Below are 72,089 nucleotides of genomic sequence, written 5' to 3'. Positions count from 1 at the left end.
TAACGGTTGTTGCCTTTTGAGAGCCAAACTCATCTGTATTGGAGACCTGATCCTGTCACCAGGGGCCCATACAGGCAGTCCTCGAATTACGACAGTTTGTTTAGTGACCGTTCAAAGTTACAACGGCACTCAAAAAAGTGACCTACGACGGTTTTTCACACAATTGCTGCAGCATCCCCATAGTCAGGTGATCAAAATTCATATGCTTGGCAACTGACTCATATTTATGACCGTTGCAGAGTCCCGGGATCACGTGTTCGCCTTTTGCGACCTTCTGACAAGCAAAGTCCATGGGGAAGCCAGACTCCCTTAACGACCATGTTGCTCAATTAACCACTGCAGTGATTCACTTAATCGCCATGGCAAGAAATGGGGCAAAATTCACTTAAACAAATGTCTCACTTAGCGACATAAATTTTGGGCTCAGTTGTGGTCGTAAGTCGAGGACTGCCTGTATTTGCTCCCTCACATCGGCCCACCTTAGTTAAGAGAATTATAAAATGAAGAGGCGACCTCATTTGGGGAACAAGATGCATCTCCTGGTGATCAGTCCACACTGTGAGTGCCGTTTTGGTGGGCTGGGATTTTGTATCCTTGCTACACGCACACACCTGCACACACCTGCAACAGCAAATCTACAGTACGGGTAGTCCTCGACTCACATTTGTGCCCAAAATTTCTGCTGCTAAGGGAAACTGTTGCAAATCAAGGACTGCAGGCATATGACTAATTTCCCCCCTACTCACTTTCTTTCAAGGAAGACAAAAAATAGGATACATGAGCAATGATGCATGAGCGTGCCTGGCTGAGGAATTCTGGGGGTTGAAGTCCACAAGACATAAAAGGGCCTAGTTTGAAGACCCCTATTGTAAGCCAAGGAGTCCCACATTAGTGTGTGACCATTTTTGTCACTCAGCAGCTCCTGATCTAGTGAGAATTGTGTGAGTAGTTTGAGAAAACAAATTTATCCATTGATTACTTTTTAAAAATGAATGAAGAATATCACATTGTTTACAGTTTTCTATATCCCATTTAATAGTAATAATAACAACAACAATAAAGTTGGAAGGGACCTTGGAGATCCTCTAGTGACTAGGGTTCGGCAACTAGAGTCTAGTCCAACCCCCTGCTCAGGCAGAAACCCTATACCGTTTCAGACAAATGGCTGTCCAGTCTCTTCTTTAAAACTTCCAGTGTTGGAGCATTCACCACCTCTGGAGGCAGGTGGTTCCACTGGTTAATTGTTCTGACTGTCAGGAAGTTTCTCCTTAGTTCTAGGTTGCTTCTCTCCTTGACTAGTTTCCATCCGTTGCTTCTTGTCCTGCCTCAGGTGGTTTGGAGAATAGCTTGACTGCCTCTTCTTTGGGGCAGCCCCTGAGATACTGAAACACTGCTATCATGTCCCCCCTCGTCCTTCTCTTCATTAAACTAGACATATTCAATTCCAGCAGCCATTCTTTATATGTTTTAGCCTCCAGTCCCCTAATCATCTTAGTTTCTCTTCTCTGTACTCTTTCTAGAGCAGGGGTCTTCAAACTTGGCCCTTTTATGACTTGTGGACTTCAACTCCCAGAATTCCTCAGCCAGACATGTTGGCTGAAGAATTCTGGGAGTTGAAGTCCACAAGTCATAAAAGGGCCAAGTTTGAAGACCCCTGTTCTAGAGTCTCAACATCTTTTTTACATCATGGTGACCAAAACTGGATGCCATATTCCAAGTATGGCCTTACCAAGGCCTTGTAAAGTGGTATTAACACTTCACGTGATCTTGATTCTATCCCTCTGTTAATGCATCCTATCACTGTGTTGGCTTTTTTGGCAGCTGCAGCACATGGCTGGCTCATATTTAAGTGATTGTCCACTAGGACTCCAAGATCCCGAGACAAGCCTTTGCAAAAAATGCCAGCAGCTTATTTCTATGGAAGATATAAAGATATAAACTTTTAGTGGTACCCAGATTTTTGCAGTCCAGGTAGCAGATGTTTAATTTTGCTGTCATAGTCGTCATTGCGCAGAGACTTGTAAACGCAGTACTAAAAGAAAGACCCATGTTTTCACACAACGTTTCCCAAAACAAACTACCATGCATGTGGCCAGAGGAACACAATTCGAATGTCACTCAGAAAGAGTGAAGGAAGGAAATTATGCTCCATCCTTTCTATCACTTCCAGCCAGACTCTGAAACTGAAAGAAACCTGCAATGTTTGTGTCATGAGTCACACTTTTCAAATAGAGCACGCTAATGCAGAAGAAGCCCTCGATGGTCAACGGGCCAATCTTATTTTGTAATAAATTCATTTGCAAAGGCTACAAAGGTTTGTGCCTGTGTGAATGTGGCAGAGGTCACCACAGCTATCCCAAAAGAGTGTGTGGGCTGAAATGCTTGTACAGGCAGTCCTCAACTTACAACGTTTTGTTTAGTGACCGTTCAAAGTGACAACAGCACTGAAGAAAGTGGCTGATGGCTGTTATTCACACTTAGTGACCATTGCAGCACCCCCAGGGTCACGTGATCAAAATTATGATGAAAAAAGGGAGTCTACCTCTGTGAAGATCTTACCTGGAAAGTCAATGCAACCCAGGTGGCCAGAAAGGCCCAACAGAGACTCCACTTCCTCAGGGTCTTGCGGAAGAACAGGGTAGAACAACGGCTAATGACCTTCTTTTACCGGTCTACTATAGAGAGCGTCCGCTCGCACTGTTTTGTGGTTTGGTATGCTGGTCTGACAGCCGCGGACAGGAAAGTCTTACAGAGGGTGGTGAGCACAGCACAAGACATTGTGGGCTGTCCCCTGACACCACTGGATGACATCGCCAGGGCTCGTTGCCTTGGAAGAGTGAGGAAGATTCTCAGGGATGACTCACACCCTGGACGGTATCTCTTTACTCTCCTACCATCAGGTAGGAGATACAGGAGTATAGCCAGCTGCACCAGCAGGCTGAAGATCAGCTTCTATCTATGGGCTGTCAGGGTCCTGAATGGGAAATAACTCTATGTATGATTGAGTTGCCAGGCCGGTGTGTTGTGCAATTAGCTCACATGGTGTAACAAGATGGTGGGTTTGTTGTCACTGTAAGTTGCAGGGGGGGGCACGAAGGGAGGCTCAGCCAATCTCAATGTATACGTGGTCGTACTTTGACAATAAAGGTTCGTTCATACAGGTAGTCCTCGACTTACAATAGTTCATTTAGTGACTGTTTGAAGTTACAACAACACTGAAAAAAGTGACTTCTGGTCCTTTTTCACACTTGTAAGACCATTGCAGCATCCATGTTGTTGTGTGATCGAACTTCAAACAACTGGCTCATATTTATGATGGCTGCAGGGTCATAAGTGACTTTGTGGCCTAACAACTATGGCAAGAAAGGTCGTAAAATGGGGCAAAACTCAGTTAACAACTGTCTTGCTTAGCAACAGAAGCTCTGGGCTCAATTGTGGTCATAAGTGGAGAACAACCTGTACCTCTTTCAGATGGATAAAATTAATTGGAGCATTCCAGCATAAACAGGAGTATCCTGACCTCTAGTGGTGAGTACAATCTTAGCAGGCCAGCTTCCCAGTCATTGTAAAACAATCTCAATATATTGTTTCCCTGAAAGTAAGGCCTACCCCGAAAATAAGCCCTAGCTTGATTTTGGGGTGTGGGCCTAATATAAGCCCTACCCCAAAAATCAGCCCTAGTTTGGGGGCAAGGCACACACTTAAAAATCAAGCTAGGATGGGGGTCGGGGGTATAGATCTGCCCACGCGCCCCACACCCACTTCGCTTGCAGCCAGGCCTCTCCTCGCCGGCTCACTTCTTCTTCTGAGGCCCCTTCTGCAACCAGGCCTGCATTTCTCAGTCAGAGGCCTTTCCAAGAAGGCCACTGCAGCCAAGAATCAAGATACGGATTCAGTCCATAACTCGGTTCTGCAAGAGATCTGCAGCTGAGGACTGAGCTATGGATTGAATCCATAGCTTGGTACTCGTCTGCAGAGGCCTTCCGGAAAGGTCTGACTGCAAAATGCAGGCCTGAATGCAGCTGCAGCATGAAGCTGCTCCTTCGGCCCCAGAAGAAGTGGGCTGGCTGGGTGGGGCTGTTGGTGCTGGAGGGGAGTAAGACATCCCCCAAAAGTAAGACCTGGTGCCTCTTTTGGCGACAAAAAAATAAAATAAAATAAGACTCGGTCTTATTTTGGGGGAAACACAGGTAGGTAGTCCTTGACTTTGCAACAGTTCCTTCAAGTTACAATGGCAATGAAAAAAGTGACTTATGACCCGTTTTCACACTTATGACTGTTGTAGCATACCCATAGATCATAGGATCAAAACTCAGACGCTTGGCAATTGACTCACATTTATGACGGTTGCAGTGTCCCAGGGTCACGGAATGCCCTTTTGCGACCTTCTGACAAGCAAAGGCAATGGGGAAGCCAGATTCGCTTAACAACGGTTTGACTAATTTAAGTACTACATTGATTCGCTTAATGACTATGACAAGAAAGATCATAAAATGGGGCAAAACTCAGTTAACAAATGTTTCACTTAGCAGCAGAAATTTTGTTTGGAATTTCCAGGGACAGGTAGTCCTCAATTTACAACAGTGCATTTAATGACTGTTCAAATTTACAACAGCACTGGAAAAAGTGACTTAGGACCCTTTTTCACCACGGTCACGAGATCAAAATTCAGACGCTCTGATGACTGGCTCATATTTATGACGGTCCGCAGTGTCCCAGGGTGATGTGATCGTGCTTTGTGACTTTCTGACAAGCAAAGTCAATGGGGAGGCCAGATTCCCTTAACAACTGTGTTACTAACTTGACAAGTGCAGCGATTCTCTTAGCAACAGCAGTGTTTCTTGACAACTGTGTGAAGAAAGGGGGGGGGGAAATGAGGCATAATTCACTTAACACGTTTCACTTAGCAGCAGAAATTTTCGGCTCAGTTGTGGACTGCCTGTACGTTGACAGCAAAAGTAAGTAAATAAGGCTTTCAAATTGCCTTTTAAATTTTTTTAAAAACATCTCTTGTGGAGATGTTTATATACCTAGAGTTCTGTAAAAAAAAAAAAAAGGGCAACATGTAGCCAGGTGTTCCTTGCTGCTCAGGTTGCTTCATTCGCTTCATGAGAAGGGGGTTGGATTAGAACAGGGGTCCCCAACCCCGGTCCGTAGACCAGTACCGGGCTGCGGCATGCCAGCAACCGGGCCACACAAACAAGTAAAGCCCCATCTGCGAGACGAAAGCAGCACACAAAACCATGCACCCTCCAGTCGGTGGAAAAACGACTCTTCACAGAACTGGACTCTGGTGCCCAAAAGCTTGGGGATCTCTGGACTAGAAGATCTCCCAGGTCCTTTTCAACTCTCTTTATATGGCATGGCTTTAAGAAATCTTTAGGAGGCAAAATTTTGACTCTTGAGGAGGGTCCAGACGGAGGAAGGCTGCAGCAGACCTTGATGGATCCTGTTGGGTTCTGAAGCCAAGGACATGCAGATAGACCTCGACTTAACAACAATTCGTTCAGTGACCGTTCAAAGTTATAATGGCACCGGGGAAAAAAATCAAGATAAAACCATCTTTCATACCTACGTCCGTTACAGCATCCCCGTGGTCACATGGTCAAAATTCTGATGTTCTGCCGCTGGCTGATATTTATGACGGTCGCAGTGTTGTAAGTCAAGGATGTGGTAGTTCAAGGATGAACGGTGGATAGGAATTCCAAAACTGAAATTATAAATTACATATTGGGTGATGTGGCTTGTTCTGTCCAGTGGACCTGCTGACTTCTTAGGGGATTCCTTTAAGGGTGTGTGTGTGTGTGTGTGTGTGTGTGTGTGTTGTTTTGTGTCTTGCTTGTTCTTTGCTGCTTCTGCTCTGCTGCTGCAAGGAAAAAGAAACTTAAGGAGGATGCAAATAACATCCTGATACCTGGAGGGGCTTTCCTTTGGCTACTGCTAGATTCTTGCGGATATTCCAAGCTGCTAAAAAAAAGTATTTTTTTTAATAACAGCCCAAAAGGAACCATTTTTGAAGACAATGGCAAAGAGGAAGTTTTCCAGCTTACTGCCAAAAAAGAGAAGAGCTTTGTTTGTTTGGGGGCATTTCTGTAGTTGTGTAAATGGTAATGCCCAGAAGCAGCCAATTCCCTCCTTGCTATATGCATGTAAATAATAATACAGGGGATAAAATATGTGCTGTTACTGAATATACATTAGAGGTAGTCATCGGCTTATGACGGCAATAGATCTGCCCTTTCCATTGCTAAGAGAGGTGGCTGTTAAATGAGTCATGCTCAATTTCACAGACTGGGATATTGTCCTGGAATGGAAAGTTGGAGGAAATGCTCTTTAGCCACGGCCTGACGCAGTCTGATCCAAAGGACTGGAGCATGCAATTTTTAACACTGCTCTGTCTAATGGAGGGCAACTTTATGCAATGGGAGACAGGGAAAAAAAAAGTTCTATGCTCAGTTCTCCAATCCCACAGAGGAACAATACTGGGGATCAGAGAACTGGCACCAATACCAGCATTTTAACCCAAGCTGGTTTGGTCTAGTGGTCAAGGCACCATGCTAGAAACCAGGAGACAATGAGTTCTAGTCCCGCCTTAGGCGTGAAAGCCAGCTGGGTGACTTTGGGTCAATCACCAGGAGACTGTGAGTTCTAGTTCTGCCTTAGGCATGAAAAACAGGTGGGTGAGTTTGGCTCAATCACCAAGAAACTCTGAGTTCTAGTCCCACCTTAGGCATGAAATTCAGCTGGGTGACTTTGGGTCAATCACCAGGAGACTGTGAGTTCTAGTCCCACCTAAGGCATGAAAGCCAGCTTGGTAACCTTGTGCCAATCACCAGGAGACTGTGAGTTCTAGTTCTGCCTTAGGCGTGAAAGACAGCTTGGTAACTTTATGCCAATCACCAGAAACTGTGACTTCTAGTCCTACCTTAGGCATGAATAACAGCTGGATGAGTTTGGTTCAATCACCAGGAAATTGTGAGTTCTAATCCCACTTTAGACATGAAAGTCAGCTTGGTAACTTTGTGCCAATCACCAGGAGACTGTGAGTTCTAGTTCTGCCTTAGGCGTGAAAGACAGCTTGGTAACTTTATGCCAATCACCAGAAACTGTGACTTCTAGTCCTACCTTAGGCATGAATAACAGCTGGATGAGTTTGGTTCAATCACCAGGAAATTGTGAGTTCTAATCCCACTTTAGACATGAAAGTCAGCTGGGTGACTTTGCGCCAATCACCAGGAGACTGTGAGTTCTAGTTCTGCCTTAGGCGTGAAAGACAGCTTGGTAACTTTATGCCAATCACCAGAAACTGTGACTTCTAGTCCTACCTTAGGCATGAATAACAGCTGGATGAGTTTGGTTCAATCACCAGGAAATTGTGAGTTCTAATCCCACTTTAGACATGAAAGTCAGCTTGGTAACTTTGTGCCAATCACCAGGAGACTGTGAGTTCTAGTTCTGCCTTAGGCGTGAAAGACAGCTTGGTAACTTTATGCCAATCACCAGAAACTGTGACTTCTAGTCCTACCTTAGGCATGAATAACAGCTGGATGAGTTTGGTTCAATCACCAGGAAATTGTGAGTTCTAATCCCACTTTAGACATGAAAGTCAGCTGGGTGACTTTGCGCCAATCACCAGGAGACTGTGAGTTCTAGTTCTGCCTTAGGCGTGAAAGACAGCTTGGTAACTTTATGCCAATCACCAGAAACTGTGACTTCTAGTCCTACCTTAGGCATGAATAACAGCTGGATGAGTTTGGTTCAATCACCAGGAAATTGTGAGTTCTAATCCCACTTTAGACATGAAAGTCAGCTTGGTAACTTTGTGCCAATCACCAGGAGACTGTGAGTTCTAGTTCTGCCTTAGGCGTGAAAGACAGCTTGGTAACTTTATGCCAATCACCAGAAACTGTGACTTCTAGTCCTACCTTAGGCATGAATAACAGCTGGATGAGTTTGGTTCAATCACCAGGAAATTGTGAGTTCTAATCCCACTTTAGACATGAAAGTCAGCTGGGTGACTTTGCTCCAATCACCAGGAGACTGTGAGTTCTAGTTCTGCCTTAGGCATGAAAGACAGCTTGGTAACTTTATGCCAATCACCAGAAACTGTGAGTTCTAGTCCTACCTTAGGCATGAATAACAGCTGGATGAGTTTGGTTCAATCACCAGGAAATTGTGAGTTCTAATCCCACCTTAGACATGAAAGTCAGCTGGGTGACTTTGCACCAATCACCAGGAGACAGTGAGTTCTAGTCCCACCTGAGTCATGAAAGTCAACTGGGTGACTGGACCAGTCACTCTCTTTCAGCCCACCTCACCTCACAGGGCTGATGTTGTGGAGAAAATAGGAGTAGGAAGGAGTATTAGCTATGTTCATTGTCTTCAGTTATAATATATATATATAATAAACATGAATAAAAAATAATTATTCTCCTCAGTTCTCCTTTCCAATAGGAGGGAGAAAATCCCAGTTCCCAGCATTACTTTTCCCTTCTCCATGTAATTTTTTTAAAAAAAATATTTATTGATTTAATATTATTACATTTCATTGGTGCTTAATGAATGTGTTGTCTAATTTGGTTTGTTTTGCTTGGTAATACAAGTTAAGTTCTTACTCTCTATCCCGTTTTTCCAGCCATTGATAAAGTTAAATTCCATGTTTGAAAATATTCTGCATCTTCTTTTTCTTTGATCCTCAATGTAAGGCTGCCCATTTCAGCACAATCCAGCATTTTCTTGATTATTTCTTCGTCCAGTGGTTTTTCTTCGTTTATTCCAGTGCCTTCTCCATGTAATTTTATGGGAGTGATGGCCAAAATTCTATTTCTCCCTGCTTCTCTCTTTGCAGAAGTGGAGTAAAATTGATCTTCCTGGAACCTCACCCCTTTCCCCACTGAGCAGGCATTGTAATACCTGCTCTGCCTTTGTCACATTTTTCAAAATTATTGCATGAGACACGAGAATTGCTGCTGACTAAGATGGGAAGTGTAATCATTTGAAGTTCCTCTTTGCTTTCTCCTGTCTCGGAATAGAAAATCAGAAGAGTTTTGCTTTGTTTCTCTTGTCCCAGACTTCATCCAGTTTTAATTTTGGGAAGCAGACAAATGCAAGGCTGGGGGTGGGGGTGTTTAAGGGGAAACCACACAGGATGGCGATATTGGTTTATATTCCAGTAGGAAAAACACACTTCCCCAAATGCAATCTTGAAAGACTTGATGGACAAGAAAAGCTCTATTAGATTTCACCTTGTGATGTTTTTGGTGACATTGTATACACAACTCCAGTCTGTTTTGATTAGTTTATGACCCCCAGGTGAATGCAGAAAGCAGGTGAATTTGATGATGACGGTCACAACCTGCTTTATTAGTGCAACTCCCAAGAGGATAAGAGTTCATGATCTTCCACTTTCTAATCCAGAACTTTAACCACTGAGTTGTGTGAATATAGAGAGTTCAGGCTTCTTGTGTTTGTTTTGAACTCGCATGGCTGTAACTGTTCTCGTAGAGCAGGGATCTTCAAACTTGGCCCTTTTATGACTTCTGGACGTCAACTCCCAGAATTCCTCAGCCAGGCACACTGGCTGAGGAATTCTGGGAGTTGAAGTCCACAAGTCATAAAAGGGCCAAGTTTGAAAACCCCTATCATAGAGTCATAGAGCTGGAAGGGACCTTGGAGGTCTTCTAGTCCAGTCCCCAGCCCAAGGCAGGAGTCCTCATATTATTTTCAACAAACAGCTGTCCATCTTTTCTTGAAGACTTCCAAGGATGCACCCACAACTTTGGGAGGCAAACTATTCCATTGGTTAATTGTTCTTATTGTCAGGAAGTTCCTCCTTGATTCTAGGCTGGATCGCTCTTTAATGATCTTCCACCTATTATTTTTTGTCCTGCCCTCTCTGTGACAGCTGTTCCAAGTATTGAAAGATGCTATAAGGCAGGGGGGGGTCTTCAAACTTGGTCCTTTTTATGACTTGTGGACTTCAACTCCCAGAATTCTTCAGCCAGCCTGCCTGTAGGTATGTAATTAAAACAATAACTTACAGCTATTCTTTCAGCCTGCAGTGCTTACAGCGTGATGGCGATTACCCAGAGAGGCAAAATAGTTATATTGTGTGTCGTTGAAAGCACTTTGGAGGAAAATCTAAGATCAAGATTGTTATGTATTGATGTAAATTACCGTTATTAATAGTTAACTGCTGTGTCTGTTTAAATTCCAGACTGCTTGTCTGCAGAATTGTTAGCTTGTGTTTTGGGCGGGCAATACTGCTTTAATTCCATGGGCCGGCGCCTACCGGTGGTCCGTATAAGTAGAGGTTAAGCAGCAGTTAGGGCGGCTTCTGGGTTAACCTAATAAACATGTTTGTTGCTTTTACCATCGCCTCGTCAATGCCTAACCCAGGGATAGGCAACCATGGCTCTTTTATGACTTGTGGACTTCAACTCCCAGAATTCCTGAGCTGGCCATGCTGAGGGGAAAAGGAGAGTTTCCAAGCTGAGCCATGCTGGCTCAGGAATTCTGGGAGTTGAAGTCCACAAGTCATAAAAGGGCCAAGTTTGAAGACCCCCCTGCCTATAAGGTCTCCCCTCGGCCTTCTTTTTGTTAAGCTAGAACTTGAATTCTCTCAAATTTCAGATTAGATCTGTGAACCCAACCATTATGAGTTACTTTTGGAGATAAATATATTCGACTGTAGCTCTACTTTTGTTTCAGATAGTTTTAATGGAGAACTGCATTGCTAAGGTCCCAAAAACGTGGGCACTCCCAAAACTTTGAAGTTGGTGGCTTAAAAATTCAAGCCAAATACAATTGTACCCAACATTACTCAGAAGAGACGTTTGCTGTCTCCTCTAATCCTGTGGTCAGAGCCAAACACCCAGAGCACGGAAGGTCCCGACACAATGAAGGAAGGTTTCTGGGCCTTTTACAGAAAACTTCCCCCTTTCAAAATTCCCCTCCCCTAATCAATAGGTAAAATGGTATAATTACTTCTCCTTCAGAGAACACCAGGAAAAATAAATGCATACAGAAGTTTATACAGATAGACACACATACTTGCAAGGGGATTTTTTTTCCCCCAACCACTCTTGTAAGACAATATCTACAAGTTCCCTTTAGGAAGAAAAGGTTTATAAGGAGAAAACACTTCTTCAATCCATCCTTACTGGGAACCCTATGATCCTAGGGTGATGAAAGGCCTGGTTCTGATACTAATGCTTGCCTTAATAGCCAGCCACATCAATCAGATGGATGGTAAGTCTCTTTTCTTTAATTTCAGCTTGACTCCCATTGGGCTTAACTGCAGAACCCATTTCCTGATACAGAGCAGCAGAGTTGGAAGGGACCTTGGAGGTCATCTAGTCCAACCCCCTGCTCAAGCAGGAGACCCTATAATCATTTCAGACAAATGGTTGTCCAGTCTCTTCTTGAAAACTTCCAGGGTTGGAGCATTCACCACTTCTGGAGGCAGGTTGTTCCACTGGTTAATTGTTCTCACTGTGAGGAAATTTCTCCTTAATTCTAGATTGCTTCTCTCCTTGATTAGTTTCCATCCGTTGCTTCTTGAAACCAAGGTGGGAGAGCACCAAGGGCCCCACACTTCAATCCTGAGCTACAAATATTCACTTCTATTCATACTTGGAAATGTGTGCTACAGAATTAACTTTAAAAAAAAACCATAGAACCCTAAGGATATGTTTGTTACTTAAGAACTGAGGCAAGATATTAGGTTGAATTTCTTCCTTGCAGTTAAGGGACTCTAACTACTGTCTACCATTCTCAAAAAATAATAATAAATTAGTATACAATTGGGCAGAGATTGGATCGGCCTCTGCTGTGCGTCAGGCAATTCATTGGCTGCATTCATGCAATTACTTTCTGCATTTGTACACTGCCCAGAGTGACAATGTGTGAGTTGGGTGTTATATAAATTGTTTAGTAAATAAACATAATAATTATACTTGGTTTTTTGGGATGTATGCAATTCAAGGTCCCAAAAGTTCCCAACTTGGTAAGCTAACAGAAAACCTAGGCTCACAGTAAACTTTGTCTGTTGTGCAAATACAACAGTTTATGCAGTCACAACGGCTAAGGTCATGTATCACGCTAACCCAGTGTTTGTTTCATCAGTGGCTTGTAAAGAATCCTTAGTGGCTTGTTACATGCTTCAGTCATAAATCATGGGTTCCAAAACCCGTGCTTGGAGCTCATCCATGATGCTAAGCAACGCAACGCAATGAAACAAACACTCCACGACATTGTCTATTCTGTGAGCCCAGCTAATTGTGGTTTACCCATTAAATTGTAATTAAAACAATAACTTACAGCTATTCTTTCAGCCTGCAGTGCTTACAGCGTGATGGCGATTACCCAGAGAGGCAAAATAGTTATATTGTGTGTCGTTGAAAGCACTTTGGAGGAAAATCTAAGATCAAGATTGTTATGTATTGATGTAAATTACCGTTATTAATAGTTAACTGCTGTGTCTGTTTAAATTCCAGACTGCTTGTCTGCAGAATTGTTAGCTTGTGTTTTGGGCGGGAAATACTGCTTTAATTCCATGGGCCGGCGCCTACCGGTGGTCCGTATAAGTAGAGGTTAAGCAGCAGTTAGGGCGGCTTCTGGGTTAACCTAATAAACATGTTTGTTGCTTTCACCATCGCCTCGTCAATGCCTAACCCAGGGATAGGCAACCATGGCTCTTTTATGACTTGTGGACTTCAACTCCCAGAATTCCTGAGCTGGCCATGCTGAGGGGAAAAGGAGAGTTTCCAAGCTGAGCCATGCTGGCTCAGGAATTCTGGGAGTTGAAGTCCACGAGTCATAAAAGAGCCAAGGTTGCCTACCCCTGGCCTAACCGATCCCAATACTTAACAAAGATGTTAAGAATAAACTAAGAATAATTGCAGTATTACAAAATGTGTGCATTTGTTTGCAAACAGGTCTGGCAATGGAAGGGCATGTTGCCCACTTGGGAAGGTGCAAGTGCTTAAGGTACGGTTCGGGTTTTTTTAGTCCTAAACGAGTGAAATACGTCAAAGTCATCCCTGAAGGAATACACTGCCGAAGGACTGAGATTATGTAAGTGGGACTAAATCAGCTTCAGTCTGGATTAGGACAGCCTTAGAGGAAGCTTGTCATCTGGAAAACTAACCGCCTCTTTTCTCTTTCAGATTAACTCTGAGAAACAACGGGAGATATTGCGTCCATCCTGACACTCCTTGGGTGATTCCATTGCTTAAGAAGTTGACCAAGAGGTACAGTCTTGCATATTTTTATTTATTTGTATTCTGCCTTTGTTTTTACAAATAAATCAAAGCGGCAAACATATGCCACACACCTTCCTCCTCCTGTTTTTCCCACAACAACCCTGTGAAGTGGGTTGGGCTGAGAGAGTGTGACTGGCTGGCTTTCATGGCTAAGGTGGGGCTAGAATTCACCGCCTCCTGGTGATTGGTCCAAAGTCACCCAACTGGCTTTCAAAGACAGGACTAAAACTCAGAACCTCTGGTGACTGGATCAAGGTCACCCAGCTGGCTTTCATGCCTAAGGTGGGACTAAAACTCAGAAGTTCTGGTGATTGGACCAAGGTCACCCAGCTGGATTTCCTGGCTAAGATGATACTTGAACTCAGTCTCCTGTTTCCTAGCCTGGTGCCTTAACCACTAGACCAAGGTTTCCGAGAGCAGTGACAAAGGAGCTGGCCTAGGGAGCAGGGAGACCCATGTGCCAATCCTCCCTTAGGTTATGTAGTCATCTGGGGGAACGTGGGCCAGTCATTCCCTCTCAACCTTGATCAGGTTCAGGGCATGTGAGAAGTGCACTGTATGGAGTAGGCAATCTTGGCTCTTTTATGACTCATGGACTTCAACTCCCAGAATTCCTGAACCAGCATAGCATAGCTGGCTCAGGAATTCTGGGAGTTGAAGTCCATGAGTCATAAAAGAGCCAAGGTTGCCTACCCCTGGTATAGACCAAAACTCCTTTTTGCATCATGTATATTGGTGGCTTCATGGTGGGAACTAGACAGATACAGCACAAAACAAGGGGATTCTGAGACAAACACTAAGAAAGGGAACAAATCAGAGGATTTCACATAATCTTCAAGTGCTGTACAGGTAGTCCTTGACTTATAACCGGTTACTTAATTTTTAGGACCTCCCCAGGAATAACCGATGACTCAGGTTCGAAGTTCTGACAGCCTGTAATCACCTGATTGCAACTGGCCCACATTTATACCCTTTGGCAAAATCTGCCAAAAATCAGTCAGGATACTTGTAAGTAGCCGTAAACGCTGGCTGATTGCCAAGCACCCAAAATGGGAATCATGTGATTACAGAAATGTGTGTGGCCATCATAACTAGGTTGTTGGTTTCTCTGGGGGAAGTCCTGTTTTAACTTCAGCTGGTCACAGCGCTACCAGTCACTAAGTCAGGAGTAACTGTACTATTCGGAACTGGGCTGCGGAAGTGGGAAGCACACACACAGCCCCACTTGCCTTAGCAGCAGGCAAACACGTGTGCAAAGTTCCATTGTGTGCCCGCTGCTTGCGCAAATGGAGGTATTTGAGCAGAATCATCCCTCCCTTTGGTACACAAAGCTGGAAAGATTGGGGATTGCTGCTGTACATTATCCTGTACAAATGTATGTTTTATTTTGTGAAACTGCTTAATCCACAGAAGAGTGTTCTCGGTCCAAAAATTCTTTTATCATCTTTATCCACTTGGCTAGCCCCATATAAAATAGGAGAATCACAATATTGGCCTATCCTATTAGTTGCTGGAAGGATTGGCAATATAAAATGTCTGAAGTAGTTTGGAATATTTTCAACAATAATGAATATTTTCAACAATAAACAGTTATTATTTCTTGGCACTTGGGCAACCATACCAAAAATAGCATAGGCTTCAACTCACATAAAGGAGCAAGTTATGGATTCTAAGATTTCTAAGTTTTGCAATCCTTTCATTTAAGAGACACTTATGACCATTTCTAACATTTAAAATCATCAGGAATTGTAGGTTATGTAATAACAACAAATTTGCTTTGATTCCAGATAATTGCAAATGGATTTTCTGGGGGTGAAGACATCATTAAACTATCTTGACAAAACAGCCCGTCCTGCAAGCTTCAGATTTATCTTTCTATATGTATAAATTTAATTGAATCCATTCAAGTAGTAATTTCTGCATTCCTTGGAAAAAGCTGGTGGCAGAAGGCAGACACAAGAAAGTACGGACTGTTTGGGAATAAAATTCAAGATATTGTGCATTTGCTTAAAGGAAACTTAACAATTCTAGCAAAGAATATAGTATACTATTATACTATACAGCCACTCCACAACTCTATGATTTCAGAGTTTTGCTTCTAGTTAGTTTCTAATAATTATGACGTACTTTTCTTTTTAATTCCATTTATATCCTGCCCTTCTCCGAAGACTCAGGGCGGCTTACAAGCTTAGCAGTAGCCTTCATTCTATGTATATGCCTGCTTATTAGGGCTTTCACACACACCCCAAGCGGCATTATTACAAAGTCAGCTTAATTGCCCCCAACAATCTGGGTCCTCATTTTACCTACCTCGGAAGGATGGAAGGCTGAGTCAACCTTGAGCCTGGTGGGATGCGAACCTGCACTAATTGCAGGCAGCTGGTGTTACTTAAGGAGGCATTAGCCCACTCCTCCACTTAGCGTGATCTTTCCTCCCAGGACTTCATATAATCATAATCCTGTTCTTATCCTAAAGGTAAAGGTAAAGGTTCCCCCGCACATGCGTGCTAGTCGTTTCCGACTCTAGGGGCCGGTGCTCATCTCCGTTTCAAAGCCGAAGAGCCAGCGCTTGTCCGAGGACGTCTCCGTGGTCATGTGGCTGGCATGACTAAACGCCAAAGGCGCACGGAACGCTGTTACCTTCCCACCGTAGTCATTCCTATTTTTCTACTTGCATTTTTACGCGCTTTCGAACTGCTAGGTTGGCAGAAGCTGGGATGAGTAACAGGCGCTCACTCTGTTATGCGGCACTCGGGATTCGACCTGCCAAACTGCCGACCTTCTGATCGACAGGCTCAGCATCCTAACCCACTGAACCACCGCGTCCCTAAATTCTTATCCTAGATTCCCTCAAATGCTTTTTCTGTCTTGTACTTTGCAAGAATGTCTGAGCAGTTTTGCTGAAAAAAGGGGAATTTTTTAAGCCATTCAGAAGCGTGGCAGTTGATAAAAGGTTATTTTTTATATGAAAGGCAGTATTGTGGCTGATGGGTAGCCAAGCCAGGCCTCCACTTTATGACTCAACATTGAACCACTATGTGTTGCTATATTTGTGGCGGGCATCCGCAACGTATATGTTTTGCACATTTGCCACAAACTATAACAATGCCTAACGTTGCGCTGGCTATGTGATAAAAATGTATTCCTTTTGCAGAAAGTGCCACTAACCTTTTTCGACATGTAGATAAATGTGAAGTTTCAAAACAAGTCTCGAGATCTGTTGCAAAACAGTTCTCTAAAATGGAGCCTGGTGAGAGGATTGCTTAATTTACAAAACAGGAGCCGCTGTGTCCATTAAAAAAATAAATAAATAAAATTAGGCGCCTAATGGCACCTTTTCCAACTTAACAAATTTTATTAAAAGGCATAAACTTTGTTCAAAAGGCATAAACTATGCAGCCGCAGGCATTTGGAGACTATACAGTTCCTTTTTTTTGTCTTCTTCTAGCACTGCCCGAAAACATAATTTTTGAGCAAACGGGGATTAAGCATTTGTCCATGCAGCTCAGAATTCCATTGGTAGTCTTGAGGCTTCCACCCACTTGCGTTTCTAAACCGTATTTTGCCTTTTGGATGGTTTAAAGGGATTAAAATGAGTTTTGCAGTTAAAAACCCATTTCTGCCCTTACGCTCCTCTCTCCCGAATCCTTGTGTTGGAAAACTTTCCACCCACATGCCATCATAACAACTTTGTTGGCTGTGTTGCCCATGACTGACAGGTGGGGACAATGTAATTACAGGACACTGCCCCAAAATGCCGGATTACAACCACCTACAATTTCTTGTATTACAGACGTGGAGTCTAGAGGCAAGCAGAGTTGCATGTAGATCAACCAGAAATGGATGTGGAATCCATCTGCAATTGTACTTGGACAGGAGACCACAAGGCATTTGCACTCAAGCTAGCTGAGCATTTGAGAAAGATCAGTCAACTGTAGAGGTTGTTTGCAATCTTCTGGGATAATTCTCAATTATGAACTTTTAAAATATGGGATACAATTGTGTTGCAAGATCAAATCTGGGTCGGTCATCGGGACCTCTTCTAAGCTTTCGGACTTGTACTGAGACCTATCCTCAGGGAACTTCTCTCTACTGGAGTATGTGCTTTGGGCTATTCTGTGAGTGTTATCTATGTGGTGCCTTCTTATTGTTGGTGTGTTGATGGCTGGCAATCGGCTATTGTTTCCTTGTGCTGCCATGCCCTCGGCTCCTAATTACCCAATAAATCAGCACTCCTCTTGACTGACAAAGGGGCCATTTCTCAGGCTTCAATCATTCCCCTGGCTATTTTTGTACCTGCTCGGCCAACAATCTTAGTACTTGCAAAATTGAATGTAAGTCCTTATTCATTGCAAAGTGAGGCTACCAATGAGTTCAGGTCTTTTCATCTGACCACTCACTTGTGTTCTTGCAATCTGGTGATTAGCTTCTTCCTTGTCTCTCCTATATAGTCACGGGGCAATCAAGGCAGGTGATCCAGTAGATTATTTTAGAAGTTTTCCAGGTTCCAATCACTTCCCTGGCTATAATCGCCAGAAAATCAACACAGCAATCAACCAGTAGGAAGGCACCACATAAATACAATTCACAGAATAGGCCAAAGCACATATTCCAGGAGAGAGAAGTTCCCTAAGGAAACTTCTGAAAGCTCAAAAGAGTAAACCTCTAGTCCCAGATTCAATCTTGCAACATTATTCTGGGACACGCATATTTGCCTTTATGTAGCAGTGTTTTTTTGTAAATAAAGATGTTATATAAGAGACGCATTGATTTTCAACATGCCAAGTCACTGCTTTGCTTCGTCTTTCCTTATTGTAGTGTTATTATTATTACAGGTAGTCCTTGACTTACAACAGTTTTTTTAGTGACCGTTCAAAGTTACAACGGCACTGAAAAAAGTGACTTGTGACCATTTTTCACACATATGACCATTGTAGCATCCCCACGGTCATGTGATCAAAATTTGGATGCTTGGCAACTGACTCATTATTTATGACGGTTGCAGTGTCCTGGGTTCATGTGATCACCTTGTGCCACCTTCTGACAATCAACAGAAGCCAGAGTCACTTAACAACTGCGTTACTATCTTAACAACTGCAATGATTCACTTAAGCACTGTGGCAAGGAAGGTCGTAAAATGGGGCAAACCTCACGACAAATGCCTCAGCAACAGAAATTTGGGGCTCAATTGCGGTCGTAAGTCAAGGACTATGTGTACTTATTATTCTGCTAATTTTGTATCGTGATCAGTGCTAGCCGGCTTTGTCCTTTAAGATTCAAACCCTATCCCCAAGATTAAGATTGGGAACCTTAAAGGTAAAAATAATAATAAAAGTTGGAAGGGACCTTGGAGGTCATCTAGTCCAACCCACTGCTCAGGCAGGAAACCCTATACCATTTCAGACAAATGTTCAGGTAATGTTTAATTATTCATGAATTGCCCAATAGTGCGGTTGTGTGTAGTTGGGCTGTCATAAGTTGTTTCATATTTAAGAAATCTAAATTCTTTCTTAGTCCTCAGGATGTTGCATTTAACACCTCAGTAAAAATTCATCCATTGTAGATGTCTACATTTCTGCCATATTTTTTTTTGGTATAAATCTCAAAATTTGTCTTCAACGTTAACGGAATTACTGTAAATTATTTTTACATCAATATAATTACTATTTTATTAGAACAGAATTATAAAATGTTTGCATTAATAAAATTAAAATATGTATATATTCATCATCATGTTAAAGATTGTACCTAGCAATCGAATCTTTTTTTTTACCAACACAGGAATAGTAGGAACCCATCAGGGTATGATGTCCTCAGATTTAAAACTACATTAAATTGACTTCTCAAAGAGGATTTTGTTTTTGACATTGTAAAGAAAATGGCAGTAAAATGCTTCTGTTAAGCACCTCAATTTCCTGGCCCTTGTGGCTCGTAGATGGAAATAATAATGAGAGAGTATATTAAAAATAGATCTGAACTTTTTGTCCAGACAAAGAGAGACCAAGGGTGGGCTGCATTTAGTCCACAGGGACCTAGCACTATAATGGACTGAAGAAGGACATTCTCTGTTTCTTGTTCATCAAAGGACAAAAAATACCAAGTAAAAAGCTGAAATTACCTATTTTTCTCAGGAGAAAGCTAATCTTGGATGAGCAATTAAGACAATGCCTCTCTTTTTTTTTTAAGTGACTAGCTTTTTCTATAGATGACAATTTTCAATATATTTGGGAGGAAAACAACTGAATAAGCCCTCCAAGTTTGGGGTTTTTTTTGTACTTTTGAACTGGGCAGGAGTTTAAACTAGCCATTTGATTAATGCAATTATTCTCTCTGATTAACTATAATGAAAGGGTAGTTAAAAAAAAAGATGGGAGACGTATAAACCTTTGCAAACTCTCTGAGAGCTTACAAATCACTCAGAATGGAAAGTAAAGTGACTTTTCCCCCTAATAATGACCACTATCCTCTTGATTGTGCCATTGAAGCAATGGTTTGCATCCAGATTTGGTCATCCTTAAGAGCACATCCAACGAAACCAGTAAGACACTCAAGAGGCATAGATTTTAATGGGTCCATTCTAATTAAATTTGGATCCAATCCATTAAGTCGCTTTCTGAAAGCTTTAAGAGGTGGCTAGATGGCTTGGGGTAACAATGAGCTGCAAAGAATTTATTCTAATAAACATAGGGGAGAGAATAAATGGCTTATTTCCAGACAATATGACTATTACTGAGATGAATCCTGTTCTTTATTAAGAACTAAGAGCAAAGACAGAAAAGGAAAAAGAAAAAAAAAGAGAACAGGCTTCTAGACTAGAAATGCTCTATTATTACGAACGGTAAAGTTTTCATGATTCATTCTCATTGCAAATGCCCAGGTGCCCATTTGGAGTAGCCCTTCAAAGCCCATAATCCTCAGCTAGTACCTCCAATACCTCTGAAGGAAATGTTGCAAAGGAGGGCATTAGAACTGGTCTGTGATGCTATAAACCCCACTTGGAGCTGACTCTGCCCCATATTAATTTTGACCAATCTAGCTTTCTACTAAAGATATATTATGTCAACACTTAGCAGATATGGATTTTGTTTGCTTGCAAAGGAACCTAGGTCAAGGGTGGCTTGATGTTCATGAAAGGAACGCCTAGTGCAACATCTGGGCACAACTGGGGAGCCTCAGTGTGGTTTTCACAGAAGCAATGGCATCTGTGAGAAGTGTACATCAGCTATAATCTGCCATTTCCGTAACTATTCCAAATGTTCACATACAGAACCATTCTTTGATACGACCGTGCTGAACCAGAACTTCTGAATGAACTGAGGGTTACAAATAAAGTCAGTAACGCTCTATGTTTAAATTAGCTTATATCCAATCATCCTGGCAACTGAGGGTAAAGAAGCATTGTATTGCAAATCCAACAATACATTTCAACGTCCCGACAGCACCATTTACGGTTGCCTCACAGTCATAAATGTAATCCAATACTTTTGCAATCCTTATTTTAGAAAGAAAAGTATGGGCTCAGATACAACATCAGCAGCCTCAATTTGATGATCCTTTTTATTCACATGCAACAAAAGCTCTTTTGTATGTGTTAAATAGCAATGCCTTGGCACCCCGTCTTATGATGCGCTTCCCCATCAGTTGTCCCCAAAGCTGCATTTGGTTCTGCTTGGGAAACAAGACGATCCTCCTCGTGTTTTCCTGGACTGAGACTAACGCAACGATTGCTTTGAAAAATACGAAAACCAAAAGCCTTGTGCAATTTCTTAAAAGCCGCAAAGAAAACTGCAGAGCTCTTCCCTTCTACCTAAACTAAAACCAAACCCCAAAAGGAATTTAAGAGGTATACAAATGTTCCCAGGTTGTTGTTTTTTTTCTGTCCCCTGCTTTTTATCCTCCCAACAACATTACAAAACATGTCGTGTTTTTTGTATTATTTAATAAACCGGCTCCTTTTGCAATTCATATACAATCACAGGTGATTTTTTTTTAAACTCCATTTTATACAAACATCTCCAAAAATAGTTGGGAGTGAAGTATGGTGGGAACTATTGCTCACTCTGCTAGTTAACATGCACGTATAAGGAGGAAAATTGTTAGTGCATACCTCCAGAGCACAAAAGAAAAGTAAAAAAAGGAAGGCGGAAAAAAAGCCTCCAAAATGATACAGTAGATGACTCAGGAACACAATCCGACTGGGAACTCTCTTTTTCCAGCCCTAGGGAAGCAAACAGAAGTTGGGACTCTTGTGTTCACTGCATCGAGGGCTGGGGCAAAGACCAATTCTCCAAAGGTTATGCCCTTACAAAACCAAAACCAAAAGGGTTAATGCCCACAAAATTTAAGTTTTGTTATGCTAGTTGACTTCCCAGTACTGTATCGTAATTGGCTTTGTATGTGGATCTTTGGTCATTCGGGTTTTTTCCCCGCGTAGACTTGAAGGTGTAGGAGCAACGTTTCGACGGAATCCCATCCGTCATCCTCAGGCTGGTGGCTTCAGCTGAAGCCACCAGCCTGAGGATGATGGATGGGATTCCGTCGAAACGTTGCTCCTACACCTTCAAGCTACGCGGGAAAAAAAACCCGAATGACCAAAGATCCATATATATATAGACACACCCCCTTTTTTTTGAGGTATGTAAGAGAAAATACCTGCACCGATGTGATCTCTAAAACGAGAGAAACCTTCTCGTGCTTCGTAATTCGATTTTAGCCTTTGGGTGGGAAATGAGGTTAAAACAGAGCTGCAAATGTCAGCTCGTGTATGCAGTGTGTGAGATGCCTTCCCCACCACCAAAGGGAGCCAACTGTGTGTACGTGGGGGAGGGGGGGAAGAGGAGGCAGTGATCTGTTAAAAAAAAGAGAAAAAAAAGCACATTGAAAGGCCAGATGGATCTATCAAAGTCCTGCTCCAGATTACAGGAAGAGATCTGAAGTGGAACTGTCGTTCTGAGTTTGCTTACACCAGCGTTGCTTAGCTTCAACAAGGCTGAACTAACTGCAAATAAATGAACTGGCCTACACCGCTGGGGATTTGTTTTAACGCACTGTGTGAATCTGAAACTCTAGCTTGTTTCTTCGGGAACCAGCCACAAAAAGAAACACAAAAAAAACCCAGCAGAATTCCTGGTTCACGTACCGCGTTAAAACAAACCACAGAGGGAGCAGCCTGAAAGCGTATTAGCTGCACCGACTTGCAAGAACAGCTCACCAAGCAAGCCACAGGGTAATTGGGCCTATAAAGGAATATTGCTCTGCTTAATATTTCTTTTCTTCTACATAATGCGGCGAGTTGCAATTGATGAAGACAAATTCCTTTGGAAAGTGGATTGCATTCTTCAGTAATTCATTCTGCTCCACCTCCACCCCTCTTACAAGCAGGAGGGAACAATCCGGAGCCCAATTCGATTTTCCCTTTGTTATTTCAGACAGTGAGCCGAACAGAAAGGAGAGGGGGGGGAGGCTACCGTTCCTTGGGGTTTAAAATTAACTACTTGACTCTTTTTATTTTCCTTTTTTTGTTTTTTGTTTAAAGCGTATTCATGAGACAAATATAGCTCCTTTAAAAATTTTCATTCACATAATGGAAACCTCATTTATTAAAAAATATCACATTTTTTTTCCAGATTAGAAATAGTAAAGTGCATGAAAAGTTTAAAATATAAGCTCAAGGAATCTCGTATAGCAGCAAGCAGAAATACCCAAAACATAAAAAAAATAATTTGCCTTTGTTGCTGCTGTTGAAAGGTTTTTAAGTGTGACTCTATCCACTAAGGCAGGGGTAGGCAACCTTGGCTCTTTTATGACTCATGGACTTCAACTCCCAGAATTCCTGAGCCAGACAAGCTGGCTCAGGAATTCTGGGAGTTGAAGTCCACGAGTCAAAAAAGAGCCAAGGTTGCCTTATTGCTGAGTGTTTTTCTTTCGCTGATTTTGGCTGGGCAGCGGCGACAGGTGCAAGGGATCAAAATAGGCCAGATGAAAAGATGTAGCATCTTCCAAGTCCATGCAGCCACCACCCTGCTTGCTCAGGTCCCTTTCTCTGTACTGGAAAAGACGAGGCATAATATTCTGCACAAGCCCATCACAATAATAGCAGTCGCCCCGAGTGGATAACAGCCCCATCTCTTCCTCTTAAAGAGATGACATTAAAAGAATATTTTTCCACCCTCCAGAAGAAAGAAAGTTTTTAAAATGGCCACCAGAAGCACACGTGCACGCGAGGATGCTTAAGATTTCGTAAAGAAAGAAAATTAACAGCTGGGAACAAATAATCGGGTTCCCTTTTTTAAAAAAACAAAAAAACAACAAACCCAACTTGACAGAAAAAAAATAAAGGAAACAACAACAAAAAAAGAATTAAAAGCATGACATGGCTATTTGGCGACTAGGGTTCGGAAAAAAAAGGTGGGGGAGGAAAATGCTGAGGGAATGGTTAGGTTAATATTATTCTCACTTTCATGTTGAAATTTTTAAAAAAATGGCGCCGAGGGAAAAAAAATTGCTTCTTTTGCCTGAAAGAGGCTGAAACTAAACATCTATCTCCCATTTTTTTAGTTTTATTAACCTTTCTTAACCAAATACTTTAAAAGGGACACGGAAGGCATTTATAATTTACAAAAGATAAAAAGAAGGGTTGTGTTTTGGTTGGAATCTCTTTGTACACGGTGGAGGATCTACTAGCAGGAGAATTCTCGTGGCTAATTTTAAATGTAGCAGGTCAGCATTTAACTGGGATGTCCTCAATTCTTGTTTTTCTCCTCCCGGTCACCTGTCCCGCTACCTGTGTTTCTCTGAAGTGATCCAGTTTGCAATTTGGGGTTTCCTTCAAGTAAAAGACAGGTGCTATCTTACTCTTCTGGTAGACAACACGGCTTCAAGCCAGAAGTTCAGACTCATCCTTGCCCCTTTCTGCAACGGAGGCGACTCAAGTGAATTTCAAACCAGAGCATGCAAACTTTTTATAGTTCAGAAATGGAGGTGGTGCACCTGGGGACTTAGTGCCAGATGCAACCAGATGTTTACGAAAAAGCGCTCTCCTGAAAAGAGCCACATTTTTTTTGTTGTTGTTAATGGCAGGACGGCTAACGTCTCGCAACCTTGTTAGTTCAAATGAGAAGTGAACAAATTCGCACTCCGAATCAACACTGAAAACAGTTAGGTGCTATTTCCAATGATCTACAATTCCCTACAGCAAGGCCTTCTCAACCTTGGGAATTTCTAAGACGCGTGGGCTTCAACTCCCAGCATTGAAAGCTGGCTGGGGAATTCTGGGAGTTGAAGTCCACACATCTTAAAAATCCCAAGCTTGAGAAACACTGAGCTACAGGAGCCATGCACGTTATCTAATCTAGTGCAGAGGGATTTTTTTTTTTAAAAAAAATGAGTGATTTGGGAGCAGGGGGAAGGATTCATCTGGCTGTGACTGAAAAAAAAAATGGGGAAAAAATACAAAACCTTTAGCTATGGATGTATACATGTAAGCAAACCCCTCCTTTCTGGTTTGACCGTTGATTAAGGCGGCTTTCTGTTAAAAACATGTAAAGCTTGCCACCTTTTCTCTGTATGCACTTTGTGTCTGTACCTTCAAAACAACCGCCGCCCCCCCCCACCGGAAAAAAAAAACCTGAAAAAGGGAACAAACAACAACTTTGGTTCCAGCCCTAGTGCCAAGTGGTACCAATATGCACCGAAAATTGTGCAAAATTGTACTGTCAAACGCAGGAAACGGAAAGGAGCACGAAGCAGCAGCTATTAAAAGGTTGGCCATACTTCACTCCTACAGACTTTGATTTACAACTGTACAAGTCCATAAACAAATGAACAGGTCCCTGCTCTCCAAACAGAGTAGCACTACCTCCTGTTTGGCAAATGGATGCCGTTGACCGGAGGCAGGAATGGAGGGTGGAGCTCAAGTTGAGTCAACAGTGAGAAGTGGTCAGAAGGGATGTGAGGGTGGGGGCACCCCGTGATGTTGTTCTCAACCAGCCAGTGAGGATCCAAAGGCCCCAGGACACCAAGCACATTCATGTGAGTGTTGGAATAAAAAATATAGTCAATTACACCCTAGAGGAGGAGAGAGAGAAAGGGGGGGGGAGAGAGAGAGAAGTATAAATACAGACAGAAAACAAAAAGCTGTTAATAGATTTAGGTCAGTGATGGCGAACCTTTTAGAGACCGAGTGCCCAAACTACAACTCAAAACCCACTTATGTATCGTTGGGTGCCGGGGGGGGCGTGGCCCATTGGGTGGGCGTGGCCCATTGGGTGGGCATGGCCCATTGGGTGGGCGTGGCTGCGGTGGTAACGGCAGACTGGGTGGGACTAAAAAGTTCAATCAATCCAATTCCAAATTTGCAAGATCTTTTTTTTCCCACGAGAAATTGAAATTGATTGATTGAACCTTTTTTTTTGCACATGGTGGCAGAAGCCCAAAGCGAAAAGGTTTTATAAAACCCAGCTGAAGGCCTAGGACTGGGACGATGGTGCGCGTGCCCACAGAGAGGGCTCTGCATGCCATCTGTGGCTCGTGTGCCATAGGTTCGCCACCACGGATTAGGTTATGTTCCCCTTTAAAAAAAAAGGAAGAAATGTTCTTTTTTCGCCCTTAAATATTCAGGCATGTAAAATGGGTGGTTTCAAACTGAAAATCTGCCCTTTGATCAACTGATCGGGGAGGGATACAAAGCCTCCTCTGGCTTGATTTCATTTCCAGGGGCAAAAGAAGGATGCTTTGTTGGTACAGGCATGAAACACAAAGGTCACATTGAGGTCTGCACAGTTACTCCTCAATTTAGGATTGTAACTGAGCTCGGAATTACGGTTCCATGTCATGGCGGCTAAGTGGGTCACCATGTGAACGTACCCAATGCTATGACCTTTTTCGCAACAGTTGTTAAGTGAACCTGTTTTCTTCAGTGAGCATTTTTGTTAGAAACTGGAAGTAAATGCTGGAAACTGGCAGAAAACACACACACACACACACACACACACACACACACACACACACACACACACACACACACAAAATCAGTCATATGTTTTCCAGGGGCTGCAAATGGTTTGTCAATGCAAGCCGGTTGCCAAGCACCCAAAACGTGATCAAAACATGACCACGGTATGTTTGTACGGCCACTGGAATTCTGGAACCTGGTTTTAAGTAGTTCTGGGTAGATCTGTTGTTATCTTTGAATGGTTATTAAGCAACTGTTCATTAAGCAAAGAAACATGCGGAGGACTCCTCCAGTTAAATTAAACCAGGGGTCTTCAAACTTGGCAATTTTAAGACTTGTGAACTTCAAATCCCAGAATTCCTCAGCCAATCATGCTGGTGGGGAATTTTGGGAGTTGAAGTAGACAAGTCTTAAAGTTGCCAAGTTTGGAGATCCCTCAGTTAGACTGTAACCTAATCAGAATCCTGTAAGCCAGGGGTCTTCAAACGTGGCAACTTTAAGACTTGTGGACTTCAACTCCCAGAATTCCTCAGCCAATCATGCTGGTGGGGAATTTTGGGAGTTGAAGTAGACAAGTCTTAAAGTTGCCAAGTTTGGAGATCCCTCAGTTAGACTGTAACCTAATCAGAATCCTGTAAGCCAGGGGTCTTCAAACGTGGCAACTTTAAGACTTGTGGACTTCAACTCCCAGAATTCCTCAGCCAATCATGCTGGTGGGGAATTTTGGGAGTTGAAGTAGACAAGTCTTAAAGTTGCCAAGTTTGGAGATCCCTCAGTTAGACTGTAAGCTAATCAGAATCCTGTAAGCCAGGGATCTTCAAACGTGGCAACTTTAAGACTTGTGGACTTCAACTCCCAGAATTCCTCAGCCAGCCAGGGCTGGCTGAGGAATTCTGGAAGTCCACAAGTCTTAAAGTTGCCACATTTGAAGAACCCTGCTGTAAGCTAATCAGCGTTTGGGCACTAGAAATTTAGAAGCCCAGCTCTACTCATTATGAGCTTAACATGAAAAGAGAACTTGCAATAATGAACTGTTAAAATGGGTGAATTCCGGTGTACAGCACTAACTTACAAAACATCAGACTGAAGGTTCCAATCCAGAATTTGCATCTCCTTTTAAATATCATGGCAAATGGGGACTACCTCTACAGATTTATGGATAGTTATCCTTTTTCCACATGGGAGTTCACAAACCACCATGGATGGTGCAGTTATTAGAGTTCTCTGGGGACTATGTTTTATCAAACTGTACTTACCTTGAAATCAAAAGTGTAATTAGTATAAGGCATCAAGTTGTTTTCATAGGCGCTCTTGAGTTGGAAAGCATGGGTGATTCTTCCTTCAGAAGCCCCATTCTTTCCATTGCCACTGAAGTTCATGAGACACTCATTATAACGCAGCTCCTTGAAGTCTTTGTGGTTGTCGGCCACTATTCCATTGCTTAAGTATTCCACAACACCTGGTTTGAATAACCAACAGTTGAAAGACTGAATTCACCATAACTCAACTCTTCAACATTTATTGCGCAATAGCAAGAGAACAACTTTTTTGTTAAGACAGTTATGAATATTTACAAAAGCCAAAGAAAATCTATACAAAATGTTTTACAGATGGCACCTAACTCCGGTGACGTTAGCAAAAATGTTTAAAAACATGTCTAACAATTGTTGGAAATGTAGACAAAAAACAGGCACTTACTACCACTTTGGTAGACATACCTCAAAGCCAAAAGATTTTGGTCAAGAATTCACATATGGTTAGAGAAAATTACTAAAAAAAACATATAGATTTTAAGCCAGAATTATTTTTGTTAGACATAATTGCAGGAAACTATTTTAGATTGTGCAGAAATGGATAGACTGACATTGAAAGTAAAAGAGAAAGAAGATTCAGTATACTTTAGAACACGGGATACCTTTTATCAATGGCTAGAAAAACAAGGTAGAGAGAAAGGAATTTAACACGTTTTAGTAAATTAAATGTTGGAACCAGACAATATGTTGCTGATAAAATACTAAGCATTTGTGACTATAAAAAATTAATAAAAATGTATATGAAAAAATGTATTATTCAATAGTTACAGCCACAATTGTTATTGAAGACCCACTAACTGGGTTTACCGCACTGGAATTAGAAAGTTGCTTAATGTCCTAACGCATTCTTGTTTATGGCTAAAAATAACTTGTACCAACATTTTCTCCACAGCTGACCTGGTTCAGTTATAGGCTGCCTTTTTCCAATTACTTTTTTTTATTATTTATTCAATTTAAACCTCATTTTTCTACTTCGGCAAAAGCCAGAGTGGCTAATAATCATGCAATCATTCTACAATTATTTTGACAGAAATGCCTTTCCCTATTCTAAGCATTTTCTTAATAACAACCTTAATAATTTGTTATCAGATATTCTCTAGATATTAATTTTAATCTCAAAACCAATGCTTAAATCCATTTCTTCTATTCAAAATAACTGCATTCACTAATAAAACCCCTTTTTCAAATTTAATCAACTTTAATCAGGTAGGAACACCTTTGTAAAAACTCTTGAGATAAGTAAAGGAAAGTAGATGCCATTATTGATCTGTTCTGTTCTTTATTACCTAAAGAACAGCTTCTAGTGGAAAAAAACAGAGTAGACGTATAATATATCTGATCTTCTAATTCCCTCTCACTCAAGTAGTTAAAAAACGATCATAATTAAACATACTGTCTTGAACACTGAAAGTAGTCCTTCTAACGATATTTTAAGTTTTGCACAAAGATTAAAATTATTCTTAACAAATAAAAAGACATGGGTCAAACTCCCAAGTCAAAATCAGCTGGTGCCAAATACCTGAATCAGGCAGTGAATTGAGATCTGCACACAGCACCAGAGGAATGGAATTTGTGTCTGCTGTTGGGCTTCCAGGCCGATCAGAGGCTTTCTCAAGAATATTTTTGAGTTCGGAGACAAACATCATCGTCTGGACAAGCTTTACATCCGAATATTCAGGGTCCCAATGCATATGGGCATTTGCTATTATAAGCAGCTGGCTGTCCACTGTGTGAAGTGGCTTCATACCTAGGATCAAGGCATCGTTGACAAAATTAAACCAATTTATCCTAAGACATGGAATTGCATTTGGGTGTCTTTTAGGCGTCGTAACCTTTAGGGATGCCGGATTTGCAGTGAGCGTTGCCTTCCCAGCCAGTGAAGGAATGGGATGAGGCCCTTACAAATGGGAAGGAGTTTGTAACGTAACGTTATTTCTCCCCTGCTGCCTATTTTGACACCACACACCCACCTCCATGAACGCAACCTGGTTACAGGGACAATGCAATGCACAGAGGCGACAACTGGACCTGCTTTCCCCACTTGGTGCTCTGCAGGTGTAGGACCTGGGTTGGATGTAGCCCACCACCCAACATCATCGGGTCCCCAAAAGAAATGTATCCACCTGGCCTGAAGCAGAGAGGGGCCATCCATTTTGTGATAGCTCACTGGCCCCTCTCAGTGGCCATTTTAGCAACAGATTCAACAGGTGTCTTGGCATGAGCAGAGCAACTAGTCCTTTTCCTAGTGCTGGTGAGAATGAGACCAGGTCCATTATATAGCTAGCTTAGGAATTAAGAACTGTGTTAGAGCATTTAGCACTTAAAGGGTTAAAAGCTGTATCCTTAAAAGGACTGTTTGTTAGAACATTTAGCATTTAAAGGGTTAAACACTGTTTCCTTAAGAGATGGCCTCTGGGAAATGTAGTCTAGTTGTTAGTCAGTCCTCTATCTTTATCTAGTCAGTGGGAGGAGCTTCAAGGTTTATTACAGGATATCCTGCCTACATGCCAAAGTTGTAAAAGCCTTTGTTTTATCAAGCATCATGTACACATTGATTGGCATCCGTAACCATGCCTACCTGAGAAGGGGAAATTATTCCTTTTTACTCTGCGAGAATGGATAGATATGATATTAACCAGATGTATCTACTGCAAGTAAGTCTCTGCTTAGAATTCCTGGATAATAAATATTTGTTTAAAACTGTTTTCATGGAGTTTATGCTATCTGGACTGTAACTGTGGGCTAGACTTTGAGTCCGGTGCAAAAGGTTGCCAAGTCCTGCTCTATTTCTCCCCTGCAGTGCCTGCCCTATGACTCCAATTAACAATAATCATGGGCCCACCTAGATTATCAAGAAGGTAAATACCAAACTGATTCCCCATCGGAATTCTCCTGTCATTCCACATTCATGTTACAGGAGATACCACCCCTCATCTTCCAGGCCTTATTTAACCCACTCAAAGAATTCTGAAAAGATGCGGACGCATAATGATTTTTTCCTTCCCGGTTGTGATGAGCAGATCTCCTTCTCCGGAAGCTGCCTTAGCAAAGCCCTGTGTAAAGTCAATCTCACGCTTTGTCACCTTCACTGAAGCGAAGTAGTGCTGTTGCTACAAAAAGCGAGCCAGTCTGGTGTAGTACTTAAGGCACCAGGTTAGAAAACAAGAGACCATGATGCCCAGTCCTGCCTTAGCTGTGAAGTTATCGGTCCCTCTCTCTCAGCCCTAGGAGGCGGCGGCAACCGCAAAACACGCTTCTAAAATCTTGCAATGGAAACTGCAGGAACTTGTCCAGGCAGTCACCATGGGTTAAGACTGACTCACAGGTCCAGCAAACCCACCCACCCCGCCCCGTCTCCAAAATTGCAAAGCTGGTTGTGTAATTTCCAGATTCTGGACTAGCCTTAAGACGTAGAAAGCCTAGAATGACTTTAGACCAGAGGTTCCCAACCTATGGGGCACCAGGGACCGGTTCCGTGGAGAGAGGTTTTTCCGTGTACCGGAGGGGGCGTGGTTTTGTGTGCTTCCTGCCTACCGCGAATGGGGCTTTGCTTGTTTGTGCGGCCCGGTTACTGGCACGCTGCAGCCCGGTACTGGTCCATGGACCAGGGGGTTGGAGACCCCTGATTTAAGCCAGTCACTCCCAGTCCAACCAATTCACAGGTTTGCTGTTCTAGTGATGTCAGGGATGGTGGGGGAGGGGGGGGAGGAATGGAGACCCACATGAAGCCAACTCAAAACTCTTGGAGAAAAGCTAAGCTATAAATAGAACAAATAAAACCCAGCCTGCAACCGTCCTCATTTGGGGGATGAAAACTCAAAAAACACCAACCTGCCCCAAACAGTTCCTTGTGCACCTCTAACAGAACTGCAACTCCGATGTTGTCCTTTGTCATAACTCGATTCAGCATCGCTTCGGACCCTTCTGAGTTGGCCATCGCCACTTGGTTGAACTCGACTGTGTGCTTCTGCACCAGTGTGAACCTGGAACCAAAACCAACATCCACACATAAATCACCAATTAAGAAGAGAAAGAAACAACTCTATTAAGGACGGTTCTTTGTAGGGAAAAGCAGACTTCTGACTCTTTTCGGTGCAGTAGAATAAGGTAATAATATACAACCTCAACTTTGTACTTTTATAATTATAATAATAATCACTCACACACACAGAGACATATATACACATATATACATGTATATGTATATATATGTATATGTATGTGTGTGTGTATATATGCATGTGTATATGTGTATATATATCTGTATATGTGTGTGTGTATATATGTGTGTGTGCATATATATTAATATAATATATATTATTATATTATATTATCATATAATCATATATTATATTATATTATATTATATTAATATAATAAATATAATATAATATAATATAATATAATATAATATAATATAATATAATATAATATAATATAATATAATAATATAATATAATATAATATAATATAATATAATATAATATAATATAATATAATATAATATAATATAATATAATATAATATAATATGTTGTTGTTAGCTGCGAAGTCGTGTCCGACCCATCGCGACCCTATGGACAACGTTCCTCCAGGCCTTCCTGTCCTCTACCATCTTCTGGAGTCCATTTAAGCTCATGCCTACTGCTTCAGTGACTCCATCCAGCCACCTCATTCTCTGTCGTCCCCTTCTTCTATTGCCCTCGATCTTTCCCAGCATTAGGCTCTTCTCCAGTGAGTCCTTCCTTCTCATTAGGTGGCCAAAGTATTTGAGTTTTAGCTTCAGGATCTGGCCTTCTAAAGAGCAGTCAGGATTGATCTCCTCTAGGACTGACCGGTTTGATCGCCTTGCAGTCCAAGGGACTCGCAGGAGTCTTCTCCAGCACCACAGTTCAAAGGCCTCAATTCTTTGGCGCTCAGCCTTTCTTATGGTCCAACTTTCACTGCCATACATTGCAACTGGGAAGACCATAGCCTTGACTATACGCACTTTTGTTGACAGGGTGATGTCTCTGCTTTTTAGTGTGCTGTCTAGATTTGCCATGGCTTTTCTCCCCAGGAGCAAGCGTCTTTTAATTTCTTGGCTACAGTCCCCATCTGCAGTGATCTTGGAGCCCAGGAAAATAAAATCTGTCACTACTTCCATTTCTTCCCCATCTATTTGCCAGGAATTGAGAGGGCCAGATGCCATGATCTTGGTTTTCTTAATGTTAAGTTTCAACCCAAGTTTTGCACTCTCCTTCTTCACCCGCAACAAGAGGCTCTTTAGTTCTTCTTCACTTTCTGCCATTAGAGTGGTATCATCTGCGTATCTTAGGTTGTTGATATTTCTTCCGGCAATCTTAATTCCAACTTTTGATTCATCTAGCCCTGCCTTTCTCATGATGTGCTCTGCATATAAGTTAAATAGGCAGGGCGACAGTATACAGCCTTGCCGGACTCCTTTCCCAATTTTGAACCAATCAGTGGTTCCGTGTCCAGTTCTCACTGTTGCTTCTTGACCCGCATATAGGTTTCTCAAGAGACAAATAAGATGGTCTGGTACTCCCATCTCTTTAAGAACTTGCCACAGTTTGTTATGATCCACACAATCAAAGGCTTTAGCATAGTCAATGAAGCAGAAGTAGATGTTTTTCTGGAACTCCCTAGCTTTCTCCATGATCCAGCGTATGTTGGCAATTTGATCTCTAGTTCCTCTGCCTCTTCGAAATCCTGCCTGTACTTCTGGTAGTTCTCGATCCACATACTGCTGAAGTCTAGCTAAATATAATATAATATAATATAATATAATATAATATAATATAATATAATATAATATAATATAATATAATATAATATAATATAATATAATATAATATAATATAATATAATATAATATAATATAATATAATATAATATAATATAATATAATAATATAATATAATATAATATAATATAATATAATATAATATAATATAATATAATATAATATAATATAATATAATATACAGGGCTGTTTCCAAAGGAGGAAGAGGAGGAGAGGTCCTGGGGCTTATGGAGTGAAGGAACTGGATGAGGCTGTCGGCAGGCCCAGAGGAAGAGAGAGAGAGGCCTTTGGAGGAGTTGGTGGCAGCGTGCTCCAGGGACGAAAAGAAGCAAGGCCTCTTTAAGGAAAAGGTGGAAGAGTCGGGATCAGAAAAAGGAAAGGAGGCGAGGTTTTCGTGCAGGAATACAAGCAAATTTGTGGGCTAATCCACATGGAGGCCCATTTCCATCTCTCCTGTTTGCCATCGTTCGCTCCCTACAGACTAAAATGGACGATCTGAAACTTGAGCTGGCCACGAACAAGGAGTGTATATCGGAGGCGGTGAGCCTTTGAGAGCTGTATGCAACAAAATTTCATTTTGATGTATGCAGATTGGTGTACATTCAAAGTGACAATAAAGTTGTTGCTGTTGTTGTTATTATACCAGCCATTTCTGTAACAGCAAACCTAACAACAAACCAAATCCTCTTCTGTTTTCCCACTGTTTTCATTTTCTCTTTGCATTTCTGTTTTATATTTTGATAAAAATCTGGAAAAAGGACGGTTATTTGTAAGAAATGGGGAAAAAATAAAAATAAAAGTGACTACGAAGAATTCTAAGCATCCCTTCTGTGTTTTTTATATGCATACGGTGATTTCAGAACGGCTGCCACGCATGGCTAGAACAGATGCTGATTTGGGAACAAACAGGGCGGTCTGCCCACTTGAGCCCCAAGACGGAGAGGGGGGTCGCTTACTTTTCTGTCTTGAAGAATATTGCACAACCGTCCACATGTTTTCGCTCCTGCTCAGACATGATTTTGGCACGTGACTTTGGAGAAAAAAATCCGTCGTATCCACGCTCTTTTAACGCTGGCAGAAAGAGGGTGAAGTATTGCTCGGTTTCCACCTCCTGGAAGTGAACGTGACATGGTTACTGGTGCGCAAGAGAAAAGCATTGCAAAAAAACAAAACAGCGACGTTGGCTTCTATTTGTTTCCCAAAGCCCTATGTTGGGAGCGCAGAGGATCCAGAAGGACTCCCTCATGTCACTCACAGCAAGAAAGCAAAGAACCTTTCAAGGCGGATTCACTTAATGAATGCATGATAAAAACAGCCATAAAATCAAGTCTGGTCAGGGGTCAGTTAAGTTCTGCTTCCCTCTGTAGTCGAGGATTACCTGTAACACGGGGGTCTTCCAACTTGGCCCTTTTATGACCTGTGGACTTCAACTCCCAGAATTCCTCAGCCAGGTAGGGCGGAACATTGCGTGGACAGCAGGGGGCAGCCAAAAGCTGTATCTAGGGAGGGGGGAGGGATTTAAACCCAACCACCAGGATGCTGGCTTGTTGGGAAGGGGAGGGTGGAGCTGGGTGGAGCTGCAGGGGTAGGATATTTAGAGCACTGGGAGCAAACCATTCCCAGTGCTAACTTGGTGGAGCAGTGGGCTAATGCCTCCTTAAGTAACACCAGCTGCCTGCAATTAGTGCAGGTTCGAGTCCCACCAGGCTCAAGGTTGACTCAGCCTTCCATCCTTCCGAGGTAGGTAAAATGAGGACCCAGATTGTTGGGGGCAATTAAGATGACTTTGTAATAATGCCTCTTAGGGGTGTGTGTGAAAGCCCTAATAAGCAGGCATATACATAGAATGAAGGCTACTGCTAAGCTTGTAAGCCGCCCTGAGTCTTCGGAGAAGGGCAGGATATAAATGGAATTAAAATAAAAAATAAATAAATAAAACTTTGTTTGCTTTTTCAGCTTCTGTTAAAACTTTGTTCCTGTTTCTCGGCTTCCTGAGTGTTTCTTTCCTGCGTTAGGTGTGGGGAGAGACCAGGACCATTACGGACTTAACAGTTAAAGTTAGCCGTTTAAAAAAATAACTGAGATACCTTGGGGGCGAGATACCTTTCCTCCAAGAAATCATTTTGTAAAACAATTTTGTATTTGTAAACAGCTCTTCAGTTGTTCCCGGAGTCAGACCCCAGGGCTTTTTTTCTCACAGAACGCTCAGAACGGAGTTCCGGCACCTTTTTGGGATGGAACCTTGTAGGGTAGGCAAGGCGGGTTGTATGACGTGTGAGTTCCTGCACCTTTTTCTTTTACAAAAAAAGCACTGTCAGACCCTATTATTAAAATAGACTTAATTTAATTATAATTACCTGAAGACTAATGATATCTGCATCCCAGTTCACAATTTCTTCCATGATTCCCTTTTTTCTATATTCCCAGTTTAGCGCCCAGGAGGGACAGTAGCCGTAGAGCTGTCGGGTAGCGTATTTATCACACAGTACGTTGTAACACATGACAGTAAACGAAGCTGGAGGGAAAAAAAAGCCAACGATGAGAACAACGATAAACAATGACGTGTGAAGGATTTTTTTTTTTTTTTGACAGAAGGCCCATCTTACTCAGCACTGCCGATAACATCAACCAAGTGGCAGGGAGCTGCCAATTTTCAAAGAAAGCAAGAGTACAAAATTCTTTAAAATAAAAACACATTTAAGTTTATTGAATTTATATACCGCCCTTTTCCCGTAGGACTCAGGGCGGTTTACAAAGTATTTAAAAACGTCAATACAACACAAAAGTTAAAAACAGTTAAAAATAATTAAATTTGATCCCTGAAAAATATAAAACCCCAATTAAAAACTCTCAGCCTGGGCCGGAAAGCTGGTGTGGTGGTGAAGGTGCCAGGCTAGAAACCAGCATATGGCGAGTTCCAGTCCCACCTTAGGCATAAAAGCCAGCTGAGTTAATTTTAGCCAGTCATACTCTCGGTCAGCCCAACTCAGCACACAGGGTGGTGGTTGTGGGGAAAATAAAAAGGAGAAAGGCCCATTAGGTATGTTAGCCTGACTTATTTATAAAAATAAATAAAGGGGAAATAAACAATAAAATGCAAATTCATTTAAGCATGGCAAATCCTCTTCTGTTTTTCTATTGCGGTGCTTTCTGGAGAATTTATTAAAGGCTGTACTAGGATGCAAAGGTTGATTGCTAAGGGCATTATAGCCTGGGGCCAACAAATAGTCTCTAATTTCTTCATGCACAGCCATTGCGCACTCTTCAGCAGCCTCGCCACACATCATGTCACTTTTGGTTTCTTAAATAAGCCATAAATCAAGCAGATCACATTATGGCTTAGTGCCGTGGTGGTGAACCTATGGCACGTGTGCCAGAGGCGGCACTCAGAGACCTCTCTGTGGGCACATGCGCTGTTGCCCCAGTCCTAGGCCTTTAGCTGGGTTTTATAAAACCCTTTTGCTTTAGGTCGCTGCCGCTGTGTTGGGAAAAAAAAGGTTCAATCTATCAATCAATTTTAACCTCGTAGGGAAAAAAAATCTCGCAAAGTTGGAATTGATTGAACTTTTTAATCCCACCCAGTTTGCCGTTACCACCGCAGCCACGCCCACCCACACCCACCCAATGGGCCACGCCCACCCGGCACTCGACGATACAGAAGTGGGTTTTGGGTTGCAGTTTGGGCACTGTGTTTCTAAAAGGTTCGCCATCACTAGCTTAGTGTAATGCACAAAACCAAGCAAAGACATTAAACCTGATGCATAGAGACTTCCCCAAGTTACAACGGGCAGGGAGTGGCTGCTTAACGACTCTAAGTGGGAGTGGAACTTCCATTGCTGAGTGATGCAGTTGTCGGGGGGAAATATCATGCAACACCACTTATCGACGTCAGCTTAGGTAGTCCTGGCTGCGGTCGTTAGGCAAGGACCTCATGCTTTTCCTGCCCTGCTGTGCTTGCTTCTGCTTCAAACCCACCCACCCATCTGATCCTGATCTCTGCTCTTTGGCCATCCTGTGCTCAGCCGCCCTTGCTGTCCTGCATTCAGGTCCACAGCCATGTTGGGCACCATCTGGTCAGCAGTGGGAGGAAGATGGCAATGATCAGCTGGGGTCAGCAAGGGTGACAGAGCACCAGGCATTAGATGTCTGAAATGGTATAGGGTTTCCTGCCTGAGCAGGGGGTTGGACTAGATGACCTCCAAGGTCCCTTCCAACTTTATTATTATTGATCATCGCACAGTCAGCCAGATGTTCAGACTGGATTTGGCATTTTTGTCTACCTATCGAGTCCTTACCAAGGACCTGGGATAGGCAGATGTGGATGTTTGATGGTATTGCAGATATCGTCGCAGGATGGAAGCAGTTCCTAGTAGGGCCACCTTCTGCATTTTTATTTTATTTTATTTTAATTCCATTTATATCCCGCCCTTCTCCGAAGACTCAGGGCGGCTTACAAGCTTAGCAGTAGCCTTCATTCTATGTATATGCCTGCTTATTAGGGCTTTCACACACACACCCTAGCGGCATTATTACAAAGTCAGCTTATTGCCCCCAACAATCTGCCTCGAGTTAATTGGGATCAGAGTGAATAAAAAAGGTAAAGGTTCCCCTGCACATGCGTGCTAGTCGTTTCCGACTCTAGGGGCCGGTGCTCATCTCCGTTTCAAAGCCAAAGAGCCAGCGCTTGTCCGAGGACGTCTCCATGGTCATGTGGCCGGCTGTTGTGACTCAGGGCCAGCCTGTGGGTCCGACAGCCGGCTCCGATGTATCGGATGACTCAGATGTGGGGGAGGAGGGAAACGAACCGGCTGATGATGGTTTGGAGGCTTTGCAGAGTCCTCAGCCGGGGACCTCTTCTCAGCTGTGTGAGCCCGAGAGTGCGGAGGATGATGACCCACAGCTGGCCCTGTTCAAGGACGCCCGACGCAGGAGGCAGTCGAGCAGGAACAAACAAAGAAAGGCTATGGGACTCCTCGGGAGGAGGCACAGGGAGACCACGCCCTGAGCTCTCTATAAAAGGAGTGTTTGGGGAGGGGCTGGTTGCTGAAAGCAACTTTTCCGCTTGAGAAGACAAGCTCTAGTGTTTTTGTTAACTGCGTAATTAAATCTTGGCAGAAGCCTTTTAGCCTTGGACGCTCTCCAGACTCTTCTTTTTGAATAGGGGTTGCGAGAAGAGGGCTGGTTCAGAACACCGGCATGACTAGACGCCAAAGGCGCATGGAACGCTGTTACCTTCCCACCATGGTGGTCCCTATTTTTCTACTTGCATTTTTACGTGCTTTCGAACTGCTAGGTTGGCAGAAGCTGGGACGAGTAACAGGCGCCCACTCTGTTACGCGGCACTCGGGATTCGACCCGCCAAACTGCCGACCTTCTGATTGACAAGCTCAGCGTCCTAACCCACTGAACCACCGCGTCCCCCTTCAGAGAGAATACACCTTGCCAATCAAAGCAATACCTGAGGGCAGAATTTGGTCTCGCTCTTTTAATGTAATCCATGGCCTTGGAGGCAGCTGCTCTGGATGAACTGAAAGAAGGAAGAGACTGAATGTTAATGAGGGTTACAGTCTTAATTCAGGGATGTCGAACTGCTGGCCCACGGGCCAGATGCGTCATGCCAAAACCGCGCCCACCCCAGCTCCGGCACTGGGAAAAAAGTGACGATGTATCCTGACATGTCACGTGATGAGTTTGACACCCCTGGTCTAATTCCTTGAAGTCCCTGGAATTTAGTGTCATAATCATGCATGTTATAAACAGGGTAGCCACATGGCACCAAGTAGCCAGTTCTCCTTAGCAAGGGCATTCAGTATAAAATATAGCGTGTGCAGAGAGCACACACATCCTTTTAGGAGGACTCTTTTGAGTGCAAAATTCTTCCCCTAGCAAAGCTTACCGTATCATAAGTAGGACAGATTGCTAGGCTCATCATTTTTTAAAGAATAAAATAAAAAAAATATCTTACCTGCTAGATTGTCAAGCATGTAGTTCAACAATTTACGTGTCCCATCTGGGTCCTGGTACAGGCTGAGAATATCTTGTGATAAAGGATTGCCTGGGATCAAAGCGAGATTTTTTTAAAAAAAGAAATGGCTTCCACAATAGTCTCAATTTGAATGAATTAGTTATTTACTGAAACAATCCTTAATTATCCTTAATCCTTTATTTATCTTGGAAGGCAAGTTAACTTAGTAGCCTATCTTTCAGTTCTAGAACAAACCAGAAAACCTCGTAGCATTTTCATTCCTAGGGAAGATACTTCATAAAGGCATCAGTGAACCAATAGAATAACAGATTTGGAAGGGACCTTAGAGGTCTTATAGTCCAGCCACTTGCTCAGGCAGGAAATCCTATAGCATTTCAGACAAATGGTTATCCAATCACTTCTTAAAAACCTCCAGTGTTGGAGCATTTACAACTTCAGGAGGCAGGTTGTTCCACTGGTTAATTGTTCTAACTGTCAGGAAATTTCTCCTTAGTTCTAGGCTGCTTCTCTCTTTGGTGAGTTTCCATCCGTTGCTTCTTGTCCTGCTTTCAGGTGCTTTGGAGAATAGCTTGACTCCCTCTTCTTTGGGGCAGCCCCTGAGATATTGGAACACTGCTATCATGTCACCCCCTCGTCCTTCTCTTCATTAAACTGGACATACCCAATTCCTGCAACCGTTCCTCCTATGTTTTAGCCCCCAATCCCGTAATCATTTCTGTTGTTCTTCTCTGCACTCTTTCTGGAGTCTCAACGTCTTTTTAATATCGTGGTGACTAAAACTGGATGCAGTATTCCAAGTGTGGCCTTAGCAAGGCATTGTGAAGTGACACTAACAGGAAAGTGTGGAGTTATTGTGAAACCCATTTTGGTACACAATCAGGACAGTAGGAAACAATTTCGCCATCACCCCATCATACGAAGAGGCTTATTTTTATTTTATTTATTTTAATTCCATTTATATCCCACCCTTCTCCAAAGACTCAGGGCGGCTTACAAGCTTAGCAGTAGCCTTCATTCTATGTATATGCCTGCTTATTAGGGCTTTCACACACACCCCAAGCGGCATTATTACAAAGTCAGCTTATTGCCCCCAACAATCTGGGTCCTCATTTTACCTACCTCGGAATGATGGAAGGCTGAGTCAACCTTGAGCCTGGTGGGATGCGAACCTGCACTAATTGCAGGCAGCTGGTGTTACTTAAGGAGGCATTAGCCCACTGCTCCACCAAGGCTCTATATATCTCAAACTCTATTTATCTGGCTCTGTGTTCCAAAACAGAGCCTCTCTGCTTTATTTTCTTAATGTTTAGGACTTTTTTTTTTAATTGATGGGGCTGGAACTAGAACAATTTGGGCAGAAGTCATCTTTACTCGATAAATGAAAAGGGCAGGTTTCAACGTTCTCCTATCTTTATCTGCAACTGGAGTTTTCAAAGTATTATTCAAAGGCAATTATGTCCTTGAAGACGTTCCTCTTGGTTTAGATTCTTTTTTAGGGGCTGATAACAGGTCAAAAACTTTGTCAGCACAATAAAATACGTAACTAGGAAACATAAGCAAACTGTGTTTGTGGGCTTCAAAGAGGCATTCCATTTGCCAACAGAACTTGCTCGTTTAAGGAAAATCTACCTGGCTGATCTTGCTTGTAATAGGAGAACAAATTTCCCTGCCTGCTCTGCTACTCTATAACTGAGACTTAACTAAGTGTTTCTCCAGTTACACCTGATTCCTGGAAACTATAGGGACACAGGTTGAGGTTTTGGCAAGAATATAGATTTGTAGTGGTTAATGCTATTCTATAGACCCGTGGTGGTGAACCTATGGCACGCGTGCCAGAGGCGGCACTCAAGAAACCTCTCTGTGGGCACATGCGCTGTCGCCCCAGTCCTAGGCCTTTAGCTAGGTTTTATAAAACCCTTTTGCTTTAGGTCACCGCCGCTGTGTGGGGAAAAAAAAAGGTTCAATCAATCAATTTCAACTTCTCGCGGGGAAAAAAAAAGACCTCGCAAAGTTGGAATTGATTGAACTTTTTAGTCCCAGTCTGCCATTACCACAGCAGCCACGTCCGCCCAATTGGCCACACCCATCCAATGGGCCACGCCCACCCGACACCCAACGATACATAAGTGGGTTTTGGGTTGCAGTTTGGGCACTCAGTCTTTAAAAGGTTTGCCATCACTGCTATAGACAGAGTAGCAAATTATTTTATAATTTATTTGTTTGGGGCTAAATTTAATTTAATATATTTTAACTTTTGTATACTGTACTTTAATTGCCCTGTTACACCGCCCTGAGTCCTTCGGGAGAAGGGCGGTATATAAATCTAATAAATAAATAAATAAATTGGGTGTGCCCAATTGGGCGGGCATGGCTGCTGTGGTAATGGCAGACTGGGTGGGACTAAAAAGTTCAATCAATTCCAACTTTGCGAGGTCTTTTTTTCCTCCCACGAGAAGTTGAAGTTGATTGATTGAACCATTTTTTTTTCCACACAGCGGCGGAGAACTAAAGCAAAAGGGTTTTATAAAACCCAGCTGAAGGCCTAGGACTGGGGCGACGGTGCATGTGCCCACAGAGAGGTCTCTGAGTGCCACCTCTAGCACGCGTGCCATAGTTTCGCCACCACGGGAATATAATATATAAGTATATACTACTGGTAGTCCTCGACTTACAACATATAAAGATAGTCCCAAGCAACCATTTGTTTAGCAACCAAAGTTACAAGGGCACCAGCAGGTATATATGATGATCACCTTTTGCAACCTTCTGTCCAGCAAAGCCAGATTCATTTGGCAACTCTGTTGCTAATTTAACAACTGCAGCGACTCACTTAACAACTGTGATGATAAAGGTCGTAAAATGGGACAAAAATCACTTAACAACTCTCTTGCTTAGCAATGGAAATTTTGGGCTCCATTGTGGTTGTAAGTCGAGGACAAGAGGTATTGCCTCCAAGAGGTTAACAGAGGAAAAGTCAGACAAAAGGGGAATCGGAGCGACTTAAGCACCCAAAAATATATTTCTTACTACCCTTTTACCTTTCAGTCCTAGGGTTTGTAGCTGGAAGAGCCGTCCAAGTTCATAAGGCAAAACTCGTAGCAAATTGTTGTTTAAAAGCAATTCCCTAAAACCAGAGTAAATTATTTAATAAAGGCAGTTTAAAAGAGGTTTACACATCTGCACTCATTGTGATACTTTTTCAAGTGGTGAGTTGGAAAACATGAAGAGAGCATCAGAGCGTCTGCGTTAGTATAATCGGCCCACTTCCAGATCAACCATTTCTGAGGATAATGGTATATCGCTGGTGCCGGATCATAATGTGTATAGGCAAATTAACAATTTCTGTTTACAATTTGCTACCACAATGGGTCAACCAAAAAGTGAAGGAAGTCCACAAACGTGGCCAAGACTGTGGGCTTCAGACTAACCTTTATTTCAGATTGAAATAAAGGATCAGATAAAGAAGGACAAAATATTAGAAGAATTCTTGTCCGGTTTTTAGAAGATTTTTTTTAAAAAAATACCTTTGCCTCTGGAACAGTAGCAGAGCTTGTTTTTCAAGATCATAAACATCCTGACTTGGACGTTCAGAAATTATTAAAGCTTTTGAAAAAGTACTTTTACAGATATTAGGCTCATTCCAGAAGTACATAAAAATGCCAGAATGGCAGAGGAAAAACTATTATCCAAAATAAGAGTCCCAAGTTGAGTTTTCTACCATATGTGGTGACATTTATCCATCGCTTGAATCAACTTATTCCTCCTTCCCCAATGCTCTTGATCATATTATGCCAAGGAGCATAAATTTCAAAATATTACTACTCCACCCAAAAATTATGCAAAAAGAAAAGTACAAAAATTCTTGCATCAATACAGTAGCCAAGACAACAGCAGCAAAAACTCTTTTTGAGATTACTGCTGAAGAGAATTCAACTCACCTGAGAGAAACCATGTTTCCTAGTTCTGCTGGTAAACTTCGGAGTTTGTTGGATGAGAGATCCAGGTATAGTAGATTATGAAGCTTGGCAATATCAGGTGGAATGCGAGTCAAATAGTTGTCATTGAGGTGGAGAGCAGTCAAGTGGGTTAATGACCAAAGTGATGTACTTAAATTGCGCACTCTACCTAAAATCAGAAACAGGTAGAGAGAGTTAAGAGGTTTTTTCCTACAAGCTCAACAAATATACTTAATTTTGCAATTGCAACAAAACATACCGATCATGTACCAAATAATGATTTCAAGCTCCTATTCAGTATGAAAATAACATATATCTATATCTATATCTATATCTATATCTATCTATCTATCTATCTATCTATCTATCTATCTATCTAATCATAAGTTGGTGCAGGTATGTAGGTCTTGGTGTATTTGCGTCTTTTCCCGTGTAGGATTGAAGGTGTCTTGGCGACGTTTCAGTGAGGTCACACTCGTCATCTTCAGGCTGGTGTCTTCGGCTTTGGCACAAAGCCGAAGACACCAGTCTGAAGATGACGAGTGTGACCTCGCCGAAACGTCGCCACGGGAAAAGACCCGAAAACACACACACACACACACACACACACACACACACACACACGCCTTTGTGAAAGAGTGTCAAACTAGCTAAACAAAGAATTATCTTGAATCAAAAAATTTTATTGGTTAGCTGAAGAGGCAAAATTTGTATTTCTTCCAGGCGGAGATGTCAAGACCAAAGAATTAAATATTAACAATTGCCTTTTTTTACAAAAACACGTAATTTTTTAAAAAAATATTCTCTGCGCATTTGGATTAAAATTAAGTATTTAAGAAGGATGCATTTAAAGTTACGCATCTGAGTAGGAAAAATGAAAGTTACAAATGCAGGATAAGGGAAACCCAGCTTGGCAATACAGGAAGACTTTGACTTACAACTAGTTGCTTTGAAATTGTGATGGACCAAAGAAAAGGTACTTACGACCCGGTATCGAAGCTCTGGCGGCCACCACCATCACCCCAGTCACATGACTGCATTTTGAATGCTTGGCTACCATCCCACATTAACGGCCATATGTAGTATCCCATAGTCACATGACTGTTTACTTCGCTTCAAACAAAACAATGTGCATTGTGGACAATGGGTTCGCTTAACAACCGCAGCATTTGCTTAATGACTGCAGATTTGCTTAATGACCGTGGCAAGTCACTTAATGATCACCGCCAAAAAAATAAAAATCCCAGTCAATTACAAAGCAACCTGCATGTCTTTTGACGTAACTCCCAATTCAATTATGGTCGTTAAGTTGAGGACTACCTGTATAAAAAGGATCTGCTAAAAACACACATGATCCCTCGAAAAGCTTTTTTAATAGGAGCATAGAGTGCAGATCACAGGGAGTTAATTGTTCTACTTTCCTTTGATCTGGTCGTTTATCGAATTCCTTACCCGAGATTTCCAACTCTGCCCAGTGGGACTTCTTCCCATTGGCTACCTCTTCTGCTGACATGATGGTATATATTCTGCGAGGATCTGGAGGGTCATATTTTTCCTTTGGCATCCCTGTTAGTCTGAAAGAGGCGGCAGGACATTATTACAGTGAGCAAGCAATAATAAACATTTTTTTCATTGTTAAATGACTCATAAGCATGACAGTTAACTGGAGTACAATATGGAATAAAAAGTTGGTTTGCTACAAAATGCTGCCCTGAAAATTAAGCTAGACATAATGGGAGCCACTCCCTCGTCTTAAAAAGTTGTACTTATTACTACAGGTAATCCTCGACTGTTCATTTAATGACCAAAGTTGTAGCAGCACTGAAAAAAGTGACTTACGATCGTTTTTTAAACATTTATGACCGTTACAGCAACAGGCCACGTGATCAAAATTCAGACATTTGGCAACCGACTCATATTTATCACGGTTGCAGTGTTATGAAGTCACCTTTTGCCACCTTCAATAGAGAAGCCAGATTCACTTAACAACTGTGTTACTGACTTAACAGCTGCCGTGATTCACTTAACCATGGGGCAAGAAATGCCCCGCATAGCAAAATGTGGCAAAACTCACTTAACATCTGTCTCACTTAGCGACAGAAATTTTGGGCTCAACTGTGGTTGTAAGAGGAGGATTACCTTTACTACGCTATCCATTCTGGACAGGCTTGGAAAAGCTTACAAAACAGTGACTGCATGAAAAACAGTTATGCTGTAGTAAAAGAATCGGTCCAGCTCAACCTAACAAACCCCTGAAGGTCTTATCAATTACCCAGGTTTTTAATGGCTCTTTTGAAACCCAACAGGCATGAAGAAATCTTTTATGTGAAAGCAAACCGATCCATTAAAGCAGGGGTCCCCCACCCCCCCAGTCCGTGGACCAGTACTGGGCCGTGGAATGCCAGCAACCGGTCCGCACAAACAAGCAAAGCCCCATCCGCGGGATGCAGGCAGCACACAAAACCACGCCCCCTCCGGTCCGCGGAAAAACCTCTCTCCACGTAACCGGTCCCTGGTGCCCAAACGGTTGGGGACCTCTGCATTAAAGAGAGGGCCGCCACTGAGAAAGTCCTATTCTGGGTACCAGCAGACAAAACTCCCTTTGGTAGCAAGACCGTCAACAAGCTGTAATCTCGACGTTTCGTTGTCAGACAGATTTTATTCTTTAACAAATTCATTTGTCGCCCATCTTGCAGTTCAAGGCAAGGTTCATTTTGGAGCGGATAGGTTTGAAGATATGGAGAAATACCCCAATGGTAAAGAATATACCTAGACGGATGGTGGGCCTATCAACAAAAAGGGGACATTGGTGACCAGTTCAAAACAGTATTTTGGAAAAGAGACCATTGCAATCGGATGGCCTATCTGGATTGTTTTGTTTAAAATATTTTCCCTTAATTTCGTTATGATATCACCGTGTACGATCTTCTGTGGGATATTGCTGTTATTGCATTTTAAAAACAGTATATCACTTTGAAGCTTAAGTGCACGGAAAAAATGATACAGAAACAATTTTAATAAATAATGCATGGGTATAATTTTATACTCTTTAGCTATCCAATGGATTTGATTTTTAAGGCCATCTTCACATGGAAATACTACTATCATATCTAACTAAGTAAATACTTCTGAAGTAAAAATAGAACAAGCAAAAGTTTGGTCAATACCTTCCTCTAAGACTAAGTATATATATTATGGTACTGTATATCTAACCATCCACCTACAAACAAATTAAAAGGCTTGATAGTATTATCTCATGCCTAAAAGATGAGTAACATGAAGCAAAAATGATAAATCTATTGCAAGTAACTTTTATGGGTAATTTACTTTTTCAAAAATCTGCTATCTCTATAGAAATGCTATTCTGTGGCAATTTAATTAGAGTCATTAAGGTTTTTTTCCTCAAAATAGAAGCATTAATTTCCTAAAAATACTAACTGCTTTTTCCTTAGAGATTTTTATTTTTATTTTGCCACCCAGAAGTGTTCTAAATTAATACTTAGGGTAAATTAAGGCTTTCAATTATGAAATATAGCACATAATTAATTACACATAACAATGACAAAAGCTGGTATGAAGTATTTATGTTTAGAACAGCAATGTGGACTTTTAGAAGAGGAGAAGTCTATTTTTCTGCATTTAAGTTGGAAAAGAAATAAAGTAGGAACATGAAATAAACTTGAAATGAGGAATTTCAAAATCAGGAATCCTTTGCTTGATTTTACAAATCCAGATAATCCTCAATTTATGACCACAACTGAGCCCAAAATTTCAGTTGCTAAGTGAGACATTTGTTAAGTGAATGTTACCTCATTCTACGACCTTTTTTGCCACAGCTGTTAAGTGAATCACTGTAATTGTTCAGTTAGTAACACAGTTGTTAAGTGAATCTGGTTTCCCCATTGATTTTGCTTGTCAGAAGGTTGCAAAAGGTGATTGCATGTTCCTGGGATATCTGACAAGCAACCGTTCATAAAAATGAGTCAGTTGCCAAGCATCTGAATTTTGATCATGTGATTATGGGGATGCTGTAATGGTTGTAAGTGTGAAAAATAGTCATGTCACTATTTTCAATGCTGCTGTAACTTCTAATGGTCACTAAACGAACTGTTGTAAATCAAGGACTACCTTTATAGTCATGTGAGACCAGACTGTGGCCACAGATTCCCTTAAGCAAATTAAATTTTATTTATTTATTTATTTATTAAAGTTTATTTCATGTTCCTACTTTATTTCTTTTCCAACTTAAATGCAGAAAAATAGACTTCTCCTCTTCTAAAAGTCCACATTGCTGTTCTAAACATAAATACTTCATACCAGGCTAGATTCAGAATTAGGATATGCTGCTATGTTTGTTTTTTTTAAAAAAGTATTTCTAAGGGTTAATGCTCTTCGCCCTAGTCAACAATACATGCTTACTACATTCCAACACAAACTTTTCAATGAATTTTATGCACAGTGGCCCTATTTGGCTGACACACAAAACTACATGAGCACAATATATACCTTAGCAACTGGCATTTGTACACAGTGAAGACAAAGCTACACCCCAGGCTATAGATTTACAAGGGCATCCTTCAAAACACAAGCTGCCAAAAGAGTTGCATTTCAGTATGAAGCAAATTGTATCAAGGACAAAAGGAGTGGGTGGATTGTTTTCTTAAAATAGCCAACCTTCTGGATCTAACCATTACCGCTACAGTCAAATCCTCTTTTCCATACCACTTCAGAGGAACAACAGTTCCACCCAAATGCGAACTTTACAAAAGGTTTAAGAAATGGAACACATAAAAATCCAGTCCTGCAACCAAACTTAGCATTATTACCTTATGCAATCCACCCTTTAATGCTTGGCACAAGTAACACTGGGTGCGTGTGCTTTAATCCATGAGCTGGTAACATTTTACAGGTAGTCCTTGACTTATGACTACAATTGAGCCTACAATTGTATGACCCTGATTGCATGACCCTGGGACACTGCAACTGTCACAAATATGAGCCAGTTGCCAAGCATCCAAATTTTGATCACCTGAACATGGAGATGCTGCAACGGTCGTAAATGTGAAAAATGTCATAAGTCACTTTTTTCAGCGCTGTTGTAATTTTGAACCGTCACTGAATGAACTGTTGTTAAGTAGAGAACTACCTATACTATTTATTATATCATATACAAGTAATCCTCAATTTACAATCAGTTGCTTACCAACCATATGACAGATCTCCAAAAAGGTGGTCACAGCCTGGATTTGAAATTCTGATGGCCACGCCCCCTCCATGGTCATGTGACCACATTTTTGGCACTTGGCAACCAATCTGCATTTATGACCATTTATAGCAGTCACATGACCATGATTTGCAACTTTTTTTTTTACAGGAAACCAGCATTTACCCACTGTGGACGATAGTTACACTTAATGACTATGGCATTTAACTGCCACAAAAAAAAAAGATGTACAATTGAATGTGGTCATGTCTGAACCGCTTAATGATTAGCACAACTTAGATAACTGAGTTCTGAATTATGGTCATAAATCGAGGACTACCTGTACCATTCTAATTCAATTTTTGATGGCTTAGAGCAGAGGTCCCCAACCTTTTGGGCACCAGGGACTGGTTACGTGGAGAGATGTTTTTCCGCGGACCGGAGGGGGCATGGTTTTGTATGCTGCCTGCATCCCGCGGATGGGGCTTTGCTTGTCTGTGCGGACCGGTTGCTGGCATGCCCCAGACGGGTACTGGTCCATGGACCGGGGGTTGGGGACCCCTGGCTTACAGAAAACAAACACCATCTCAATGTGAAATGCATCTATTTTGCATGAAAAAAATGTTTGTCAATCCAAATCTTTCAACTTAAATGACCTTAGGTAGAAGGTCAAAGAAAGCTTTCCACCTCACACAGCCTGGAGAATTGTCATCTCTGAAACGATATTTCTATTAAATTCAGATGCACAAGCATTTGGATCTCACGTTTTACCATCTTAAGAGCTCCACCTGATAATTCAATCTATTTTTTCATCTTGCTCTCAACGAGTTATTGCAAGGCACAAAGACATCTTAACCTTTTGAGACAGCTTGGAAATTTCCAACTGCTATAGCACGCAACCATTGGAACTATTGCAGTCTTAGATCCCCAATTGTTATTAGACTACAACTTTCCTCACCCTAAGAACTGGGGTGAAGGGGGTTGATGTCTAAAGTGACATGGAGACCTGAAGCTACAAAGATTTAAGCCGGACAGTAAATACGTATTTCATTAGCTTTATATAGGCCAAGCTCAAAATTGCATATTTCCAGGGACATAATCTTCTAAAGAGTAGCTCCAATGCTTGCTTATCAGAAATCTGGATCCTCTGGGAAAAGCTTTTTCCACAAGGCACGGGGCAGTTATGAAAAGAAGCTGCCAAAAAAAACTGAATTATTTTCTTAAGGACTTTAAAGAATTTCTTCCTAAGGTTTCCTCTTGCAAGTTTCAAACAAGCTCTGACTATTGTAATACCTTTTTTAGTAATTTTATGCTAGGCCAAGTATTAATTTTTATTTTCTACTCTTGATGTACACTTTTAAAATTGTTATGGCACAGTGGTATCTCTTCCAAATAAAACAGTGGTGCAGGAGCTTCTATTTGTAGATTTCAAATTGAATGTATAAATGGAGATGTCCTAGGCTGTGCTTAGCAGCCATACATTTGACATTGACCTAAAGGATTGAATTTGTAATGTAAGCAGACTTTGCCACTTCATTTTACATTAGAAAATTAAAGTGGTGCAAAACCTTGTAACTGAAATATTAATAAAATATGTGGGAAACTGGCTTGGTAGCCAGTTTGTTCCTACATTATAAGGTAAAGGTAAAGGTTCCCCTGCACATGCGTGCTAGTCGTTTCCAACTCTAGGGGCAGGTGCTCATCTCCGTTTCAAAGCCGAAGAGCCAGCGCTTGTCTGAGGACGTCTCCGTGGTCATGTGGCCGGCATGACTAGACGCCAAAGGCGCACGGAACGCTGTTACCTTCCCACCGTAGTGGTCCCTATTTTTCTACTTGCATTTTTACGTGCTTTCGAACTGCTAGGTTGGCAGAAGCTGGGATGAGCACAAGGCGCTCACTCTGTTACGCGGCACTCAGGATTCGACCCGCCAAACTGCCAACCTTCTGATTGACAAGCTCAGCGTCCTAACCCACTGAGCCACATTATACATAGCCATAAATACATTGCAATGACTAAAACTCTTTCTCCCTCCTTCTTTGATACTGTTCCCATCGATGTTTTTTTTTTTAAATTGGATTTATATACCACCCTTTCCCGAAGGACTCAGGGCGATGTTTGTGAAAAGCCCACCTTGAACAATTTATAGCAAATATAATAAACAATAAATAGTTCTTGGGGGGGGGAAGCCCTTGTAGCCTGTTGGATCAGAGTTATATTACCTTCCAGTAAACAGTCAGAAGTGGATATGAGCTATTCTGGGGACATAACTTCTTAATTGACAGGACTCAATGGAAGAGAAGAAATATACGATAATTACTTCTCAGCAAAGAATAATTTCATCAAAAAGCAACTTGAAAACTGTAAGACCAAATGTATTAGATAGCCAACCTTAGTTTTGCCAGTTTGGAGACCAACCTGATTTTTAGAGCTAGCTTTAATTATTTATCTTAAAGAAATATGCTGTGTATTGTACTGGCCTTGAGATGCCTCTAGCACAACTCTTAGGTCAGTAAGATAGAGAGAATATGAACTTCAGCCCACAATCCTGTTTATGTTTTATGCAATCTTCAGCCAGCGGTATTATCAGCATGTGTGGGGTCCTTGATGCTCTCAGCTTGGTTATCTTGCAGATGTTCTGCTGAGAGCACCAAGGATACAATATCGGTACAATATCAGCATGTGGTTTGCATTCACTGAAAAATTCTGGAGACCACTGTTTTCAATCTACAAACTGTAATTAATCGTGCTTATGCTATAATGACAGAATATGAAAAAAAATCTCAATAACGATGCTTAGTTATTGAGATGCCTAGGACTAGTCAACTTGTAGCATTTTTATATCAGTTGGTATTTTCCTTAAAAGTTTTTCGTACTTCCTTGGAGAAAACAATGTGAACTTGATTATAATTATAATAATACTTTATTGTCAAAGTACAACATGTGTACATTGAGATTAGCTGAGCCTCCCCCCCCCCGTGCTCTCTCCCCCCAACACACAGTGACAACAAACCCTCCATCCTACCACACCATGTGAACCAACTATACCACACACCGGCCTCCCAGGTCAATTCTGCATAAGATTATGTCCCATTTAAAAGCCTAACAGCCCACGGATAAAAGCTATTTTTCAGCCTGTTGGTACGGCTGGCTATATTCCTATATCTCCTACCGGATGATTATGATAGAATCAGGCTTATTCTCCATTTATTCTTTATTATCTATATGGGACTGCCCTTGAAGGCCACACAGAAGCTTCAACTGATCCAGAATGAAGCAGTGCATGCACTGATGGACATAGCCTCCAAATGCCTATGTAACATCTCTGCTTCGCAAGCTGCATTGGTTGCCAGGTAGAATCAAGGTGCTGATTGTTACCTATAATATTCTACGTGGCATTGGTCCTGGCTATTTGCAGGAACTCCCATTTCCTTTAGTATCTGCCTGGCCAATTTGATCAAACATCAAACCTATAAGGAATGCAGTGTAGTAACTGCATAGTTACATATATATTTTTGCAAGAAATATGTATAATTATGTATGGTAATATATGTGCCTGTGTAAGAAGAGGAATTTGTGACTATCTACTTGCTTTGGAGCTAGAATCCCAAGCAATCCTAAACAGCATAGTACATGACAAAGAATAGCAGAAAATACAGTTCAACGACATCCAAAAAGCCAGAGTGAACTTAACTAATCTAAGCAAACAGACTACAGAAAAGATTTTCCTTGTCATGTACTTCTATACGGAGCTATTCCAATTAATAAATCTGGTATGCATTAATTCTATGTTGTGGCCATTTAGTTCTATCCTGTTTATTTTGGTCTGTGAGAGGAAAAAGGCATTCATAAACCCCCGGGACTTTTCACAGACATCAAATTTCCCCACTTTTTTTTTTTTTACTCTCAGTACTTTGAAAGGACTGCTGCAACTTTAAGTGAGAGCTTCAATGATCTGATTTTTCATAACATAAAATCTGGATGGGATTACAAAAAAGATCATAAAGTGATTTGTACATCCGCATTATCAGACTGAGAGAGCCAAAGCAATAGGGGTGATTAGCTGGCAGTTAGTTGGCTGGTCTATAAATCAAGGTTTTGTGCCCATAAAAGCTGGCATGTGAAATGATTTCTGTTCCAAAGACATTAAATATTTCTGTAAATTCAGTGTCAGGTCACCAAGTTATTGCAAGGCTGTTCCTGGGGTCAAAACAAGCTCCTCAGCTACAAACTGTTCTTTAAAAGCACAGATTAGATAACTATTTTAATATATTATAGAATAGACTGTTTCTACAATATATCTATGGGACGCGGTGTGGCTCAGTGGGTTAGGATGTTGAGCTTGTCGATCAGAAGGTCGGCAGTTTGACGGGTCGAATCCCGAGTGCCGCGTAACAGAGTGAGCGCCTGTTACTCGTCCCGGCTTCTGCCAACCTAGCAGTTCGAAAGCACGTAAAAATGCAAGTAGAAAAATAGGGACCACTACGGTGGGAAGGTAACAGCGTTCCGTGCGCCTTTGGCGTCTAGTCATGCCGGCCACATGACCACGGAGATGTCCTCGGACAAGCGCTGGCTCTTCGGCTTTGAAACGGAGATGAGCACCGGCCCCTAGAGTCGGAAACGACTAGCACGCATGTGCGGGGGAACCTTTACCTTTACCTTACAATATATCTGTCATGTTGACTTTATTAAATATAGACAGATTTAGGCTGCTACATGAATTGATGCCTATAATACAGTCTTACACACAATTGCTCAACAACCTATTCATCAGATACCTTCAATTTATGATTTTATAACCCCTTTTTACTTAACCCAAGTATAAGCTACTGAATCTGCGTATCAACAAAACTGAGTGGCTCTTTCATTTGTTTTTCATTTGCTCAGATTTCTTGGAATGAACAGGACTTTGAAACCGGAGCAGCTTATTGCAAGAAACAAAACGATGTGCACACAAACAAGTCTTCATTCAGTTATTTGCCGTAGTGAAAATCTGTAAAATACACCATTACAATTTTCCTTCCTCTTTAAAAAGATTATAGGACAAAAAAAATCAAGAAATGTAATTTTATTACACTCTAAAGCAGATGGCAAAGGAACTTATGGCAGGATCATATGATACTTTCACAAGTGTGTAATAATAATTCATTCTACACTGTCATAGATCCACACAGAATTTGGAACAGATCCAAGGAGCCTTCATATAAACAGGTTTTGACTTGCCTTGCAAACTCTTTCTCCAACATTCCCAAATCTCACACTGCCAAACATTTCAGCTATGTTGAGAAAAGCAATACGTAAGTATATTCAAGCAAGCTTTTAAAGCTATTTCTGAACAAGGAAAGAGCCCTCTATTTTATACCTGCAGTCACAAGACAGAAAGCTCTCATCGTAACAAACTCTTAATACATTTCCTTAATCAAAATTTCTTTAAAATATTGCCAATTAACAACTATTGCTTGCCATTGCTAATCAGGCTACTGGAAGGTATTCTGTCACCTGTGAATAATGCTGTCTCTGAGAAAATGTTTTTCATCCCAAGTTCTGCCAGGCCTCAGAAACTCAGTTTTAGAATTATACATAACAGCAATGATCAGACACAAATTTATAATTCAAAACTCCTTTTGACATCCAGTCAAAATAAGAAATTTCTACTGCATTATAGAATAAATAACCTCTAGCTTAAAAACAACAGATACTAAGAAATTCATCTGATGAGCTGAAAACTTTAAAAGTGTACGTACATGACAAAGAGAAATGCCTCGAAGTGAGATGGGCAGCAAACAAATGTAATACACAAAGGATCTCTTTAACAAGACTCAAGCATTCTGAAATGTGTGTCTAAATTTAAAAACTTCATACGTATGGCATAATCAATTCTGGCTCCTAAAATTAATCTAGTTTTCCTTTACAAAACTCTAATCTTCTGTAAGTATTTTATAAAGATGAGAGAATAAATACAAAAACCACAAAAGGATTTCAAATAGCCATATTGTGTCGCCTACAATTTTCATCATCTTGAAGCTCCTACACAGCAAAGGATAATTGTCCAAACTAACCTCTGTGCCATACCAACTCAGTTGAAAAGTACCGGTCACTTGATGATGAAGCCAACAGGAAAGGGTTGCTTCTACTAGAAAAAAGTAGAATCAAAAGTAGAAAAGGCAGGACTTAAAAGCTTCTTCTTGTCCTATCAAACAAAACTCCTCCCTTTAGCCCAATGTGCTTTAATTCCTACTAATCTGCATTGTAGTACACCTATCAAAACTTGCAACTTGTAGAACTGATGGGAAGAGCTAACACGCTTCTATGAAATTGTCTCCATCTCAAATTTTGGGCATCTTGGATCTTCTCTTTAGTCTAAATTAAGGTGTTGTTGTTGAATCCATCTTCTAGTGATACTTCATAATAAATCCAACCACCTTTCTCGGTCACGATAGAGCTGGGATGTCAAACTGCCGGCCCATGGGCCAGATGCATCACGCCAAAACCACGCCCACCCCATTGTCGGCAATGGGAAAAAAGTCGTGATACATCGTGACACGTCACGTGATGTCGCGAGTTTGACACCCGTGCAATAGAGGAAGTCAAGAAGAAAGGGATATACTAACTAATGCATTATGGTAGGTCAACATAAGAGTTAATAGCACCCAATATAATTTTTTACAGCTCTACTCTTGAAGATCCCCAGATGCTGCAAATGGCTATAAATGCAGGACGGTTGCAAAGCATCAAAAAATGCAGTCATGTGTGTGACAATCAGAACTGGTTCGTAAGTACTCTTCGGACAGTCCATTATAACGTCAAACGGTAGCTATGTGACCAGTTATAAGTTGAGGACTACCTGTATTACTTACAGAAAAAATAGTTTGTGAAAAATTTGTATTGATTGTCTATGGAGATTCTCATTCATCCAGGTCATGGTTTTCCCAAAGGTGCTTTTTCAAAAGTCAACTGGACTTTGTTTTTCCTTGAAGACGTTTCGCTTCTCATCCAAGAAAGTTCAGAACTGAGAAGCTTCTTGGATGAGAAGTGAGACATCTTCAAGGAAAAACAAAGTCCAGTTGCCTTTTGAAAAAGTATCTTTGGACTTTTTATTGATTCTTCTACTGCATATTAGATCTATAGCTTAAAGTAATTATCTCAAAACAATCTAACTCACATGAGCTCAAAATGAAATGTGCTTCAATAAAACACAAATGCTGATCTAAAATCAATGAGGAATGACATGGACTATAAAAACCTAGATTTCAAATATTATACAACAGAATACATTTATTCTGCCCATTAGAAATACAATTTTAAGTAAGATTTTAATGTTTTCCCCGATAAAAGTTTTTATTTTACAAAGTTGCACACTTCCGTCCTTGTGTTCTTTGCTATACAGATTAAAATAAAATCACTTTTATCTAACTTTAAATAAATTATTAATTTTATTCCAGGGGTTTGAGAATCACATAAATTCATTATCAAAAAATTGGCTTTTGTTAACTCCAAATAGCATTTGTGCCAATCTGCATCCTTTAAAAAAAAAGTCATGCAATTGATTACAGTATACAGAAATAAAAACCTTACACATTTAACATTTCTTATATCTTATAAAAAGCATTTCTAATAATCCTGATGTTGCAACGCAACTATGCTATAACTGAAGTGGGAAGTGATGTGATATCTTTATTTATAGTAAGACTGTTCCATTAAAGATATTTCCTGCTAAGAACATAAGAACAGCTCTTCTAGATCTGGCAAAGACCCATCCTAGAGTAGGATTTGTGTCTTATGGTGGAAAATCAGATATAGGTAGTCCTCAACTTACAACAGATTCCTTAGTGACTGTTATTTATTTATTTATTATTTTAATCCCATTTATATCCCACCCTTCTCCGAAGACTCAGGGCGGCTTACAATTTAAGCACAAACCAATGTGCTTAGCAATAGCCTTCATTCTATGTATATGCCTGCTTATTAGGGCTTTCGGGGGGGGGGGCCCAGCAGCTTTATTACAAAGTCAGCTTATTGCCCCCAACAATCTGGGTCCTGTTAGAAGTTACAACAGCATTGAAAAAAGTGGTTTATGACCATTTTTCTGTTCTGTCCATTGCAGCAACCCCATGGTCATGTGATTTGCATCTGGATGTTTGACAACTGACTCACATTTATGACAGTTGCAGTGTCCAGGGATCATGCGATCACCTTTTGCGACCTTCTGACAAGCAAAGTCAACGGGGAAAACCAGATTCACTTAACCGTGTTACTAATTTAACAACTGCAACAAATGTGGCCAGAAGTCGTAAAGTGGGACAAAACTCAACAAATTTCTCAAATTAGCAAGATAAATTTTGGGCTTAATTGTAGTCCTAAATTGAGGACTACCTGCAGTTATGGTGTGTACACAATCACTAGAAGGATGCAGATTTAACTAAGTTTCCTGCATGGGATATTTGGTAGCTGTCTGCACAACCCAGTGGAAACACTGAATTCTGAAGGCTAATATTCCTTGATGGATATCCTCTCCATAATGTAAATCATCCATAGCAGTTGCCATTACCATGTCCTGGGATAACAAATTCCACATCTCTGTAAAGAGATGCTTTACATCAAGGGTGTGCAACTTTGAAGACTTGTGGTCTTCAAATCTCAGAATATCACAGCCAACCATGTTGTTGGTTTTTTAAAACTTCTTCCAATCACTTTCATTATGTTACTTCCGATCCTAGTATTTTCACAATAAGAAAAACTACTGTTTGACCACTTTCTCTATACGGTACATGATTTTATACACTTTGATCATTTCTTCCCCTTTTTTTCAACCTAGATACTCTTAAATATTCTAACCTTTTCTCAGATGGAAAGTGTTTGAGCCCCATGATTACTTAAGTTGAACTTTTTGGTACTTTTCCAGCACAAATGTTTTTCAAATGTTGCTACCACAACTAGATGAACAATATTCCAGATGAAGACATGGCAATCAATTGTTACAAAGGGATAACTGTTGGTAGTTTTCAGTCCTTTTCCTAGTGATTAAATGAAATCATTTTTTACGTTAAATCTTTACTATTACCTTTGACCAGCCTTTGCAGTAAGAAAGAGAAATAGTTTCACAATAATTTATTAGGAAAGGAAAAAACAGGGCAATAGCAACAATTGAAGTTGTGTGCAAGTATATGACTTGGTGAAGGCGGCACAGGTGATATTTTGACAATGTCCCCGATTCTCTTTTTACTATTGATTTGGCATTCTCCAGGATTAACTAGCCTAAATATCCAAGACTGCAAAATTATATAGACATGATGCCAGTGGTTAGAGGCATTTCAGACCCCAATCAGCATATTTTTTTTAATTGATTGTCTTTTGTTCAGGAGCTCAAGGTAGAACACACAGCATCCTTCTTCCTACTTTTCCTCACAATAGCAATCCTGTGAGATACAATACATTGAATTGACAAGCAGCAATTGGCCCAAAGCCACCTAATGATTTCTCATGGCTAAAAGCAGATTGAACCTGAATTTCTCCAATGCCAGTGCAACGTTTTAACTGTTATGTGTAAAGTTAATGGGTTTTCTGCCCTGAAAGTGCACAATATTATATTTAAACTGAACTGCATTTACTATTTAGTTAATATTCATCCAGTTGCAAGAAACTTTTACTAGAGTTCTTTAACATCGTTTCTGGTTTTCATCCCAAACTCACTGCTTATTCCAAATCAAGACAGTTTATGAACAAGTTGAAAGTCCCTGGTTTCAATATTGAAATTTGAGAGATTCCAGCTCTTTCTTCCCAGTCTGGGGCAACTACCAACTTATTCCCTTCTAGTTATTAAACAGTTTGCAATCCATATAATTCTGTATAAAGTATTTGTGCCCTTTTGGAATTTCTATTTTTTTAAAATCTTTGCCATTGAATGTAGGCTCCACTAAATACATAAAGTCTGGGGAAATAAAGTTCCAGGTTGCATATTTTACAGCAACACTAACAAAGTGGACTGGGTTCAAAGGAAAACAATCAAGATAGTAAGGGGTCAAAAGAAAAAAAATATGAATGCTAATGGTTGGGTTAGGTATATTTAACCTGTAGGAAGACATGATAGTTGTCTGAAAAGGTGTGATGTGGAAGGTGGGACAAAACACCTCAGGATTGTTCCAGAAGACAAGTTAAGAAATCCAGATTTCAAATTTATCTTGGAGGAATATAAAGGAGGATTTCCTAACAATAAAAACTATTTTTTTTAAAAAATGAAAGAGTTTGCCTCAGGAGATATTAGCATTTCCATCAATGGAGTGTTTCCATCAATTCAACACAGGCTAAATCTGTTGACAACACTGTACTATGGTCTCTATAGGATTGAGCTAGATAATCTATGCACTTGGTACTTGCTGTATACATTATATAAACATAACTGAAAATACACTGTGAGATATGCTAATGTGAAAAATTTACTGTCCCCCCTAGCTCGATCAATTTTATTAAACGAAAAACTTATTTTAGCCTAACAATCAAACTCCGTGAATTTCACAAACGTTTACTCTCCTCTTGTAAATTTCTTAAGATTGTAGTAGAGCACTATTTCCCCACTTCAGCCATTTCTAGGTATAGGAACTTCAAAATTCCGTGCACAAGTTCATACACAAAGAGAAATTGCCAAGCTTGGGGAATACAGTTCCAAAGGTACTGTTTTGAAAGCCTCTGTTAGAAAGTAAATTCATGCTTTTGAGCCTGAATTATAAGATCATTTGTGAAGCTCCGAGTCTTCACTGATTTACATTTAGAGACCCAGCCATGAAATGGAGATTTGGGACAACATTGAAACATGAGTGCTGCCCTGTCAAAATCACTTAAGGGCGCAGCGTGAAATTATTCAGTAAGTCACGAAGAATTCCAGAACATCAGCAAGAGCTCTGCAGGGCTCTTTTACCTCAACCAAAGTCAGCATTCGTGGCCCCGTCATCAGAAAAGCACTGGGTAAAAATGGTATTCACGAGAGAACAGCAAGAGGGAAGCCACGTTCACCTAGAAGAGTGATGATTAGTGTCTCATGTTTGCCAAAAAGCCCCTGGATGAACTTTCCAGACTTCTGGCAAAAAGAACAGAAGATCAAGTAATTGGATTTTCCAGATCAAATGTGTGTCTTTTAAGTGTGACAAAAAAAAAATCAAACACTGCATTTCTTAGTAATGACCTCACATCAGGTATGAAGAATGGAGGTGATTTACTCAGTGTTTGATGAGAAATTTTGTCAAAGGCTTTTTTTGAAAACCCAAACATCTTAGCTACTGCTAAGCTTGTAAGCCGCCCTGAGTCTTCGGAGAAGGGCGGGATATAAATGGAATTAAAATAAAAAATAAATAAATAATCAACTTCATCCCTCTGCCTGGTAACACCTTTAAAAAAAAGTGTAGAACAGGGGTAGGAAATCTTGGCCCTTTTGTGGACTTCAACTCCCAGAATTCTTGAGCCAGCATGGCTCAGCTTGGAAACTCTCTCTTTCCCCTCAGCATGGCTGGCTCAGGAATTCTGGGAGTTGAAGTCCATGAATCACAAAAGAGCCAAGGTTGTCTATCCCTGGTCTAGAAGATTGGTGAAGCAAGATTGCAGGATCCATGCTGACTGTCCTTCATCCAGGCTAGCTAGCAACTCTATGTCCTTATTTTTATTATGACTGCTGCTACCAATCTGACTTAAACAGACGTTAAGCAAACTAACCATAACTTCTTGGATCTCTTTTAAAATAATTTAGAGAAGCATTTTAAGGGAGGTAAACTTGACGAAGTCAATTAGTTTAAACCAGGTTATCTAAAGAACCTATGCAAGATCAGGCTTCTTTTCATCAAGTTGGGTATCGTGGAATATTCACCATCTGAATGCTTCAAATAATTTACTGGCTGCTATTGGGAATTTATAGTGTCATCTATATAGATTGAATGAAGTGCTTAAAGAAACAAAAAAGAACTGCTCTAAACATACAGTCCTCGACTTACGACAATTGAGCCCAAAATTTCTGTTGCTAAACAAGACAGTAAAGTGAATTTTGCCTCATGTTTACAACCTTTCTTGTCACAGTTGCTAAGTGAGACACTGCCGTTGCTAAGTCAGTCACATGATCGCTAATCGAATCTGGTTTCCCTGTTGTTGTCAGAAGCTCACAAAAGGTGTTCATGATGTAACCATCATTTATTTATTTATTTTATTTTAATTCCATTTATATCCCGCCCTTCTCCGAAGACTCAGGGCGGCTTACAAGCTTAGCAGTAGCCTTCATTCTATGTATATGCCTGCTGGGCTTTCACACACACACCCCAAGCGGTATTATTACAAAGTCAGCTTAATTGCCCCCAACAATCTGGGTCCTCATTTTACCTACCTCGGAAGGATGGAAAGCTGAGTCAACCTTGAGCCTGGTGGGATGCAAACCTGCACTAATTGCAGGCAGCTGGTGTTACTTAAGGAGGCATTAGCCCACTGCTCCACCAAGGCTCTTTTAAATATTATAAATATTAATCAGTTACCAAATATTAATATCATAAATATTAATCAGTTACCAAGCATCCAAATTTGATCATGTGACCATAGTGATGCTGCAATAGTCATAAGCATGAAAAATGGTCATAAATCCCCTTTTTCAGTGCCGCTGTCACTAAACAAACTGTTGTAACTTGAGGACTACTTGTAATGAATATTGCAGGATTGCTTTGAAATACTAATACATAATTTTAACAAAGAAGTCTTCAAGTTGCACTTAAAAACTGAGCATTATTATGCAATACTGATGCAACAAACTGGTGACTCAGAAGCATATTTTTTTTATAACAGATTTACTTTGGAAGGATGTGTTAGAAAATGAATGAAGTAATAACAAACTAAATAATTTCACAGATTTTACATCACCCCTCTATTCCATGCCAATTTGGTTGAGAAGCTGACTACTGACCACTTTTCTTGCTCCAGTAACCAAAGATACCATTCAGTCATTATTTAATTTTGAGAGAGAGATAATAATGTACTAAAGCTACAAGGTAAGCACAGCAAGTCAGCTAGGCCGTTAAATCAAATATAAAAGATCAGGTTTGTAAATTTAGATTGGGGGGGGGGGTCTTCATACTTGGCCCTTTTATGATTTGTGGACTTCAACTTCCAGAATTCCTCAGCCAGCGTGCCTGGCTGAGGAATTCTGGGAGTCAAAGTCCACGAGTCATAAAAGGGCCAAGTTTGAAGACCCCTGCTTTAGATGGATAATTCATCTTCAAAAGCCATTAAAAATTATAAATAAGATGCTAATTCAGACCTAAAATGGAGTATGGGCCAACGAAACTTGTCATGGAAATCTATGTATAAACAAGCTCTAGTTGTCACCTAAATAGGTTTATCATATATATAGTACATTGCAAGGACACAGGACTCTCTATCTCTGACTTCTCCCAAAGTTGAAAAGTACAAAACAGATTATCTACAACACAGGGTTAGTTATGACGTACTGTGAGACACCAGGCCATTATCTTTAAAACATAAAGTTAAACATATTTTCCCTAAGAGAAGAAAAACTCACAAAGAGTACAAAACAACAAGAGGTGAAATCTATGATTACTCTTTTGATGCATGTACTGCAGTGATTGGAGCAACCTTGAATGATGATGCTAAAAAGGAGAACTGAGTAATCTGACCATCAGATGTAATTTTGAAACTCACAAATAAGCTGTGGTGATTTAGTAAATGCTAATTTATTCCCAAATCAAATCAAAGAATTGAGAAAATTTTTTAGTTAACGTAAGAAATGCAGTTAATGTGCAGCTTGAATGTGTGTAACCCTTGTTCTATGAAAAACACCAATTGCTCAAAAACATCTGTTGTATATGAATCTTCTTAGTATGGTATGTCAAAGGATTCAACTGAGAGCAGAAAATCTTGTACAGTGTATACCAATATCCCACCATCATTGTCAGAGACTATTTTAGTGTTTTGCAGTTACTGTAATAAAACTAATCAACCAAAAGTCTCTCACAATTAAACAACCTATATAGAAATATTACAGTGAATTGTTATGTATAGGTACTCCTGGACTTACAATCACCATTGAGCCCAAAATTTCTGTTGCTAAGTGAGGATTTGCCCCATCTTATGACCTTTCTTGCCACAGCTGTTAAGAGAACCACTGCAGTTTTTATGTTAGTAACACAATTGTTAAGTGAATCTGGCTTCCCCATTGACTTTGCTTGTCAGAAGGTGGCAAAAGGTGATCACATAACCCTGGGACATTGCAACTCTTAAAAATATGAGTCGGTTGCCAAGTGTCTAAATTTTGATCACATGACCACAGGAATGCTGCAGTGGTCGCTAAGTGTGAAAAACAGTCATAAATCACTTTTTTCACTGCCTTTGTAACTTCGAACGATCACCAAACTGTTGTGTCAAGGACTACCTGTATTTTGGACACATAATTAAAAGTCAGCCATTATTATTATTCTACTTTTTTTTTTAAAAAAAGGTCAGATTAATACTTTGTTAATTTTACAAAGATTCCCCCAAAAAGGGCTTTTACAAATCAGTACTTAATGACTTCAGAAAAACAAATTGCTCTTCATTTATCTGACAGTTAGATTCCTATTGGAGGACCAGTTACTTTTCTCCAATATTGTTTTTAATAAAACTTTTCCTAAATCCACTCCAAATAGCAAGCTTTTATAAAGTATGATTGACACAAGCCCATTGTGTAAGGTTCATATTATTTGTGTGGCTGAGTAAATGGAGGTAAACGGGAACAAGTGTTGAAATCAAATCATTTTCACTTGAATTTGTCAAGATCTAGACCCAGGGGTCTTCAAACTTGGCCCTTTTATGACTTGTGGACTTCAACTCCCAGAATTCCTCAGCCAGCGTGCCTGGCTGAGGAATTCTGGGAGTTGAAGTCCACAAGTCATAAAAGGGCCAAGTCTGAGGACCCCTGGTCTAGACATAACGCTGACTAAAATGATTAGTCCTTAAAAACTATTTAAGGAAAACATGGCTACTTTTTATGAGCCACATGTGCATTTAGTTGTGTCTGCTATATTATCAGTTCTTTCTTGTTTACACAAGAAATTTCACTGGGGTGATGGAAAATTTAAAAACCAGAACTGAAGCTGACTAACAGTCAAGACTAATAAGTCAAAACCCACTTGGAGTTCAGAAGGTATACTGATTTTTCTCTCTTGAAAGGATCAAGCTAACTCAGTGCTATTTCAAATAATTAACTCTATGGAAAAATCAGATAAAGGGGGGAATTCAGGATATTTACACAAACATCATCTCAAGTCAGCTATAGATATAACAGTTCCTTTTAGACAATATAATGTTTGACTTACCACCGTTTGTTTAGTGACCATTCAAGAGTTACAACAGCACTGGAAAAAATGGTTTATGATTGGTTTTCACAATTATGACCAGTCACGTGATCAAAATTGGACGCTAGGCAACTGGCTCATATTTACGATGGCTGCAGTGCCCCAGGGTCATGTGATCACCTTTTGCAACCTTCTGACAAAGTCAATGGGAAAGCCAGATTGACTTAACAACCGTTGCTAATTTAATAACTGCAGTGATTCACTTAATGACTGTGGCAAGGTCATAAAATGAGGCAAAATTCACTTAACTATCTCACTTAACAACATAAATTTTGGACTCAATTGTCGTAAGTTGAGGACTACCTGTATGCAAAAGTAGATTAGGCAAACACAATGCTTAGTAAAATTAAAGCATTTCAAAAGAATTCTTTTTGAAAAATGTGTCATTATTTTGAAAAATATATCTTATTATTAGATAATTTTGCAATGATTAATGCAGAATTATGAAAGATATGAAGTTTATATATTTCCTTGTTTAAAAATAGGAATAAATTGATTTCCCTCTAAGAATTTAAAACAATATTTAACAAGAACAAACCTGTTGCTTCCATGACACCTAAGTCTGCTGGGCATTTTTTATCTGAAACAAACAGAAATGAAATGTGGAATGTCCTTTTCACTTAAAGAACACTAAAAACAGGACAGAGATACCTGAAAAATAACACAGCAGCATGGAATATGCCTGATAAGATAATTTTAGCTAATTTGGACATTTTAACTACAAAATCCTCTGCTGCAGACACGTCAAACTCACGACGTCACGTGACGTCGCGCAACGTATCGGAGCTTTTTCTCCATTGCCGGCAATGGGGTGGCCACAGTTTTGGGATGACACATCCAGCCCGCAGGCCGGCAGTTTGACACCCCTGCTCTACTGAGCATGAATGTTCTGGAATTCGGATCATAGCCTGAGAAAAAGCAGGATCAATGTAGGTTTTCATGTTATTTTCCACCTCATTTCTAATTTAGGGCTACAGAAAGCCAGTTTGGTCTAGTGGTTAAGGCACCAGGTAGAAAGCGGGGAAACCCCGAGTTCTAATCCTGCCTTAGGCATGAGAGCCGGCTGCATGATTTTGGCCCAGTCACTCTCTCTCTCAGCCTGTCTCAGCTGATAGGCTTGTTGTGGAGAAAATAGAAGGAGAAAGAAGTATTATATATGTTCTTTGCCTTGAATTGTTATTAAATAAATATTGTACTAAAGTTGAAATTTAAGCAGTTGAATTGCCATTCATCAACAAAGCCTAAAGAACACTATTGTAATTTCCCACTAGGCCGGTTCTGAAAATATCACAGAACATACCTTAGATTGTTTTGAAATTCTAACTGGACAGTTGACAATACAATAATGAACAATAGAAAGAAAACCATTTAGTGCAAGCAAGTGCAAAAGGTTACAAATCATTTTACTTGCTATTAAAAATGTGTAACAGTAGACATTTAAGAAGGCAAAAGACCATCAAAAAATCATTCTTATTCAATAGTCTATCCTCCATCTGCTTAAATACAGGTAGTCCTCGACTTACAACCAGGTTGAGCCCAAAATTTCTATTCCTAAGTAGGACAGTTGTTAAGTGGATATTGCTCCATTTTATTGCCTTTCTTACCACAGTTTTTAAGTGAATCACTGCAGCTGTTATTAACATGGTTGTTAAATAAATCTGGCTTTCCCACTGACTTTACTTGTCAGGTTGCAAAAGGTGATCATGTAACCTGGGATTCTGTAACCGTCATAAATATTTGTCAGTTGTCAAGTGTCTGAATTTTGCTCCCATGACCATAGGAATTCTGCAGTGGTCGTTAAGTGTGAAAAATGGTCATAAGTCACTTTTTTCAGTGCCATTGTAACTCTGAATAACCCCTAAATCAGGGGCATCAAAGGCTGGCCAGATGCATCATGGCGAAACCACACCCACCCCAATGCCAGCAATAGAAAAAAAGTCACAATATGTCGCAACATGTCACGTGACACTGTGAGTTCGACAGCCCTGCCCTAAATGAATGGTTGTAAGTCAAGGACCTGTATTTGCATGCTAGCTTATTCAAATTGTTTATTCTTTATAAATTTATTATTAGATTTATTTGTCACCATCTTGCCACCGGAATGCAACTGTACACAAAATTTAAAAATGACTAGTTGAAGTGCTGTTCTTATAAAGAAATAACACATACACACATTACCTACACCTAGTCAAAGAGAAGGGCAGCCAAAATTGACTCTGAATATGTAGAACTGGTTTATCCTGGACAGATAAGCAATGGTTTGCATATATGCACAATGCAGCCGCCCCATCACCCAGGATTTCTACATCTGGATTAACATTTTAAGATAAACGTTTGCACACGGTCAGCCTTTACACGGCTTGTCACAGTTCGGAGGGATTTCGAAGAAAATAAAGGCACCCAAACGGAATTCTTCCTCTGGAGTTAACAGGATATTCCACACTATTCACAGCTGTGTTTTTCCACTGAACCCAAACCCTCTAAACATTAGCTATTAATCTTTAAAGAAGCCTTTTGCAAGGGCCAAAAGGCAGGATATCAAGTGTATATAAATAAAAACCTGGAAACACCACACACACTGTAATGGCTATATTACATGTCACGCTTATAACCAAGTCTTAAAAGAGGTGGGCATTGTTTCCTTCTACAGCTTTGGTTGAAAACATGTCACGGGTGACAAATGTCACACAATGTGAAGCAAACGTCCAGACCTTAGTAAGGAAACATCCTTTTAACAACATCCTCGCAACGTTCGCAACCCCGGCCGTTTCCCCCAAGAGCTGTATTCTAAAGTTTCCCCCAGGCATCTTCTTTGAAATAAGTTACGTCCTGTTTTTCCATCCAGTTATGCTGGAGGCTCGCAACTGGCAATCGGGGGTGGGGGGGAGAGAAACACACACACTCACACACACACACACACACACCACATTGCACAGCAAAAGTAAAAAAAATTTAGTGCGACCGGGAGCTTTGCAAGCAACTTCTGGGGCGCATGTGGAACTCCCGAGTTAACTTTTACGGGTGAGTAAGACGTAGTAAAAAATAAATAAATAACAACACCCCCCCCCAAAGCGTCTCTTCTTTGCTCCTCTCCCGGGCGAAGCGCGCCTCTTCCAGACGTCCACCCGAAACACGGAAAAAGGGGAGAGAGTTACGGACCAAAACCACAAACGCAACCACGAAAAGGCAGGAAGTTGTAAAGATGATACACGCCAACACACACACACACAGAGAGAGAGAGAGAGAGAGAGAGAGACAGACAAATACACACGGGCGGGCGTAGACACAAACGCCTGCGTAAAACCTCCGCTGACACGCAAGCTCCCCGCGTGTTCAGCCCGCGCGTTCCCACCCGCCCGCGGGCAAAACGCGCGCAACTGCCCGCCGCTGCCCTCCCGGCTTCCCCTCCGGCCGCCGCCGCCGCCGACGACGACGAGGCGACCTGGATTTAGCAGGGCCGGCCGGCCAGCCCTCACTCGGCCTCTCCTCCGAGCAGGCCCGGCGCCCGCCTGGCGCTCACCTGCATCCAGCCCGCGGGGCGTCTGTCGACGGGGCTGAGGCGGCTGCTCAGGCGGCGGCGGGGCTGAGGGCGAGCAAGACATGCAGGAGGTAGCGGCCGGGCCGAGGCGAGCGCAGGGCGGGCTCGAGGAAGCCACGGGCCTGACGCGGCGGGGGCCAAGCGGGCAGGCGGACACCCTCCCGGGCCGTCTTTCCCTCCTCTTCCTCCTCTTCCTCCTCCTCAGGCCTGGCCAGCAGCGGCGGCAGCGCGGGGATTACTGCCGGAGGAGGGGCCTGGCCTGCCTCGACGCCGCGGCGTGAAGAAGAGGGAGGAGGTCTCCAGCCGCCGCCGTCTCCTCCTCCTCCGGCTGCGGCTGCGGCGGTGGCGGCGCCTCGCCTTCCCGCCCTCGCGCCTCGCCTCGCCTCGCGCAGCCCCCCCCCACCTCCAGGCGGGAGGGAGGAAGGGAGGGTCCTGCCCAGAGGGGAGGCGAGGACGCGCGGGCAACTGGGAGGGGAGGGCGCGCGCGCACGCACGCGCTTCTTTCTTGGAACTCGTGCGCGCGCGCGCGCGGAAGGACGCGCGCGCTCGCGGGCACTTGTCCGGCCCGGGCCGTTCTACCCGGGGTGGGGGTGGGGGTTGGGGGGATTTGTCTATGACAATTGGACATGGCCAACTGGCCAAGGCCAACTCGCCACGGCCCGCTTGCCATGGGCTACTGGCTGCGCCAACTCACTATGGCCAATTCGCCACGGCCCACTTGCCATGGGCTACTGGCTGCGCCAACTCACTATGGCCAACTCTCCACGGCCCACTTGCCACGGTCCACTGGCTGCGCCAACTCATTGTGGCCAGCTCAACCTGGCCCACTTGCCATGGCCCACTGGCCGCACCAACTCGCTATGGCCAACTTGCCACAGCCCACTTGCCACAGTCCACTGGCTGCGCCAACTCATTATGGCCAGCTCAACCTGGCCCACTTGCCATGGCCCACTGGCCGCACCAACTCGCTATGGCCAACTCGCCACAGCTATCTCACCACGGCCCACTTGCCATGGCCCGCTGGCTGTGCCATCTCACTATGGCCAACTCGCCACAGCCCACTTGCCATGATCCACTTGCGACAGCCCACTTGCCACGCCAACTCACTATGGCCAACTCGCCACGGCCCACTTGCCATGGCCTGCTGGCCACACCAACTCACTATGGCCAACTCACCATGGCCCACTTGCCATGATCCACTGGCCATGGCCCACTTGCCACACCAACTCACTATGGCCAACTCACCATAGCCCACTTGCCACGCCAACTCACTATGACCAACTCACCACGGCCACTCGCCACGGCCCACTTGCCATGGCCCACTGGCCGCACCAACTCACTATGGCCAACTCACCACGGCCCACTTGCCATGGCCCACTTGCAATGGCCCATTGGCCGTGGCCAACTCAGCATGGGACAACTTGCCATGGTCAACTCGTCACAGGACAGTTATGGGACAAGATCCCCAAAATGCTTTTTTTCAGCAGGCAACTGGACTTCCTTGTTTTTCTTTGAAGACGTTTTGCTTCTCACCCAAGAAGCTTCTTCAGCTCTGGATGGTGGGGAATGGAAGGATTTATATTCCTGGAAGACTGGAGAGCCATTGGTCTGGAATGGGAGAGGGTCTCCTGCTTGAGCAGGGGGTTGGACTAGACGACCTCCAAGGTCCCTTCCAACTCTGTAATTCTGTACAGATGGTCCTCGGCTTACAACAGTCTGTATAGTGACTGTCCAAAGTTACGACACTGAAAAGTGTGACTTGTGACCCTTTTTCACAGCTAACGACCTTTGCCCATGACTTTGCTTGTCAGAAGGTCTCAAAAGGTGATCACATGACCCCGGGACGCTGCAACCCTCATAAATATATGCCAGTTGCCAAGCATATGAATCTTCATCATGTGTCCATGGGGATGCTGCAACGGTTGTAAGCGTGAAAAATGGTCATAACTCATTTTTCCAGTGCCTTTGTAATTCTGAACGGTCACTAAACAAATTGTTGTAAGTCAAGGATTACCTTTATTGGGGTATATTTGCTTTTGCCTTAGGGTGCTGGGTGAATTGCAGTTTATAAATCAGGCCGCCATTGTTTATTCTACAAACCATAGCTTAGCATGGTATGTGAACTCAACCAGGGGGGCCTAGGATAATAATCCAGAAGCAAATCAAATCTCAATTCTCAAATGAAATGCCAATTCTCCAAGTTTTTTGAGACAGTTTCTGACTGTAAGTCAAGTCAAGCAGAAATTCAGATTACATCCCAGGAATAGAAGGGAATAATCACCAAGGCTGATGTGGAAGCATGGTTATCCACATCTGGCATGCAGGCGTGAAGATCCCCTCCCAAGCTTCATTCACAGTGCTTTTTTCCCTTGCACCTTATTATAGTTTCCCGACTGTGGGAATTTCCAAGAGTGTGGACCTCAACTCCCAGAATTCCACAACGGGCATGACCATTGATGAGAATTCTGGGAGTTGAATCCTTACTCTTCCTTCATCCACAAGCATTTTCTTTAAGGCCTTGACTTTTACATGGCTTTTCACATTTCCTACCAAATTGTTCCTCCTCTCCATGACACCAGAAGTGGAGAATCTTTGCTGAGATGTTGAGAACCAGAGATAAGCTTGGAGTGTGACCTGGAATGTATGCAAGAGCCAAAAGTACGGTAATTGGGGAAGACTGTTTTTGATACTCCCTTTTCTCTCTATTAAGGGACGTGGTGGCTCAGTGGGTTAGGACGCTGAGCTTGTCGATCAGAAGGTCGGCAGTTTGGCGGGTCGAATCCCGAGTGCCGCGTAACAGAGTGAGCGCCTGTTACTCGTCCCAGCTTCTGCCTACCTAGCAGTTCGAAAGCACGTAAAAATGCAAGTAGAAAAATAGGGACCACGACGGTGGGAAGGTAACAGCGTTCCGTGCGCCTTTGGCGTCTAGTCATGCCGGCCACATGACCACGGAGACGTCCTCGGACAAGCGCTGGCTCTTCGGCTTTGAAACGGAGATGAGCACCGGCCCCTAGAGTCGGAAACGACTAGGACGCATGTGGGGGGAAACCTTTACCTTTACTTTACCTTTCTCTCTCTTAAGTAGTGCAATACAGGAAAGAGGCAGACAGACGGCTCTTGATAAAGAGACCTTACTTGTTACACTGGGGTTTTGAAGGAATTTGAGCAAGGGCCACAGGTAGCCAATTCCTATTTTAGGGAAGAAAAACAAACAAACCCAAACTTACAGAAACACAGAAAACTGATAGCAGAAAAGGAATGAGTAGTCCATCAAGCCTGCACTTTTGAAGAGAGGTGGGTTTTTTTTTGTTCTTTTTAATTAATTATTTTTTAATTATTATTTTATCATTATTTCTCGCTTTATTTATTTTATTTATTTTGGTCAGATGATAGGCGCGTTTATCCTAAGCATGTACAAATTGTTTCAGTCAGTATCCCTATTGTGGGAAGAAAAGTCTCCATCATGGTTCCTCCGAGCGGGGAATAAACATGGCAACTGCTTTGGGAAGAAGGTTGTAGTTTATTGCAGAGGAAAGGCAGAGAGAAAGATGGATCCAACAGGAAAAGAAGGGCTGAGCACATGTGGGTAGTGGGTTTTTATACCCCCTGGACTCTATTGTCTGGAGCAGGGGTCTTCAAACTAGGCCCTTTTGTGACTTGTGGACTTCAACTCCCAGAATTCCTCAGCCAGCATGGCTCAGCTTGGAAACTCTCCCTTTCCCCTCAGCATGGCTGGCTGAGGAATTCTGGGAGTTGAAGTCCACAAGTCACAAAAGGGCCAAGTTTGAAGACCCCTGGTCTGGAGTTATTTCCTGTTTCAAGCTTTGTATTTCCTTTGTCATGTATTCTGTCCTGAGCCTAGGTGTGCCACTCTAGGATTCTTGCTGGTTGTCTGTCCCAGCCCACCTCCCTGGAGCCGGGGTATGTCGATTTTAGAAGTCTTCTTAGCTTCAACCTTCCTGAATGGTTTACATCTGCATTTCTATAGAGTTGGTTTCTGCTTGGGGGAGGGAGACGTGGGGCTATTAAGAAACCCTGGGCATGCTTTTCTGCCTTTTAACTTCTTTTTTTGGAAATGTATTTTCCTGCCCTTTTTAATATTTCCTTCTCTGGGGAGATGACTTGCCACACTATACAGGTAGCCAGCCATACCGACAAGCTGAAAAATAGCTTTTTTCCGTGGGCTGTTAGGCTTTTAAATGGGACATAATCTTATGCAGAATTGACTTGGGAGGCCGGTGTGTGGTTGTAGTTGGTTCACATAGTGTGGTGGGATGGAGGGTTTGTTGTCACTGTGTGTTAGGGGGAGAGAGAACGGGGGGGGGGGGAGGCTCAGCTAATCTCAATGTACACATGTTGTACTTTGACAATAAAGGTTTATTATTTATTATTTATAGGATGAACCTATACAGTTCATTTACAGTAGGGACCATTCAACAGCACTGGAAAAAGGGACGTGACCGTTTTTCACACTTTCGACCCTTGTGGCATCCCCATGGTCACATGATCAAAATGGCAGACGCTCGGCAATTGACTCATATTTATGACGTTTGCAGTATCCTGGGGCCAAGTGATCCCCTTTTGTGGGCCTTCTGACAGCAAAGTCAGTGGGGAAGCCAGATTCGTTTAACAACGGCGTCACTAACTACTGCAGTGATTCACGTTTCTCTCATGCAAAGCTGTAAAATGGGGCAACATTCCA

The 72,089-nt window shown here is 41.8% G+C and overlaps 1 protein-coding gene across 1 annotated transcript; it reads right to left on the bottom strand.

Annotated features, from left to right (window-relative positions):
• Nucleotides 1–23,156: 23,156 nt before the first annotated feature.
• CNOT6L (CCR4-NOT transcription complex subunit 6 like) lies at nt 23,157–67,693 on the bottom strand. The gene is made up of 14 exons (XM_083367155.1): nt 67,370–67,693; nt 64,388–64,429; nt 44,730–44,851; nt 43,260–43,446; nt 42,360–42,445; nt 39,301–39,390; nt 38,794–38,862; nt 35,693–35,850; nt 34,292–34,446; nt 31,362–31,513; nt 29,050–29,277; nt 27,474–27,676; nt 25,123–25,331; nt 23,157–24,090 (listed from the first exon to the last, which is right to left on the bottom strand). The coding sequence occupies exons 2-14, from the start codon at nt 64,420–64,422 to the stop codon at nt 24,045–24,047; spliced, it is 1,740 nt and encodes a 579-aa protein (XP_083223281.1). The 5' UTR covers nt 64,423–64,429; nt 67,370–67,693; the 3' UTR covers nt 23,157–24,044.
• Nucleotides 67,694–72,089: the final 4,396 nt, after the last annotated feature.

This window comes from Vipera ursinii (assembly GCF_947247035.1).
Source record: "Vipera ursinii genome assembly, chromosome: 7".
NCBI lineage: Eukaryota > Metazoa > Chordata > Lepidosauria > Squamata > Viperidae > Vipera > Vipera ursinii.
Note: the sequence above shows the minus strand (reverse complement) of the source record. Positions and strands in the feature narration are given on the sequence as shown.

Coding starts and splice junctions, on each gene's coding strand:
- CNOT6L (XM_083367155.1), bottom strand. CDS start 64,422: ATGCCCAGCAGACTTAGGTGTCATGGAAGCAACAG. Junction 34,447..35,692: donor CAGATATCATTAGTCTTCAG/GTAATTATAATT, acceptor GTTCACTTCCAG/GAGGTGGAAACCGAGCAATA. Junction 27,677..29,049: donor CAATTCACTGCCTGATTCAG/GTATTTGGCACC, acceptor TATTCAAACCAG/GTGTTGTGGAATACTTAAGC.